Source organism: Panicum hallii, chromosome 5 (genome assembly GCF_002211085.1).
Source record: "Panicum hallii strain FIL2 chromosome 5, PHallii_v3.1, whole genome shotgun sequence".
NCBI lineage: Eukaryota > Viridiplantae > Streptophyta > Magnoliopsida > Poales > Poaceae > Panicum > Panicum hallii.
In genome coordinates this window covers 59,134,262-59,201,189 of record NC_038046.1, presented here as the reverse complement: position 1 = coordinate 59,201,189, position 66,928 = coordinate 59,134,262, and the positions used below count along the sequence as shown (strand labels likewise).

The 66,928-nt window shown below is 46.8% G+C and overlaps 11 protein-coding genes, 2 non-coding genes and 1 pseudogene across 16 annotated transcripts in view; 6 read left to right on the top strand and 8 right to left on the bottom strand.

The window, feature by feature from the left end:
- Positions 1-12,362: 12,362 nt before the first annotated feature.
- LOC112893658 (transcription factor bHLH13-like) lies at positions 12,363-15,867 on the top strand. The gene is made up of 2 exons (XM_025961110.1): positions 12,363-12,693; positions 13,620-15,867. The coding sequence occupies exon 2, from the start codon at positions 13,625-13,627 to the stop codon at positions 15,485-15,487; it is 1,863 nt and encodes a 620-aa protein (XP_025816895.1). The 5' UTR covers positions 12,363-12,693; positions 13,620-13,624; the 3' UTR covers positions 15,488-15,867.
- A 488-nt stretch (positions 15,868-16,355) lies between these two features.
- On the top strand, positions 16,356-20,469 carry LOC112895128 (WPP domain-interacting tail-anchored protein 1-like). Of its 2 annotated transcripts, XM_025963007.1 has the most exons (6): positions 16,356-16,703; positions 16,816-16,959; positions 17,057-17,596; positions 17,687-18,843; positions 19,677-19,841; positions 20,038-20,469. In XM_025963007.1, the coding sequence occupies exons 3-6, from the start codon at positions 17,101-17,103 to the stop codon at positions 20,272-20,274; spliced, it is 2,055 nt and encodes a 684-aa protein (XP_025818792.1). In that variant the 5' UTR covers positions 16,356-16,703; positions 16,816-16,959; positions 17,057-17,100; the 3' UTR covers positions 20,275-20,469. The 2 variants fall into 2 exon arrangements, with proteins under 2 accessions (XP_025818792.1, XP_025818793.1); XM_025963008.1 differs by lacking the exon at positions 16,816-16,959.
- Positions 20,470-21,090: 621 nt separating this feature from the next.
- LOC112891587 (50S ribosomal protein 5, chloroplastic) lies at positions 21,091-22,347 on the bottom strand. The gene is made up of 2 exons (XM_025958484.1): positions 22,190-22,347; positions 21,091-21,594 (listed from the first exon to the last, which is right to left on the bottom strand). The coding sequence occupies exons 1-2, from the start codon at positions 22,293-22,295 to the stop codon at positions 21,260-21,262; spliced, it is 441 nt and encodes a 146-aa protein (XP_025814269.1). The 5' UTR covers positions 22,296-22,347; the 3' UTR covers positions 21,091-21,259.
- A 344-nt stretch (positions 22,348-22,691) lies between these two features.
- On the bottom strand, positions 22,692-24,935 carry LOC112891589 (heme-binding protein 2-like). Its single transcript, XM_025958486.1, has 2 exons — positions 24,668-24,935; positions 22,692-23,466 (listed from the first exon to the last, which is right to left on the bottom strand). The coding sequence occupies exons 1-2, from the start codon at positions 24,859-24,861 to the stop codon at positions 23,031-23,033; spliced, it is 630 nt and encodes a 209-aa protein (XP_025814271.1). The 5' UTR covers positions 24,862-24,935; the 3' UTR covers positions 22,692-23,030.
- Positions 24,936-25,660: 725 nt separating this feature from the next.
- Positions 25,661-29,145, top strand: LOC112894669 (protein DEFECTIVE IN MERISTEM SILENCING 3-like). Its single transcript, XM_025962444.1, has 8 exons — positions 25,661-25,801; positions 25,977-26,079; positions 26,203-26,317; positions 26,941-27,175; positions 27,296-27,487; positions 27,577-27,897; positions 28,165-28,384; positions 28,641-29,145. Exons 2-8 carry the CDS (start codon positions 26,032-26,034, stop codon positions 28,728-28,730), a joined length of 1,221 nt encoding a protein of 406 aa, XP_025818229.1. The 5' UTR covers positions 25,661-25,801; positions 25,977-26,031; the 3' UTR covers positions 28,731-29,145.
- Positions 29,146-29,326: 181 nt separating this feature from the next.
- Positions 29,327-30,997, bottom strand: LOC112894670. Its single transcript, XM_025962445.1, has 3 exons — positions 30,630-30,997; positions 29,857-30,124; positions 29,327-29,635 (listed from the first exon to the last, which is right to left on the bottom strand). The coding sequence occupies exons 1-2, from the start codon at positions 30,884-30,886 to the stop codon at positions 29,893-29,895; spliced, it is 489 nt and encodes a 162-aa protein (XP_025818230.1). The 5' UTR covers positions 30,887-30,997; the 3' UTR covers positions 29,327-29,635; positions 29,857-29,892.
- TRNAQ-CUG lies at positions 30,430-30,501 on the bottom strand. The gene has a single exon. It is a non-coding gene; the product is annotated as a tRNA-Gln (tRNA).
- A 687-nt stretch (positions 30,998-31,684) lies between the features above and the next one.
- LOC112893201 (E3 ubiquitin-protein ligase SINAT5-like) lies at positions 31,685-34,603 on the top strand. The gene is made up of 3 exons (XM_025960401.1): positions 31,685-32,161; positions 33,364-33,750; positions 33,913-34,603. Exons 1-3 carry the CDS (start codon positions 31,700-31,702, stop codon positions 34,270-34,272), a joined length of 1,209 nt encoding a protein of 402 aa, XP_025816186.1. The 5' UTR covers positions 31,685-31,699; the 3' UTR covers positions 34,273-34,603.
- A 278-nt stretch (positions 34,604-34,881) lies between these two features.
- On the top strand, positions 34,882-38,821 carry LOC112893204 (25.3 kDa vesicle transport protein). The gene is made up of 6 exons (XM_025960403.1): positions 34,882-35,036; positions 36,189-36,427; positions 36,809-36,969; positions 37,058-37,204; positions 38,089-38,165; positions 38,352-38,821. Exons 2-6 carry the CDS (start codon positions 36,240-36,242, stop codon positions 38,433-38,435), a joined length of 657 nt encoding a protein of 218 aa, XP_025816188.1. The 5' UTR covers positions 34,882-35,036; positions 36,189-36,239; the 3' UTR covers positions 38,436-38,821.
- A 150-nt stretch (positions 38,822-38,971) lies between these two features.
- LOC112893202 (histone-lysine N-methyltransferase SETD1B-like) lies at positions 38,972-40,415 on the bottom strand. The gene has a single exon (XM_025960402.1). It carries the CDS (start codon positions 39,989-39,991, stop codon positions 39,113-39,115), a length of 879 nt encoding a protein of 292 aa, XP_025816187.1. The 5' UTR covers positions 39,992-40,415; the 3' UTR covers positions 38,972-39,112.
- A 392-nt stretch (positions 40,416-40,807) lies between these two features.
- TRNAE-CUC lies at positions 40,808-40,880 on the bottom strand. The gene has a single exon. It is a non-coding gene; the product is annotated as a tRNA-Glu (tRNA).
- A 15,416-nt stretch (positions 40,881-56,296) lies between these two features.
- LOC112892898 lies at positions 56,297-58,146 on the bottom strand (annotated as a pseudogene).
- Positions 58,118-62,667, bottom strand: LOC112894702 (B3 domain-containing protein Os01g0234100-like). Of its 2 annotated transcripts, none has more exons than XM_025962488.1 (8): positions 62,124-62,667; positions 61,477-61,623; positions 60,836-60,925; positions 60,445-60,509; positions 60,236-60,347; positions 59,512-59,718; positions 59,285-59,375; positions 58,118-59,203 (listed from the first exon to the last, which is right to left on the bottom strand). In XM_025962488.1, exons 1-8 carry the CDS (start codon positions 62,145-62,147, stop codon positions 58,503-58,505), a joined length of 1,437 nt encoding a protein of 478 aa, XP_025818273.1. In that variant the 5' UTR covers positions 62,148-62,667; the 3' UTR covers positions 58,118-58,502. The 2 variants fall into 2 exon arrangements, with proteins under 2 accessions (XP_025818273.1, XP_025818274.1); XM_025962489.1 differs by having other exon boundaries at positions 60,851-60,925.
- A 1,729-nt stretch (positions 62,668-64,396) lies between these two features.
- LOC112893579 (putative ubiquitin-conjugating enzyme E2 38) overlaps positions 64,397-66,928 on the top strand; it is a 4,197-nt gene continuing 1,665 nt past the window's right edge. The window contains exons 1-5 of one of the 2 annotated variants that reach the window (XM_025960984.1): positions 64,397-64,559; positions 65,293-65,384; positions 65,972-65,998; positions 66,590-66,795; positions 66,881-66,928. The exon at positions 66,881-66,928 is cut by the window's right edge and continues 16 nt beyond it. In XM_025960984.1, coding sequence (XP_025816769.1) covers positions 65,324-65,384; positions 65,972-65,998; positions 66,590-66,795; positions 66,881-66,928 — 342 coding nt within the window. In that variant the 5' untranslated portion in view covers positions 64,397-64,559; positions 65,293-65,323. Of the gene's footprint in view, positions 64,560-64,869; positions 65,170-65,292; positions 65,385-65,971; positions 65,999-66,589; positions 66,796-66,880 lie in introns of those variants that run through there. The other variant, XM_025960983.1, reaches the window with a different exon arrangement.

Here is a 66,928-nt window from a genome sequence, read left to right as displayed (position 1 = left end):
GGCAAGAAGTCAAAACTACGAGTGCAGCGACTCTGGGAGTAGTCGATATAGCTCCTCATGTGAGCCCGTCCAACAAGTTAGATAAAATCCAATCGAGCGGATCCAACCTGTTAGGAAGAAAGCGATCATCATCGCAACGACTGTCATGCTCATGGCAAGAAGTCGAAACTACCCCGAGTGCAGCGACTCTGGGAGTAGTCGCTATAGCTCCTCATGTGAGCCCGTCCAACAAGTTAGATAGAATCCGATCGAGCGGATCTAACCTGTTAGGAAAAAACACGATCATCATCGCAACGACTATCATGCTCATGGCAAGAAGTCGATTTTTATAAAATATGAACATGGCTACAACCTCCATATTTTAACAGAAAGTTTACATTCCGGATTCCAAATTGAATTAGAAGAAAACCGCCTAGGCGCTCGGAGAACAAATATCCCTGCACGTCTTCTTATGGGTAAAACTTGTGCAGGTTCTGAACATTCCAAGAATTTGGGACGTCCTGGCCCTCGGGGTATTGTAGTCGATAAGACCCCGGTCTTGTAATCTGCTTGACGACGAATGGTCCTTCCCACCTCGAATTGAGCTTGTGTAAGCCAGACTCGTCTTGAATGCAGCATAGGACCAAATCGCCTATACTGAACGACCGTTCTCTGACGTTGCGGTCGTGATATCGGCGGATCCCCTGTAGGTATCGTGCTGACTGAACAAAAGTAGTGCAGCGAGCCTCTTCGATAGAGTCAAGCTCTAGCTGCCTTGTTTCGTCCGCCTCGCCTTCATTGTACATTTCAACCCTTGGGGATTTCCACATGATGTCAGTCGGCAAGATTGCTTCGAAGCCGTAGACAAGAAAGAACGGAGTTTGCCCTGTGTCTTTGGACGGCTGAGTCCTGAGCCCCCAGACAACATGTGGCAACTCGTGTATCCACTTTCCTCCTTTCTTGCTGTTTTTATCATAGAGTCTTTTCTTGAGGCCCTCGATTATCATGTCGTTCGCCCTCTTGACTTGACCATTGACCCTTGGGTGTGCAACAGAGACATATTTGACTTCGATGCACGTATTTTCACAGAACTCCCAGAACTGGTTTGCCGTGAAATTTGATCTCAGGTCCGTGATGATGGTGTTCAGAAAGCCGAAAGCGATGCAGGATGTCGGAGATGAAATCAACGACTCTATCTGGCGTGAGCTTGGTTATCGGTTTGTACTCAATCCACTTGGTAAACTTGTCGATTGCTACCAATACGTGGGTGAAACCACCTGGCGCCGTTGTAAATGGCCCAATCATATCAAGGCTCCAACAAGCAAATGGGCAGGATGGCGGTGTGGTGATAAGATTGTGGGCTGGAACATGAGATTGCTTGCCAAAGAATTGACAATTCTAGCATCTTCGCACCAGGTCTTCAGCATCTGACACCACGGTGGGCCACCAAAAATCAGCTCTGTATGCCTTCCCAACTAGGGTTCTTGAAGCTGCGTGGTTGCCGCATACACCCTCATGTATCTCAAGCAGTATGTCGTAGCCGTCTTCTCCCGTGATGCATTTCACGAGTACACCTGATTGTGCGCCACGCCGGTAGAGTTTATTGTCAACCAGGATAAAACCTTTGCTTCTGTGCATGACACGAGCTGCCGCTGCGCTTCTTGCGTTCATCCCCACTGGTAGTCTTTGGTCCCCTATGAAGTTGATATAAGTTTCTCTCCAGTCCCCTTCAAGCATCATAACCTCCCAATCGGGCTGTTGAAGGCTAGTATCAGTGGTTATATGAGGTGAGGACTTGATGGATGGCTGCTTCAGCTCCTGGATGAAGACTCCCGCTGGAACTTATGCACGGGTGGATCCTAGCTTAGATAGTATGTCTGCACCAATATTGTGTTCCCGTATCACGTGATGAACCTCCGGGTCGGAAAACTTATTTTCCAGCTTGCGCACTTCTTGTACGTAGGCGTCCATTATCTCCTTGTTGCACTCCCACTCTTTGTTGACTTGCTGAACGACCAGAAGTGAATCGCCGTATACAAGTAGTCGCTTGATGCCTAGTGATAACGCCAAACGTAGCCCGTGAAGTAAGGCTTCATATTCGGCTTCATTATTGGATACCTCCTAAAGGATCTGGAGGACATACTTCAGTTGTTCGCCTTTTGGAGAAATAAATAGGACTCCAGCACCGTCGCCATCGAGCTTAAGAGACCCATCGATATACATGGTCCAGTGCTCTGGATTGTTGACTGGAGTTGGAATTTGGTTCTTTCTCCACTCGGCCATAAAATCGACTAGAGCTTGAGACTTGATTGCAGTGTGTAGCTTGAAGTCAATTGACAAGGCCCCAGTTCCACCGCCCACTTTGATATACGTCCCGTGGCATCCTGATTGTGTAGAATATCCGCCAACGGAAAATCCGTAATCACAGTAATCTTGTACTCATCGAAGTAATAGCGCAGCTTTCTTGATGTGATCAATATTGCATATAAAAGTTTCTGAGCTGCCGGGTATCGTACCTTAGATTCGGACAGTACCTCGCTGACGAAGTACACGGGCCTCTGCACTCCAAACGCATGGCCCTCCTCGCTGCGCTCGACTACAATGGCACTGCTGATGACATGAGTTGTCGCTGCAATATAGAGTAGTAGATCTTCTTCCGGCAGTGGTGCTGTAAGGATCGGAGGTGACTGTAGGTGTTGTTTCAGATCTTGTAGGGCCCGCTCGGCCTCCTCCGTCCACTGAAACTTGTCTTGGCATTTCAGGAGTTTGAAGAAGGGTAGTCCTCTCTCCCCGAGTCGGGAGATGAACCTGTTCAGGGCTGCCATACATCCTGTTAGTTTCTGCACATCCTTGATTGTGGCCGGAGCCTCCATATCAGTGATGGCCGTGATCTTCACAGGATTGGCTTCAATTCCCCGGTTGCTGACGATGAACCTGAGCAATTTCCCTGATGGTACTCCGAAAACGCACTTAGTTGGGTTGAGCTTCCACCAAAACTTGCGTAGACTGCCGAACGTCTCTTCCAAGTCTGCAATCAGGTCGTCGGGATTCCTGATCTTGATGACCGCTGTGGCAGAACCGTATAAATTATTCTGGCTCAAGTGCGTTAGTTATCTCTGCCCAGTCGTTACTAACTTAACGCACTTCAAACGGAACAATCCATTGGTCTGTCGGGTCTTCGCCCGATACAACCACGGTTCAACAGGATCGAAGCAGATTTACCTCGCGTGAAGGCGAGTTTACAATCACAGCACAGCTCATCAATTTTTAACTTACAAAAACATAAATATTATTATTACAAGCCTTTTTCAAACTCAAGGTAAACTTATACAAATAGTGTTTAAAGTGACAAGCTTAACAGCTTGTCCATGTTCACAGCGGAAGGAAAATTAACACGCGACTAAACACGTCGCGAAGGCTGACACTATGCTCAGCTCAAAGCCTGGTGTCACTCAGGAGGGTCACTGCCAGCCGGGGATGGATCCCACTCCATGGACCAGCCATGTGGAACAGAAATTGGCCACGCAGAACTATCCGTGGGGTTCTCGAAAGTTATACCTGAAAATGATACTAGCAAGACTGAGTATACTAATACTCAGCAAGACTTACCCGGAATTGGGTATACTTTAGCCCGTAACTAAACTCATGAAGGCATTTCAAGGGTTCCGGGTTTATTTTCAGCTGAAAAGCAACAAAGAGTATGATCTGCTCTCAAATTTTAGCTTACAAGATTCTAGTTGATTATCCATTCTAGGTTAGCACCTACACTAAGTAAGCAAGGTAGATATTATCACGCATCATGATTATTCCATCCATCGTTACACTTCTTACTCTATGTGGCAGAAGGAATAAGCAGTCTCAATTTCCACGAGAGACGGACGATTCTGAATCGAGTTTCAACCTTGCAAGGTAAACCTAACTCACACGCGGAACACTAACAGGTCGTTCCGAAGCAACCATTTGCCTTTCATTCCGGGTTGTGGAACAGGGCCACCACAAGCGACTGTAGGACCGTACGCACACCAATTGTGCAGGATATATGTCTGTAGCGCGACTACATGACCGTACTCCTGTCCGCTGCGCGGAACGTACTCCCGCACGTCGGTGCGTGAGAAAAACCAAATTACGAGTGGTGGAAGGTATGTCTACTTGCCGGGCCGATTGGTTACTAGGCTTGCCGCTTTACCATATTTCATGGCATGTGGCAAGTACTTTCAAACGCTTAGCCACCACTACCACACACTACGACCTTAACAACTTTTATCAAAACAGACAGGATAAATCTCCAGGTCATGATAACGTACATGACCCTGACCATTATCCTTATAGTGATTGCAGAATAGTAAACATTCAACTCCTATATCACGCGAGTGACAGGAAATCACTCGACTTTTACCGGTCCTATTAAGCAGAGCGTCTATGCGATAAGATCTCAGGTACAATACATTGGATTCCTAAGATTTTATGCAACTAGGGTTCCATTTCAACTCCTAGACGTAATGCAAGATATATAATATAATAATAAAATTGTAATAAATTGAAATAGCGGGGTATGCATCGAGACTTGCCTTCTTGAGTGGGGTTGGGGGCAGGAGTGTTAGAGACTTCCGAACTTTGGTTCAGGGCTTCAGTTAGATCCTCGGCGCCGTTTGTCGGGTCTTCAGAAAACCCTTGATCTTGTCCCAAGACTAGCTCGTATTCTCCATCGTCGAGTGTCGTGGATTGTACATGACATACGATAATTTACAATGAGATGGTGCTTGTGTTTAAGAATTTTATTTCACAATAAAGTTGCAATCCAAATAATTAACACATAGGAACTCATGAAATAAGGGGGGTTAGTCTTGAATTATCATTTATATTTAAATTATGATTATAGTATTGGATTTACTGAAAATAGAAACTAAACATTTGAATTTGAATTCAAATTTCAAGTTTACAATTCAAATCTTAGGTAAATAGAATTATAAAGTCTTAAAAATTTAATTATAAACTAATTATTAACACATCAGATTATGATAAAAGATCTAATTAAATAAGCCTAAGGAACATGCTTAATTAATTTCAAAACATCTCAAATTTGAATTGCCCAAATTCAAAAGAACTTAAGCTACAAAATAGTTCTAGGTTTGAAACTTTTACACAAGCTCACACATGACTTATAGAAGCTATATACCAGAAATCACAAGAAACAAATCTAGCATGTAGAAGTTATGCACCCTACACCTTTTTACTTTGAGTTTAAAATAGATTAAAAAATATTTAGTTTCAAACTAAACTTCATTAATAAAAGTTGTAGGTCTTGAAATCTAGTTTCCAACAAAATTAGTTTGACAATTTTTGGAATTTCCTACAATTTCCAATTGATTTTACAAGCCAGCAGCCTTGCTCACATAAAATAACACCTGGGTTTACACTGGGGTCCTTGGATTCTTGCACTCAGGCCCTTAGAACCGAAAAAGACATTATAGATATGCCCTTGCTGGCTCTCGACGGCGTCCGGCACCTCTGTCTCTAGCGTTCTCGCCGGCGGCGAGGTCTAGACCGGAGATGATCTGGTCCAGCATGACCTACAAGTCCTACGGTGCACACGAGTGGGTGCTGTGCATCAAGGTTGACGACGGGGCACGGCCGGCGAAGAGCAATGGCGGCGACCTTGTCGGGGCGTCGTTGTTCCTGGAGAGGGGCCGGTGAACATGGGAGAACAAGGCACGCGTGAGCAACGGGGGAGTGCGGGGGTGCTTTCCCCCAACTCAATTTGGACAAAAGCAGGCCGAAGAGTGGTGATCGACGGCGGGGTGGAGCTCGGGTTCTCACCGGCGGCAATGGCGGTCGACGTTCTGCAGGCTAGGGCGACAGAGGGTGATGAAGGAGGGGCGGGATCGCTTCAGGGGGTTGATGTGGTGCTGATGGTGGTGTTGATCGGGGCGGAGAGGGCCTGTATCAGTGGGTCGACGGAAGGCCGAGCGGCGGCGGAGGAAAGGGGCTCGCCGGCGTTATGGTCTGGCGGTTCTGGTGGAGGAAATTAGGATTGGATCACACGGTGAGCTGCGGTGGATCGTGGGGGTGCTGATCGTACTTCGGATCGAGGATGGGGAGCGGTGGTGGAGGCTGCCGATGGTGAGCCGGGGTCGCGGAGGAGGTCCGGTGAGCAATGGCGATCGGGGTAGGGGAAATTGGATGGAAAGGAAGTGTGCAAAAGCTGGAGCGTGTACCAAAGGAGCTAGGGAACGCGCTCGGGGTCCAGAAGAAGATGTGCTCGTGCGCAAGCAGGTGCTAGCGCCTCGGTGGCGCGCGTGGCGATCGCGGCGGCGCTCGGACAGAAGCAGTACGACGTGGAGGTCGCAAGGACGAGCCAGCACGGGGTCGGGAGTGCGGCAGCACGGCAGAGGAGTGACGCGTGGGACGTCAGAAGGCAGGAGGTGGCGCGGGAGATGCTGCGACGGCGAGTGGCGGCGAAGCACAGCTCGGGCAGGCAGTCGGGCGGCGTGTCGCGGCGGGAGTAAGCCAGCGCAAGGGCGGGAAGCGGCGGGGCAGAGGCCGGGGTGGCACGTGGCGAGGTCCTAGGCAGCACAGAGATGGTAGGGGCGGCGCACATGGCTGGGAGAACGGTGGCGGCGCGCGGCAGAGGAGAACAGAGGAGAGGGAGAGAGAGGTAGATGAAGAGGGACCTAGTTGCAAATTCTAGAAAAGACAGGGGCTCCACTGTAATGCATAAATAACTTTCAAACCAGTACTCAATTGGAGATGGGCCCAAAAGCAAAAGTGTATGGTTTTTCAAGATCTTCAACTTTGTATTAAGGCTTATTTGTAGAAGAGCTAAGGATTTGCAATTAATTTGAAACTTAACAAGATTTCCAAACTTTGCATAAACCCTATTTTAAAACTACACTACATATATATCCAATGGGTAGTTTCACCAACTTTTGCGATTTAAACACAAGTTTTTGACTTTTGCAAAATAACCCTCATACATTTGAATTCTACCCTCCATGTTTACCCATTTAGCACTAAAGGACCTTTATTAAAATATAATCATATAAACAACCCTTTTCCCTTAGCATTTAAATTTTTAAACACACTTGTACCACCTATTGCACATAACATCACCTTTAAATTTAGGGTGTGACAACACTAATTACCTGAGTATCACAGCCACATCATCCACGTAGGTCTCAACATTCCGATGCAGCTGCTCAGCAAAGCACATCTGAATTGCGCGTTGATAGGTTGCTATTGAGTTTTTCAACCCGAAAGACATAGCTTTGTAGGCATATGTCCCGAACGGGGTGATAAACGTGGTTTTTATTTGATCTTCCTCCTTGAGCGCGACCTGGTGGTACCCTGAATAGCAGTCAAGGAAGCAGAGGAGTACACAACCCGCCGTCGAGTCGACAACTTGATCAATGCGCGGTAACCCGAAGTGATCCTTCGGGCAATGCTTGTTGAGATCGGTGTAGTCAACGCACATTCTCTATTTATTGTTCTTTTTCTTTACAAGGACGGGATTAGCTACCCACTCTGGATGGATTACTTCTTTAATGAAGCCAGCCGCGAGGATTTTAGATATTTCCCGTTTGATTGCCTCACGTTTGTCTTGAGCAAACCTTCGAAGACGTTGCTTTTTGGGCACAGCCTGTGCGTGTACATTTAGACTATGCTCGATCAGTTCCCTGGGCACCCCTGGCATATCCGCTGGTTTCCATGCGAATATATCTCGGTTAGCCCAAAGGAAACTGATGAGCGCGAGTTTCTATTTCCCATCTAAGACTGCACCGATGACAGTAGTCTTAGATAGGTCGCCCTCCTGGAGCTGGATCGTCTTGAGGGCCACGTCGCCGGTCGACTGGATGCTCGACTTGCTGGCCTTCCTTGTAGGGATTTCCAGCCCGGCCTGGGAGAGCTGTTGCGCGGCTGCGAGTACTTCTCCTGAAGCATCTAGCACACGCGTAGTCGAAGCATACTGGATGGCCTCCTGGTTGCAGTCATATGACTTCTTCAAGTCACCTCCGAGAGTGAGTACCCCACTTCGTCCTAGCATCTTGAGGAGTAAATAAACATAATGCGGCACTGCCATGAATTTGGCATGACAAGAAGATTCGAAGTTGGCAACTTCGAATTTGATGAACTAGGTGCGGTAGTTCTCCCTCGTGCTGAAGGTGACTGGAAGAACCACCATACCAAGTGGATGCGCTGCATTACCTGGAACAATGCCGTAGAAAGGAGATTTGCTTAGGATGAGCATGTCCGTTAAGTCCAAGCCCATCTTTCTCAAAGTGCTGGCGAAGATGAGGTTGAGACCACTTCCGCCGTCAATGAGTACTCTGGTGAGCTTGGCTTCTGCCACCACCGTGTCCAGGACCAGGGGGAATTTGCCGGGCTCCGAGAAGCTTGTCCACTGATCATCATGTGAAAACGAGATGGGGATCTCTGACCACCAGAGTGGTCGTGGTACCGCTGGCTCGACGGACATGATTTCTCAGAGGAGCAGTTTTTGTTCCCTCCTGGAATTGAACTCTTCATCACCTCCGAAGATGACGTTGATAGTTTTCGACGCATCTTAGAACTTCGCATTGTGCGATTTGTCCCCTTGGTCATCCTCTTCGGGTTCTTTATCCGCTGGCTTGTTCTTCTTGCTGCTACCGGGATTGCTGAATGTCCTTCGGAGGTGGTAGCAATCAATTGCCGCATGATTAGCACCTGGATGCCATGGTCATTTCTTCTGCAGGAGCTTTTTGAACTCCTCCTGCGTCGTTGTCTTCCTGCCTCGAAAGAACGATCCACAGCCGCGACGAGGTCGTCTGGCTTGCGCTTTCGGGATGGACTCGAATAGTCCCACTGGCTCTTGTCGGTACGATTGTCATTTGTGCACCTCAGGTTGCTATCATGGCGCCTCGGGAACCACTCCTGCATCTTTTCCTTCTGCTCGAACCAGTCGTGCATCATGTCACGAAGTCCTGCAATAGTTTTTGGTCTGTTCTGCCCAAAGTCTCTGTAGATGCCCGGGTCGGTGATGCCATTGTAGAAGCATTCGATAATGTCCTCCTCTGAGATATTCGCAATGGTGGCACGCACGTCGAAGAAACAGCGTGTGTAGGACCGGAGGAGCTCCTTGCGTTCCTATTTACATTGAGCAAGGTCATGACGAGTATCTGCACGGGCGATCGCCCCCTGGAAGTTGTCGATGAAGACTTTCTTGAGCCGCTCCCAGGAGTCGATCGAGTTGTTATTGAGGCTCTCCAGCCATGTGAGCGGCGCAGGGTCCAAAGCCATCGGGAAGTAGACGACCTTGGTGATGTTGGAGCCTCCTGCGACTTCTATAGCGGTGGAGTAGCATCATAGCCATTGCTGAGGAGCTTGTTTGCCGTCGTATTTGGTGATCTCGATCAGCTTGAAGCCCTCAGGGTACTTGTAGCTGCTGAACCGTGCTGTGAATGCAGGAAAGCGATCACTGCAATCGGTATCTTTCGTATCGGCTACTTTGCGTTCTTTGCGTCTGGAATCAGTTATGGATCGCGCATCGCGTCCTTCGTTGATTCTCTGGCGCAGGTCTTCTGGAGGATTCCGATGATTAGCCTGTCGCGGGTTGCCTCCTGGAGGTGGTTGCTGCCTCCCGCCAGTGGCCTGACTCCCACGAGCGTTGCCGTTGTTATTGGTTCGCTGAGGTCAAGGACGGCCGCCTGCCGTTCGACTGTTAGCCTGGCTGTGGCTTTCGCCCACGCTTTCTTCTTTGATGGTGGACGCCGGGTTTTGTTGATCGAGCTGAATCCATGCCCTCTGCGTGTAGCGAAGTGCCTGGCGCAGGTTTGGATCGTTACTGCGCTCGAGTATGGCGGTTACCCTAGCGATGTTGGCCACAGGAGTTCTGAAGCCCCGCTCGCTCACGGCGGCGAATTTGGCGTCTAGCTCATGATGCATAGATCGCATGCGCTCGTTGACCCTCCTTTGCCGGACTAAGCGGGCTCTGTTCCTAGCCTTTCATGCCTCACGCTCAGTGTTGGTTTCGTCGCCGGCGTTGGCTGTGGCCTCGTCTTCGGATATTATGTCAAGTGCGTCATTGGGTGCGATGCCATCATCCTCGCCCTCCTCCGCCATCAGCACCTAGTGTGATATGAGCTCATCGGAGCTCGCTTCGACTAGCTCGGTCGACTCCTCTGCCACGGTAGCTAATGGCCTGCCCTCCTGAAAAGGCAAGGGCTCCAGTGCCATGAGTCGGTCTTCGTCTTCGAGTAGATCGGAGAGCTTCATGCCCTTCCAATGCACGAAACAGCTTTCTGGAGTGGAAGTGACCATCGGACCATTGTCTCCAAGGCGACCCGCAGCCCCCCGACATGCGGTGGCTTCGGGCTTTCCAATTCGGAGTAAATAGTCCAAGTCCTTTTCCATTGCGGAGAGGGACTCGAAGTTGTTGGCCTCTTGATGTTCAATGGCCGAATTGCATAGACCGAGTCGCGATCGGTTACGCAAGTCCTCAGATTTGAGCGAGGTTGTCGCAGCGTTAGGCGGAGTCACGTTGAAAACGGACTCCTCCACGATCTTCCTGGTGGAACCATGGGTCGACAAGTCATCGAGATTATCGATGAACTCGTCGAGGTCGCTATGAAAACTCACTGCGAGAGTTTTCGGCTTCATGACGTCGATGGTGAACCGACAAAAATCGCCCGCGCCGTCTGCGACGCAGACCCACGAGCCAAAAATGAACGTCGTGCCCTGGGGGGCACGGCAGTGGTGAACTCGAACGATGCCATCGAGTTCGCCGGTGGATCTTCGATGCGCACCCCTACCTGGCGCGCCAGCTGTCGGTATTTTACCTCCTGCCCACCGAGGGGTATACCCAAGGTGGTAAGTTTTAGGTAGGGTGACGCCGAGATCAGGAACTCGAAGATGCAAGCAACACAAGGTTTAGACATGTTCGGGCCGCGATGTGCGTAATACCCTACGTCCTGTTTGGTGGTTTGTATTGCCTTGGGTGTTGATTGATGTTTTGAGGGGGTCTCTGCCCGCCCTTATATATCCGAGAGGACAGGGTTACATAAATCGTAGTCCGACACTAGCCTAGGAACCGTACTCGAGTACAACTCGAGTAGCTTCCGTCTGTATCGGCTAGTCCTACTTCGCATGCGAGTAGAGTACAACATAGATAAGGTATAGGATATGTCCTATTCCCTAATCCTGTATGAACTACATTATATACGCAGTCCTGTAGTCCCGGGTCTGACAACAAGGACTCGCATAAAGATAAAGCCTTAGCTAGCTAATAATGACACTGGGGCTGGGCTTTCATGTATTGCAATGTTAATTTTTCTTAAAAAAAGCTACTTTAGTGAGCAAATCAACAAAAGATCTAACAACTCATCCAGGTCATCATACATATCAATTAGAGCAATCGGCTATGTCAATATTCATAACACTATAAGTAGTCGATGAGTTGAGTTGTAGAAAAGATCCACTTATAAGTTCTCAAAGTGGCCAGCAATCTGATAATCAGAATAACATACCTCCCTCCATCCTAAAAGCATAACTTAAGATTAGATTACATCATGAATCTTATTCAACTTGTTACTATAGCTTTTCTTCATCATGGATCTTATTCTCTGTACCATTGCTTGTAATATATCTTAGCAATTTGTGATTATCTTAACAAACCGGATAGATATAGCTATTCAACTTTCTCCTTGTGTACTTTTTGTTTATTAGCCATCCTTTTTTATTTTTGTAGCGATTGAAAAATCTTTCTCTGGTAGAGTAAAAGTTTGCACAATTTATGGGAGCCCACTTTTACATGAGGCCCCCACGGCAGCAGCGACGGACGCTGGGGTTGGGGGCACGGCACGCCTTTCGGTTTTGCCTTGGTGCGCTAATGCTCCCTCCCACCTCCCACCTGCGGGCCCCGCGGCGTCAGCCAGTGCGGGTATGCCGGGGCACGGTGCGGAAAGGAAAAGGCGCGCATGGATAGAGCGGCCCTAAAAACGTGTCAAGGGCCTCACGTTTTCCTTAAATAGAGTTCACGTTTCCCACCACCACCACCACCCTCGCCCCTCGTCTCGTCTGACCCAAAATTGTGGATGTGGCTGACAGCCGGGACCACCGTGTTGCCGCTCCCATCCGTCAGTGACCTCTGTAAGCAGCCCCGGCAGTGCGCCTCGGGTGGGCGCACGGGTCACGTGGCGTCACGAGCCCCCCCTGAATGGCGCTCTCCCGATCCCGGCAGGTCCTATGACACGTGGCCGGCACGTGCCGGAGCTCCTGGCTCCCGGCTCCCGGCTGCGGCTGGAGCCCGAGCCGAGGAGGAGGGAGTTCACGGGTGCCGGGGTGTGCAGAGGTGCCTCGGCTCGGCTCGGCCCGGTAGTAGTAGAAGCCAATAGAAAAGGGGGGGAGGCTCTCCTCCTCCTCCTCCTCCTCCGCCTCCGCCTCAAGGCACGCACGGACCCATCCATCCATTGCAGTCGAGCCGCAGCAGCAGGTGCTGGGCTGGCTGGCTGAGGTCGGCCGGGTCGCCCCCACCTTCCCGAAATCCCCTCGCGCACCAGAGAAATTCTCCAGCCACCGCCACCCCCGCCGCGCCCAGCACCTCTCCCCCCACCCCCCTGCTTCCTCTCCACGCCGGAGCGACCTCGGCTTCACGCGGGAAGAGATCCGGGCCCCGCGGCTCGGATTCGGCCGCGCTGGATTCCGCGGCCTCGGCCTCGATTCGGCCGCAGGGCCCCCAATCTGGTGAGACGATGGCTCGATGCTCCTCTCCCTCTTCCGTTTCATCCTTTTATTCTAATCATCTAATTGGATTTAATTTAATTGCCGCAACTCTCACTGCCTGCCTGCCTGCCTGTTCTTCGGAATGTGATTCTGATTACTGCTGCACTCTTAGCTACGGTAGACGACCTGCCTGCGGATTTGCGTGCCACGGAGTGTTAGAGAGTTGATTAGGCTAGAACCGCCCTCGTTCTGATGGGTGTGATCGAAATCACTAGCGTAGTAGCATATGTCTATGTCCTTGTGAGCTTGACATTAAGATACACTGTTTACGTCATGTTGCCTTTAGGTCAGATTTGGATTACAATCCCTTGGGTCATGCACCCTTACACCTTCAAGCGCGTCCTCAGATCAAGTGTCAGGGTAGTTAAAAGATACAGTTGGCAGACGTTTTATGCTCTTTGACTGGGTTATTACATACTTCCATTTCATGGCCATCCCCTCGGTAATATGCCCTATATTTTACATGCTCTCCTGATTTTCATGTCATACTCTTCTAGACAGTGTCACCCTTGGCCTGACTAGCTTATCACATGTACTATGTATCTACTGTCCTGGATTAGCAAAATCCCCTTTTTATTTTACTTAGTCCTCTGTGGAACTTGCACTGGACACTGGTTGAATCTCTAAAAGTGCCTGTTTGGAAGTGTGTCGACTACCAATTGTGCTCGCAAAACTTTTGCTTACCACTTTGGATGCGGTTCAGTGTGCCTTTCTAGGTAGACAGTGACGGCAAGCTGTGCTGTTTTATCTTTTCCATGAATACGATGGAATTTGTTTTCTATATTTGCCTGAAACTCTTATCTTTTATGTTCACCTTACATATTGTTTTAGGACTTACTTTCCCCAACTGCACTGCTTTATGTCCTGATCTTGTCCATTTTGAGTAGGTATTATGGTCATGAAGATGGAGATGGAGGACGACGGCGCTGTCGGAGGAACTGGTGGGACATGGACAGAGGAGGACCGAGCTCTCGGCGCTGCTGTCCTGGGAACAGATGCCTTTGCATATTTGACAAAAGGCGGTGGTGCCATATCCGAGGGTCTTGTTGCGGCATCTCTGCCAGATGACTTGCAAAACAAACTCCAGGAGCTTGTTGAATCAGAGGGCCCTGGTACTGGTTGGAATTATGCCATCTTCTGGCAGCTTTCACGCACAAAGTCCGGTGACCTTGTCCTTGGATGGGGGGATGGCTCCTGCCGTGAGCCCCGAGATGGAGAGGTGGGAGCTGCTGCTTCTGCAGGCAGTGATGATACCAAGCAGCTGATGCGCAAGCGTGTGCTGCAGAGGTTGCACATAGCATTCGGGGTTGCGGATGAGGAGGATTATGCCCCTGGTATTGATCAGGTGACAGATACTGAGGTGTTCTTCCTAGCATCTATGTACTTTGCATTCCCTCGTCGCGCTGGTGGCCCTGGCCAAGTATTTGCAGCAGGCATCCCCCTCTGGATTCCCAATAATGAGCGCAAGGTATTCCCAGCCAACTACTGCTACCGCGGGTTCCTTGCAAACGCGGCAGGATTTAGGACTATTGTGTTGGTGCCGTTTGAGAGTGGTGTTCTTGAACTGGGCTCAATGCAGCACATAGCTGAGAGTTCTGATACTATCCAGAACATACGCTCTGTGTTCACAGGGGCAAGGGGTAATAAGGCTGCAGTTCAGAGACATGAGGGAAATGGCCCCACTCCTCCTGAAAGGTCTCCTGGTTTGGCGAAGATTTTTGGGAAGGATTTGAACCTTGGCCGGCCTTCAGCAGTGCCAGCGGTTGGTGTATCTAAGGTAGATGAACGGTCATGGGAACAGAGGGGTGCTGCTGGTGGTGGGACCTCATTGCTTCCCAATGTCCAGAAAGGATTGCAGAATTTCACTTGGAGTCAGGCTCGGGGCCTGAATTCTCATCAACAGAAGTTTGGCAATGGTGTGCTGATTGTGAGCAATGAAGCTGCACACCGCAACAATGGAGCTGCGGACAGCCCTAGTGCAACGCAGTTTCAGCTTCAAAAGGCGCCTCAGCTTCAGAAACTGCAGCTCCAGAAATTGCCGCATATTCAGAAAACACCACAGCTAGTGAACCAGCAGCCGCTGCAGCCACAGGTACCTAGGCAAATTGATTTCAGTGCCGGGAGCAGCTCCAAGTCTGGAGTTCTGGTTACAAGAGCAGCTGTTCTGGATGGGGAGAGTGCAGAGGTGGATGGCCTGTGTAAAGAGGAAGGCCCGCCACCTGTCATAGAGGACCGGCGGCCAAGGAAGAGGGGAAGAAAGCCTGCAAACGGTAGGGAAGAACCACTTAACCATGTTGAGGCTGAGCGCCAGAGGAGGGAGAAGCTCAACCAGCGGTTCTACGCGCTCAGAGCTGTTGTCCCAAACATATCAAAAATGGACAAGGCGTCCCTGCTGGGTGATGCGATAACATACATCACTGACCTCCAGAAGAAGCTGAAAGATATGGAGACGGAGAGAGAAAGGCTTTTGGAGTCAGGTATGGTGGATCCGAGGGAGCGGGCGCCTAGGCCGGAGGTGGACATCCAGGTGGTGCAGGATGAGGTTCTTGTTCGAGTGATGTCTCCCATGGAGAGCCATCCAGTCAAGAAAGTCTTCCAAGCGTTTGAGGAGGCAGAAGTCCGCGTTGGTGAGTCGAAGGTGACTGGCAACAACAACGGGACAGTGGTGCATTCCTTCATCATCAAGTGCCCTGGCACTGAGCAGCAGACGAGGGAGAAAGTGATTGCGGCGATGTCTCGTGCGATGAGCAGTTGAGCAGAGCTTAGGACCAGATTGGCGTGGAAGGGGGTGTCTGTGTACCATGTTGCTTGCAAACAAGCAGCAGCAGCCCTTGACATGTCCCGTTGTCGATAGGAGGAGAGTTGTAGGTGGAGAAAGGAAACTTCAGATTCTGACTTTTAGCGATGCAGGAAGAGGGGAAACAAAGGCTCTGCCGCTGTTTAGTAGATTTCTTGTGGTGGTCTGCGTAGTTTTCTCTTTTTAATGTTTTTTGGGGGGATGGGGACGGAATCATGGAATGGGGATGGATACTGTGTTCCTAGTGTAAGGTTGATGATGCAGCAGAACAATAAACAGCAGTACATGTTTTTTCTCTTGTCATGAATGAGTGGGAAATCTTAATTTCATTTTTCTTATTCATGGGTGAGTTCCAGTTTATGTGTAGTAGTACTAGTTCGATGGGAGGACAGGCTCACTGAACTCCTGGGACAGATGGTTGCTAACTGTCGGGCGGGAGTCTGCTGCTACGGCCGGCTAGAGTAGACGCATGAATAGGAGGAGGTTTGCTTCGCCTCATGCCGCAACAGCTTTCAGGTGCAGGATCAGAGAGAGTTCCGATCGATGCTGGAGGAGGAGACGCTGCTGTAGCCTGACAGTGACGGGAGCTCCCACCGTACCAGATGATCTAGCTCATTCATCAACAACAGACGGATGCCCTTTATATAGATGATGGATGGAGATTATTATCATCATCATCTTTATATTATATATACTACTGATGATTGCTTTCCTCCCTCGGATACCTTAGTTTTGCCATCACGGTTAATAAGGCACAAGGGTGTGAACTTTGGGTTTGGGGTTTGGGCTCCGGCGACCTCCATTGGGCGGAGCGGCGGCGGGGGAGGCAGTGCGGGAGGAAGGAGGAAGATGAACAATGCCCGTCAGATCTTGATCAAAGGTGAAAAAAATTCGGGTGATGTGATATAGACATCCTAGTTCGTTCGGAGGGGCCACATCAGCCCCCCTCGTGCGGTGCGGGCCCATCCCGGCCCCACCCCCACCGCAACGTTCCTCCTCCGCCACCGGCGGCGGTTCATCCGGCCGGGCGGCGCAGAACAAAACGGAACGTCGCGTCGCCTCACCTCTCCACTCGTCTCGCCCTCGCCTCAAATCCTTCCTCCTCCTCGGCCGCCGCTGCCCCGCCCCCGGAGATCGCGCGCGACGCACCGGCGGCTCCGCAACCAGAGGCAAGGTAACCCAACCCAACCATCAGGCTCCCACTTGTATTCTACTACTGTATATCCTCCATCTATTCGGCCTGCGATTGATTGTTGCCTGATTATTCGACTTGCTTCACGGTGGAGGGAATATCATGTAAGATTTGCCGGTGCCATGTGCTGCTTTCGCGGATTGGGGCTTCTTTTTTTCCCCATCCAACTTCATAGCCACTTTAAACCCACCCTGCATGTTCCTCTCCTACAGGCTAGGCTCTTCATGCGCATATTCATGTAAATTGTTCTCGCTCATCTCTCACATAGTCTGACAACTTTTTTTTTAACTTAATGACTACTTATTTATTCCTTCACGTATGTATGCAACCCTCAGGATACACAAAGACAGAGAGAAGAAGAAGAAGAAGCAAAAGGACCATGGACGCCCACAGTTTTCAGGACGATGATTATTTTCAAGAGGACATGCTGTTACACGGAGAACAACAGGTTGCAGGGCCAAGCGCTGGGGACATTCTGGCTAGGGTGGACCTCAGGGTCGCGTTCGGCTCCGAGAAGCTCCTAAACCTGGAGATGCTGGTCATGGAGATCGCTCGCCGAGCCGCTGACATCGAGCCTCTCATGCGGGAGCCTCAATCCATTTCTGCCGAGTCGGTTGACAAGGCTTTCGAATTCGATGCCCTGTATGGCATCGTAGACTCAGAAACCAACGAGTTGGAGAAGCTAGTTGCTTCTATTCAAATGGATATTGCCAGCGCTGAAGGCAAGGTCTCGGAGGAAGAACCATGGAGCAGGCTCACGGACAAGCTGCACACCGCAACAGATTCCTTGAAGCGGATGCAGGAGCTCATCTCTACTATTAGAAGGGAGTCTGCAACCTTCGAGAAAACCATACAACCTTCACACGATAATCAAGGTTTGCTCAAACCGTCAGTTTTTTTATTATACATTTATTCTAGCAGTGAGTGTTGATTGAATGCATTTCCTAACTACTGCAGTTTTTCAGGAACTGGTGAGGTCATGGGATATGAAAATGGTCACATGTCAACTCACACCACTATGCAGGCTGAGGATCAGAGAAATGTTCTGCAGATGTTACAACAGTCGATAGCAAGTGAACTAGATCTTCAACAGAAGATATTCGATTCGCAGTCTTCTGTGGAAGACCTCAAAATGAAGCTGCATTACGCCGAACAAGAATCGTATTTCTTGGAGGAATTCATCGGAGCTCTTTACAAAAGAATGTTCGCAGCAGAAAATGCTTCCCAGCTGTTTCTTGGAGCCTCAAAGGAACTCATTGGTACAATTGATACCATCCAGTTCTCTCTGACTGCTTCAGTTTGCAGGGAAGGTGATCTTAAATCAAAGTTAGAGGAAAGCTTGATGAAATTAAATGTCAACCAGAGCACAAGGGAGACAGTGCCTGGAGACAGTGACAAGAATGCCAGTCAGGAGGCTGTGCAGATGCAGGTGCTATCACCACCTGAATTCTTGACTTTACGGAATAAGGTTCAACAGCTGGAGGAATGGTTGAGGGACTCTGGTTCTCATCCACAGTGGTCACTGCTATCAAGAGGGGAAACTGAAGAAGAGCAGAATACAATGCAGGCTGAGATAAACCCATTTGGGAATATTATCAGTGATCTTAAACTTGCCATTACCAATGCAGAAAGTAGAACACAAAATGCTGAAGCAAGGTGTACACAGCTCACTCAAACTAATGTTCAGCTCAGCGGGCAGTTGGACTCTCTTAAAAGTCAGGGGTCAGATAGGGCTGGCTTATTGGAGACAAAGCTTAAGGAATCGGACACTCAATTAGAGCATGCAAGAGCATCAGTAGATGCTATTGTTGAACAACAGGGTATGTTAAGATCTTCGATGTCTGATATGGAACATATGATTGAAGACCTGAAAGAAAAGTATTTGAAAGCTGAAACCAGGGCTGAGAATGCCGAATCAAAATGTTCATTGTTGACAGACACTAATTTAGAGCTTAGTGAAGAGCTATCATTTCTGAGAGGTCGAGTAGAAAGTCTAGAAAACTCGTTGCATCAAGCCAATCAACTGAAGATGTGCACTGCAAAAGACATTGGCAGCAAAACTAAAACTATCACTGACCTGGTTGCAAAACTTGCCTTGGAAAGAGAACGACTTCATCTGCAGGTACTTACGTTCTTATTGAGGAAAGTTTGTTATATTACTTTTTTATGCTGTGTATCAGTGTTTGCATGTTATTTGGATGTATATACATAGCAGCTGTAATCTATATGATTATTAAACATTCGATTAGTGCTTTGATATCGATGACTTAGTGTCCTGACTCCTGAATGAGTTGCACACTACTTCCTCTGGGATGCTGGTGTGAAAACTGAAAACACAGACATAGAAAGGATAAATATCAAAAATATCGAATGATCGCTTTTATGTCCCCTATGTGTCTAATATGAAATCCTTATATATATATATATATATATGTATGTATATATGTATGTATATATATCATGTTTAGGCAGACTGAACCAAACTCTTCACAGTATACAATAATTATTTTCATTGTGGTTCATCTAATGCAGAAGAAGAATCCCATGATTGAATATGTAATTACTATTGCTTTAATCTGATGACTTTGAATAAGTTGAGGGAACAAGTGCCTTTTATTGTGCTGCGTAATTGCAACGACCCTTATTGGCACCATTTTCTTCTGTGTTTTTTTGGAAATAGAAATAGATTTATCCTCTATTCTTTGAAATGAATTGTCTGCTTTTCCAAAAGAATTAGTCCCCAAGCTTATGAATTGAGTTGTTCTTGATATGTAGCCGCGCAAACATATTTTGTTGTTCACTTGTTCTGCTGTATTGTTCTCCTGCTGCCTTCGCTCTGAAATTCTCTCCTGCTGCTTTTCCTCCGCTTCTGTATCATTCTATAGTTGTTGTTGTATTATGTATGTAAATATCTTGAGCGGTTATCGAACCCTCCCTGATGCCTGTGCTGTACAGATTGTTACACTGACAAAAAAGAACCGGATATTGGCTAAAAAATGCAAGGAAAATGATAGTGGAGCTACATCATTGAGCGAAGAAGTTACTGCAACTGAAGGTGAACTCAGGCCCCTTAAAGTAATGGAGGAAGCATCTCTAAATTGTTCAACAACACAACACAAGGTCAGTTCTATGTTTAAGTATAATGTTTTTGTTATGGAACATATCGAAGCTATGAGTGTCTTGTGTATTCCCACTTCATTGGCAACTGAACATTAGTTGCATCCTAATTTAATTTTTGGCGGATAGATTAACCTATCTCTTGTTGGTCTACCACTTAACCTCTAACTGCCTTTGTTTATTTATGTGGAAATTAAAGGTGGCACCAACTGGTAGCACTCCACAAGAAGAGGTGGAAGCTGAGGAGGTGACTACACTGGAGGATGAATCTGGTGCCAGGAGGACACTTGAGACAGTGCGGCCTATTGAGTCGCTGCAGCTAAATTGGAAGCACATTTCCGTGGCATTGCTGGTCTTGCTTGCTGCCGTTCTTGTGTACCAGCTGTACCAATCTGATGACAGAGTTGAACAATTGCTAAGGAAATTTTTAGGCTAGTCGTACTGCGTAGAATAAAATAGAAGCTACTCCATCTTCTAATATCAATCGTTGCAGATGCAATTTTTGGTAGTGGTTGGCTAGTTGTAACCGTTGCAGTTGCAGCTTTCAAGTGTCAATATGAGACTAGATGCTTTCGATGCACAGCCAATGAAATTCCGCTCCACCCATTGTGTGGTCGAGACTGTTGGAAAATGGTCAGCTACAGCAGCTTTCTTTCCTTTTCTTTTCATTTTTTTTTGGTGGGGTGTAACTACGGCACCTAGTAGGATCTTTCAGAACTTTTCAGCACAGGTAATGCACATTCTTGTATAATCACTCTGTATCTGACTAGATTTTGCAAACACATTGCTGTTGACACCTGCATCTCCAGAAAACCAAAGAGAGGATGTGTCATAAGAAAGGCACCTTTGGATTATTCAAGTTGTGCTTGGAGATGATAAAATAACTTCAGCTGTTTTCAGGGCTTATGCACCTTGGTAATCCTTCTGTGTCGTATTAATTGAAGATTTGGAAACCCAATAAAACAAAGTAGGAAAGAGCACAAACTGTATGACATATTCAGGAAGCAGAGGACACATTCTGATAAATGGTGAGCCCTGAGTCAGAATCTACAGCAAATATGAGGGCAGGCAATGTTCAAGCCTTCAAGGATCATCTGTTTGGCATTCCAATGGCATTTATCATGATGTACGACAGGTAACGGATACCCCTAACTTGTTAAGGAAAGAACATATAGTTATGCAGCGTAGACTATGTAGTGCTGGTCCTGAACCATAGCTAAAAAAGCACATCAATCCTGTAAGCATCCAGGTGGAAATTCAGACACAGTGACTCCAGCAGACTGTGAGAAGATTCAATTACGTAAACAGAATTACATTTTACAGGCATTGCGTTTCAGATTCTGAACAACAAAATTGGTAAACTGGACAAGCTCAGAGTATCAATAAAGCCAAGTAAGAGTGGCGGCTAACATCCACGCTGTTCATACGTTCTTGAGCTTCTTCATCTTGGACGGTGGCCATCTGCCCTTCTTCCTAAGCCTCCTCTTGCGGACAAGCCGCTTGCGCCGCTGCCTCAGTTTCTTGGCGAGCTTCATCCGCGCCCTCTGCTCCATGATCATCTTCTGCTTTGACTCGAGCGGCATTTCCTCAATCTTAGTCACAGGTTTCGGCTCTTCTGGCTGCCCCGCGTCAGCCTCGCCACCCTCTGTGGCGGCGTGGACAAGAACCAGCCTCTTCTCGGCCAAAGAAGCACAAGGAGCAGTCACATTCAGAGGGTTCTGTTGGAACAAGAGGCCCTTACATTGCAGCCTTGGGGCTGCAACAACAGTAATAACAAGAAGCAAAACCACTTAATAGGATCCAGTGCACACTGTTCCACATATTTAAATTCTGAGCTCACATGTGCCTAACGGAGCCATGGGAAATGGGTTCATGACCCGAAGGTCACAGTATATGCAATGCAATACAATACTTAGCGGCAAATTCAGTGTGCTTCCTATATCACTAGATTAACAAGGCGGAGGGGAAAATGTGGACATATAATCAACTATGGCAAGTCTCAAGCCTAGTGTCATTAGCGCTTTGTTGCTTCTTAAATCTTAATTGGGATGGTCTTTCAAAACAAAACACAAAAAAAAAATCTTAACCGCCATTAAATTAAGCAGCAAAGGATACGGTTCTAACGATCCTTTTACGACCCAATTGATACTGCTCTAGCATATTGGGAGCGGAACACACTGCAGCTCCAAAGAAATTGCTCGCATAACAAGTGTTGGAAGAAATTTGTAGCAAAGTTGGATGGCTACAAGGGATTGCAGACCCATCCCACGAACCGACCCCAACCAGCCAGACCAGCATATAGGACTCGAACAAGATGCTGGGGATCGAGGGTGCGCGTCGGTGGAGCTTACCGGGGTAGGATACACTGGCGGCGGCGGCGGAGAGACCTGGGGAGCGTGGAGCGGAGGGGGAAGAGAGGAAGGAGACGGTCGGGGAGAGGAGGAGCGCCATCGCCATGGGTGGTGGTGGTCTGGCCTTCTTCGCCCTGGCACGGGAGGGATAATAAATTAAACGGATAAGCCTAAGCTGCTGAGGGTACGTTTCGGTTGGGCCGGGAACGCCGGCCGGGGTCAGGGCCCAACCACCCATGGACCGGCCCGGTACTTCAAAAGATTCAATGTTTAGTCATCCAAACAGGACGTGGAATTTCATTCATGGAAAATGATTCAACGAATATCCAAACAAACAAATTGAATGGAATCAAATTACGGATAATTTATTTGTTGCTGAATCTCATTTCCAGAATATAATTCCTAGAATGAGTTTCAATGCCAGAGATCCCAATGGGCCCTGGTGGTAATCCACACCCGCTTCACAAATTTGCTGAATCAGAATAAACTTGCTTTGTGTCCAGAAACTGAACCTTCAACAGCTTCATAAAAATTCAGTTGAGCTCAGACTTGTCCCCTTTCATGCACGGCCACTAATTGGCTGACTAGTCAAAGGATAAAAATGTAGAGAATACATGACTGGAACGATCAGTGGCACCATCATGTTAATCACACACTCACAAGTCACACGCAACATCACTCTAAGCTGAGCTTGTGACACATTGTATACAGTGCATGCGCTACATTCGACATCCACCGTTACCATTACAAAGTACACATATGTACAAAGTCGTGCACAGCTTACATGATATTGATGCGCACTACACTTGGTTTTCGTCGACGGCGCCCTGCATAAACATTCTCAGTACGTCTCCACACCAGTAGACTTGCAGTCGACATCAAACCACACCTCATTGACACGGCCGATGAAGTGGAATGGACTACTGTACTGTGCAATCGAGTACGCGTTCTTGCTAGGGTACTTTGTGGAGTTAGCCCAGGGCGACCGGCTCAAGCTCATGGCAAGCTTCTCAGCTTCCTCAACCACGTTGTTGTCCCGTGCATAACCTGAGAAGCTCCTCACTGCAATGCAGTGGCTTGGCCATCTGTCTGGGTGGAGGTTCAGTTCTGGGAGGGGAACAGGAGGGGAAGCTTGGAACTTTACTGGTAGGTAGAGCCGGACAAAGTAGGCTGAAGAATGCAGGGGCCCTGCACCTGGAACCACACTTGTAAGGACAGGTGTGGTCATTCTGATCCTGGAAGAGTTGAGGTTTGCGCCCATCAGGTATTGGAACAATCTGGCAGCCAAAAACAACATAAAAAGGTTTAGAGCTTGTGGGATCTATCTACCTAATAAAGCAGATTAAGCGCAGGTGCAGCTTAAACAAATGTAAAATGGTAAGGACATTAAGAACAGAGCAATGAATGCAATCGGTTGTTACAGATATGCTGCAATAGGAACTACACAGGGGCGGAGCCAGGCCCCAGGCTGGGCGTGCTGCAGCCCGGGTCCTGGCCAAACAAATCAACGGTAAATCACATAAAAGTTGATGGACTAAGCTCTAGTTTTAGCAATTTTATGTTTGCTTATAGCCTCAGCCCGGGTCCATGCTTGCCCTGGATCTACAGAAGATGGCCCAGCAGGACATCAAATATCCTTGTGGGCGGTAATACTATAAACTGAGGCTCAAATGCTAATGATAGATGTTACGCCTAAAGCATTAACCTCAGGTAAATATCACACTAATTCAATTCAGAATTCACGAATTAGCAGACTTGCACTCATGCAGAAACACTGGTTGGAATTTTGCAACACCAAGAATGGGAGTGCCAAATCAGTACTCAAGTAAAGACGATTGATTTGGTTCTAGGAAGCTTAGGATAACTGATTCTTCCAAAAAATCAAAGGTTGCCAATCTTCACCAGTGTGTAATTTGCATGATTTAAGACAAGGGTATCGAAATGATCTTAATTTCAGTCCAGCAGGTTATAATTCGGATTATCCTTTATCAATTTCAGAGATCTGTAATTTTGCAATTGGTTATGAACATCAATCAGTGGCTTCTCGAATATGCACATGTATCTCTTCACTCAAATTGGTTCACAGGATATGGAAGAATCTGGCTAAATTTTTCAGGAAGAGGCCCGCTATCCTACTGTTTTTCAGCCAAAGAATCACCTACCAGTTTATATACTTTTAACTGAATTACTCTACTCAAGATCCTTTTTAGATAATGGACAGAAATCCGGCCTCCACTCTACTCAAGATGCAAATCTCAACTGAAATGCACTACCACACAGTTGCATCCTGATAAAAAGACCAAGAGCACACCAACCTCTAAGTTTGCCCCCTCAGGTTGAACTAAAATGCATAATTTCCTTGCATCTTTATCCATTACTGTGCAATAATCGGCAGGCACACTGACAACCTCAATCGATCGATCCGGCTGGCCAGCATGCTACGGAGAGCAAGATCCTGGGGGAGTGAGAGACGGTTACCGGTGGAAGCCGAGCTTGGTGGCGGCGTGGAAGGAGGGGATGTCGGGGGTAGGGGCGGACATCCAGACGGTATCGCGGTAGAGCCGCACCTCGAAATCCGACTCCGCGTGCACCGTCGTGTACTGCGGCGTCTCCGCTCCGCGGGCGGCCGGCAGGAGCAGCGCGACGAGGAGGAGGGGCAGCGGGAGCGCCATCGGATTCTGCCTCGCCGTCGTCGTCTAGGACGGCTCAGCTTCCTTGGGCAGACCGGCAAGCACGGGGTAGAGTGGTAAAATACCAAAAAGAGAGGGGAAGTATAGGCCAACAAAATAGACGGGCAGAGAATAACTTAACTTGCAAGAGAAATTCGTTTTTTAATATTTAATCTACACTTCTGCACACTGATGGACACAAAATATTACAGATAAACTATAATGCATGTGAAATATGAATCATCTACTTTTCATTCTAAGGGTAATCTTTCGAACTTGAAAATTAGTCCGTGTCTATTCAATCAAAATTGCCCGGTCTTCTCTACCTATGTAATTTGTAATCATACACATAAATCTATTTACAGTTTACGTATGTACATCATCACCTCACTTCCTTCTGCATGCACTATATAGATCTAGACTCACGTGCATTCAAAGTTTCTCATACGACGTGCAAGGAAAACTGCATTCAATTTTGAAGACAAACCAGGTACAATAATAAAAGTTATATCTTAGTCGATAAAATAACTAGAAAAATCTAATTCAATCTAATATTTTCAGAGAAATTTTCTGCAAGACTCTTAAACAAATCACGCTTCCTTCTGTGGCCCTGCAAAATTGCAACTTTCTTATTTGATCCTGATCTTTCTCTTTCTCTACCTTATTTATGCTTATCAGTAAAATAAAATCAGGATCAAATAAGAAAATTGCAATTTTACAGGATCATAAAAGAAAACGTGATTTGTTTAAGCGTTTTACGGAGAATTTCCCCAATATTTTCCACATCATCCTCCTCCAACCAAACGTACCCATCTTCGTTCCCCTTCCAAACCTCTCCCCGTAGCCATCTAGCCCACCAAGCAAATCTCAAATCTACCCCGCTCTCCTTCCCTCCCTCCCCTGCAACGCCAGCACCCTCAGCTCCCGCAGCCATGGCATCAAGGTGAGTCTTTTCCCTCCCAGTCAGAGGCTCCCATCCGCCCTGCGCCGCCGCCTTAGTATTCGCAATCCTCCTCATATTCTTTTGGCTTCGCCGTGTTTCATCATCTTGCCGGATTCCTTTCCCTCGTATTCGGGGCTGCCAAATTGATCGCCGTTTCGTTCCTAACGACTTGCAGATTGGTGGTCACCTAGTTCTCCTTCCTGTAGCGGTTCCACTCGCGGAGGCGCGGCATGGCGTCGCCGCCGCTTCCGTCGCAGATTGTGGAGTTCAACTGCAAGGTGTGCTCATGCTGCTATCCCGCTTTTACGGTTTGATTTGGTTGCTGCTGCTGCTGCAATGCTTGGCGAGGTTGCTGCTACAGTGCTTCCTAAAATGGTGGTTTTTGCGGATGTGTGTTGCAGGTGATGGAGGAGAAGCTCAAGAGTCTGGGCCTCAAAGTCAAACACCATGATGAGAACTTAAGGTTCCTCAAGTCCGAAATCAATGCCATCGAAGAGGTCTGCGTCGACCTGGCAAGTAAGTTGTCGGTGTGTTCGACTCCTCAGTTGTGGTAGCTTTGTGCCCCTTTGGTTATGCAAATCCTTGTCCGAGAAATGCTTCTCAAATTGTAGACTTACAGGACCATGTTGACCAATTTAGCTTACACCATTTATTTTGTGCCGATCTATATAGTGATAACTTTGGCCTGCGATGCATGGAATCTGAATGCAGCATGACACAGAGTTCGGTTCTAAATTGTGATACCCAGATGTACCTACTGAAATCATCTAAAGAAAATTTGGTAATCTTCAGCATGTAATTGGCATCCTTGTTAATGGATGATGTACCAAAAATATCTAGATAAGATGTAAGGCAGCATTTGGTATGTTTTACATATCTCCCCTTGAATATAGAAAATTGTAAGCTTGAATGACATTATTCAAACAGTGTAAAAGTCACATTGGAAGTAGTCTTTCTGACCAATTTTCCTTTTGTTTGCTACTGGTAACACTCTGTTTGGCTGGTTGTATTGGATGGCTGGTAGCACATTAGAATAAACCTGCAAATAATATGTTAATATGTTATATCTGCATGACTCATGAAAGAAATCCACACTTTGCGGTGCCTCTATTAGTGACTAAACCTGCAACTTTTTGTAGTTAAACTCGGGAATTATCATACATCCGTCGCTGCTGTTGCAACTAATGATACTTCTACTGAAGAGGCTGAACAGCGTACTATTCGAAGTATACTTGATCAGGACAAGACAGCAGCTGCCCTTGTATGCCAGCTGAAGGTCCGTTATCATGAGCGCACATCAAATATGCCACTGATGAAAGATATCCTTGGTTTTGTCGCTACGTTGGGAAAAGTAAATGATGATCACCTCAGCAGGTCAAATTTTCTTCTTAGTTTGGTATGAGAGTTTTAGTGCCTTAATTGATGCCAAGTTAATTGGAATGATATGTGTTTTCTTAACGTGCCATTATCGATTTCACTGTACTTTTATTATAGGGTACTCGCAGAGTACTTGGGAATGGATAATATGCTTGCTCTTGTCTGCAAAACTTACGATGGTGTTAAGGGTCTTGAAAAATACGACAAGGATGGCATCATTGATAAGAGCAGTGGCATACATGGACTAGGTCGCTCTGTAGGAAAATTTCTCAATGGAAGGTTCACTGTCTTTTGTCTTGAAAATTTGAGGTACATTTTGTAAATATATCTACAACCTTATTCTCTTTTTTAGGGTCAACTGGATGATAACTTTACATCATGCATTTTAAATGTTGCAGGTCATTTTCTGGTGATGTTAACATTGATGATCCGCAGAGAAAGCTTATTTTGCATAGACCAAGGTTGCCTGGTGGGGAGTCTCCTCCTGGTTTTCTGGATTTTGCAGTAAATATGATTCATCTGGACCGAGCACACTTGAGTTGCCTCACAGCCAGTGGCCATGGTCTTCGGGAAACTTTGTTTTACAGTCTGTTTTCTCATTTACAAGTTTATAAGACCAGAGCCGACATTCAATGTGCTCTTCCTCTGATAAATGATGGTGCTGTTTCTCTAGATGGTGGTATACTGAAGCCCAATGGCTCATTTTGCCTTGGCTACAGGTATGCAATTTATCCTTTTACATCTCTTGATAATGCCAACGGATCATACATTTTTGAGTTTTGCTGACTGTCCATTACTATGTAAGCGTGTGCTTTTGCTGCTGTAGGCATTTCACCATTGAGAGTAATTTAGTTACATCATGAGACTTTTCACAAGCTCATGCTATCAGACACTTGATACATTTAATCACGAAATATGCAATGATTATGATTCTAATCAAGCTAAATTCGATTACTTTAACTAATATCTACAAATGACTTTTGCAGCAAAAATCTTGAAGTAAAGTTTCCTGTAAGCCTTGAGGTTTCAAGTTCACCTGAAAATATCGCTGAAATGGAAGAGCAAGTTAAACTTAAGAATTGGGAGAAGGAAAGGCTTCTTGAAGATATGAAAAGGGAAGAAGATTTGCTGAAGCAAGTTAAGGAATTATACAGCAAGAAGAAGCAAGAGCTCATGGATTATCTCACTCACCCATCCTTGACACAGGTATATTGGCAGTATCAATTTATTCCCTTTAGAATCTAAGTTACTTCATATTCGCAGTGATAAAATGAAATATCTATGCATATACCAATACATTATAGCTTCTTGCTTAATAGGCCATTTCTTAGAAATCTGATTAACATTTGATGATACAAGTAAGTATTTCTGCTATTGCCATAAAAAATATTTCTGCTATTACCCAAATGTTCCTAAAAGGATAGAAAACGTTGAAACTTATCCACTGTCTTTTCTCTCGCAGACGCCGCGTGATTCGCCACCAATTTGTTCACCAGCAACTCCGGGAAGTAATCCATTTGGAGCCAAGTCCTCTCACACGCGCCGTTATTAAAAACATTTAGTGGCATCCTAATTTTGTTGGGACTTTTGCATGCTCTGGTGTCAGCCTGCAGTACCAAGCAAGTACCTTCTGCTACAACCGTGGTGTTAGTCTGTGGAGGATAATAGGAAGTACACTGTTATTTGGGGAGCCTGTTTATCTGCTGTTTGTAGTAGATGATAGAAGAGGTTTCTATCAAACCAAATTGAAGAAAACAGTAGAAGGAACATGCAGATGACATGTAGTTTCTCCATTAGCTGTCCAGAATGTGACTTCTTAAAGGCACTACTGGATGATGGCTGGACCTTCTGTTTCTTCTAGCCATATCTGAAACATGATATACGTTTCAGATCTTTCCGGGGTGGCTACTCTGACCGTGACTCCGTCTACAGCTGAATCGTCATGACTTGCATGATTGAAACACTAACGACTGTGTATATCATACTACATTAGTGTAATATATGCAAATTCACAATGGATGAAATTGAGCGGATCCTGGAGATTCATAGACCAAAAGAAGCATGTTTTGGTAATAGTTTTCTAGATCACAATCATCCATTGTGGCTGTTCAGCAAAAGTGCTCGGGACAATCACAAATCACGATCATGTGTACAGGTAACGAAGCTATTTCATTTGAAAGCAGTAGAACAGCTCCAACAGTATTAGGGCACAGTCAGATGTTCAAACTTTCAGTGCCGTGTTGCTACTTGCTATTACAATTGGAAACAAGGGAACTGCACTGGCAATGTAGACCAAAATTGTTGTTTCTGAATACTTGGAACTTTCCCAATTCCTAGGTAAACTTTCCCAGATTCCAAAGATGACGCAGATAGCCAAAACTTCTTAGTCACCTTGAATAGCATACTTCCTCCCATTGTCAAGACTGCAGTTCCTTGGGCTGGATTACTTATTTGTCACTGCAAGTTGAAAGTTCAAGTCAGATAAACAAACAGCTATTAGTGTATTGCAGTTGCAGGCACAAAGATAATGCCACTTCATGAGACAATGTGTGTAGACTTGTGGAACGGCAACACACACACACACATACACGCACGCAAATAAATAACAAAAGGAAACCTATCCAAATGCAACATTGGTCATCTAGAAGACTAGAAATGCATCCAGACAAAGTGTTCACCTGAGCAGAAATTACAGCATGTACTTGTGCAGTAGGTTACATCTTCTTTTTGCCCGGGGAGACTTTCTTTCCCCTGCCGGATGCGACGTCGTCCATGCTTTGGCCCTGGCGCCGGTAGCGGCCGCCGGAGGCGACGAAGCCGGGGCATGGCCGGTAGGCCTTGATTGGCCACCAGCCGAAGCCCGGGACGGCGGCTATTCCCCCTTGGATCCGCCCCTCGCCATTGCAGCCTCTCTCAAGCTCGTCCCTGCCGCAGCCCCTGCAGCCCCTGTGTATGCATGTGTAGCATTACAAGATCATCTATCGTTGCATGTAATGCAGCACAAATCATGCTGATTCTTGATTGAAATCAAGCATCTTTTGAGACAAAACAGGGCTGTATGAGCATATTTCTCTTGTTGGTTCAGAACTGGCATAAAAAGCTTTAAATTAGCATGGAGAGTTGAAAACAACATCAAACAAAACCTGTCACTACTTTGTTAACGAAAAAGATGCCAAAATCAATCTCAGATGGCAAAACAGCCAGAGACGGTACTGAACAAAATAAATAAGACGTGAACCAAAAAAAAAGGCAGGTTCCACCGAGATTTGAACTCGGGTTACTGGATTCAGAGTCCAATGTCCTAACCGCTAGACCATGGAACCATTTGATGCTAGATTGCAAAACAAAAAATATATAACCGAATTATTTTAATCACGCTGCGTATGCAGAATTGCAGAGCGCAGGAAACGGAAGACGCTGGATGGAGAGCTGAAGAAATGAAAGAAGATACCTGAAGTTGGGGTCATCTTTGTAGCTAAGAAGTGAAGGCTCAGATCCTTCTTCCGAGGGAGCAGTGGCTGCTTCCTCTTGCTCCTTGGCCACCACAGAAGACGTGGCGCCCGATGAAGCGCAGCAGAGAAGAAGATCCCTTGGCTTCCTGTGCAGTGGAGGACATGCAGAGGAGGAAGGATGGCTGCTTGGGAGGGAGAGGGAGTTGTGGAGAGCAGGGGAAGGACGCTGCAGCAGCCACAAGCTGGCTGCGGCCATTGGCAGCCCCCTGTGCTGTAGCAACAAGGAGATGATGGGTGGAAGATGGAGAGGAGGAAAAACTAGGGAGGTGGGAAGAGAATGGATGGGATGTTAGCCACGTGGACTGACCACTCTGTGGCAGGGGATAATATGCATGGTGGATCTTGCTTGCTTCATGGATGGCCTCTTCTTAGGCTCCTTTTCTCTTCGGAAACCATTGAAAATAGGCTGATTTACTTTTGGGGATTTTTCTTTTCTGTCCTCTTCTCGGAGATATATTCTTGAACCAGATCGTCTAGCTATTTTTTTCAGTTAAGTCGGATCCCAGAACAAGGCACAATTAAACATTTTTGCGCATTATAAAAAATCTGCTAGTCATTTCGTGTCTTGTTTAATTCCAGCATCTTCTTGCGTTAGCCTGCCCTGAAAGCGCAAATCTGAACTAATTCGATGTCCCACGCGATCATTATCCTCACAATGCAAACAGGACATCGAAATGACTTGCATGGAGGTTTGCGCAAACATGGAAAAAGGATCACCAATGTTCTTGGGATATGGATAATGAATGGTGGATCCTGATTATCATTGGATGATTAGACATGTAGACGAATGAGCAATGAGTGGATGACTTAACATTGCTCCAAAAGTATATATGCAAATAGACTAATGCTTTTTTGTTTTAAAAAAGAAGAAGAGGAGGAGGAGGAGGAGGAGCAGCAGCAGCTATGCAAGCAAAAAGAAGGTTCCACCGAGACTCAGAGTCCAATGTCCTCACCGCTAGACCATGGAACCATCACTGACGGAGAGTTATATATACGTGTGGTGTCCCTCATGGGCGTCAACGGCGGTCATCTCCCTCACCGCGAGCAGGAGCAGCCATCCCCCATTGCCCATCCACCACCGAATAGAAAATGGTCCGGCTATTCTAGCCCGCCGGCCCCCGCAATCCGCGCGCGGCGCTCCCTTCCTCTCCCGCCACAAAGCGCCGGACCCCCGCGCCGCCCCCGCCTCCCGTCCCTCCGTCCGCCCAGCCCCTGCCGGAGCCCAGGGACCGCTCACGCGCCTGTCCCCGTGGCGGAGGCGGGCCGGCGGGCGGCCATGGACGTGGGCAGCGTCGACTGCGTCTCGCTGCCCGACGCCGCCGCCCCCGCGGCCGTGGACGATGCCGGCCGCGGCCTCGGCACGCTCCTCGCCGCCGCCAGGGCCTACCCCAAGGGCGCCAGCGCCGGCGGCGTGCACGAGCTGCTCGAGTGCCCCGTCTGCACCAACTACATGTTCCCGCCGATCCACCAGGTCTCCGCGATTCCTCCTCTTTTTCTTCTTCTGGATTGGATTGGATTGGATTTCGGCGATGGGGGCGGTCCTTCACTTTCGAAACGGGGATCTAGGCGCGTCCTTGCCCCACACACATATAACATGAATGATTTCTAGGCCACGGCGCAACAGGAATCCTGCATGCTTCTTTTCGTTTATAGCAAGCACAACATGTGGGGATTTTTCATCTGGATACGAGATTCACTTTTTGAGAGTTTCGACAGCAATCATCCTCGAATACAATTGGGTTATCAATCAGCTGTAATCGTATCACTTCCAGCTCATTTTTAGCGCTACGTCTAGGCCTGAAAAGGGTTGACGAAGAAGAAAATTTGATCTTTCAGATAATCATTCAATAACATGGTTCTGTAATCATTTGACCAGCTTGCGGAAAACTGGAGTAAAAAAGAGTCTAACAGGTCATGACTAATCAATTATTCTTGAGTTATTAAGCTTCCACATCGATCCTGAGTTCTGACTGCCAGGACTTTGCTACCCTACAACCTATTTTGATTTTGGATTGTCAGCTCAGAGGAAGTTCTGCACTCAAAGAAAAAAGTTCAGTGGAAATTGCAACATTTCGTTATCGCTTGTTTATTTTCCAGCTCCAGTTTCTTTCGCGGAGCCAATTGCAAACCAATTGACAATTTTAAGTGAAGGGTGCATTGATGATGGGGGTCTAGTCAACTTCGCTTCGTAGGAAGCCATATTAAGCCATAGCAGAACTGCAAAAGTAGTATATTAGCAATTCTGGCATGGGAGTGGCAGTGGCAGTGGCAGTGGCACTAACTCGGATTGCTCTTTGCACAGCATGGAGCGCACTGATGTGAAGAATAGTGACACATATAATGATAGGAAATATAAGTAAAAACTAATTAGTGTCGTTGAATATTTGATTTGAATGTTAGTACAAATATGTTGATCCTGAGTCAATACAAGTCCACATACTGATAAGTTAAGTTACCCATTTTTTGGCTGCATGCTTACAAGTGGATGTTATTGTGAATACGGCACCTCCTTGGAATCAGATACTTGGTTACATATAAAGAGTTGCAATGCAATATCTTTCAATTGAGAGTCTCAGGGATAATGTAAAAAAAAATGGAGAGATTATGCAGTATTAATTCTTCATCTTAGTGTAGTGCTGATTTCAGACGTTCTCATATATTTTGCATTTGCAGTGCCAAAATGGGCATACGTTGTGTTCCACATGCAAGGCTAGAGTGCACAATCGTTGCCCTACGTGCAGACAGGAGCTTGGCGATATCAGGTGTTTGGCACTGGAGAAAGTAGCCGAGTCGCTTGAGCTTCCCTGCAAGTACTACTCCTTGGGATGCCAGGAAATCTTTCCATACTACAGCAAGATAAAACATGAAGCACAATGCAACTTCAGACCGTATAATTGCCCCTATGCTGGGTCTGAGTGTGCCGCGGCTGGCGACATCCCATATCTTGTTTCCCATTTGAGGGATGATCACAAAGTTGATATGCATAGCGGTTGCACATTCAACCACAGATACGTGAAATCAAACCCACGAGAAGTGGAAAACGCCACCTGGATGCTGACAGTAAGTGTCTATGGTATTGGATTGTTTTCTCTTGATATTTATTCTCATAAGATTCTATCTCTCGCTTGATAACTATGAGTCTATGACCATAAGATTCTGTTCTATGAACAAAATAGAATGGTAATAGGAAACTGAGAAATTTGATTTGGTGTCTGGGAGCAGGTGTTTCACTGCTTCGGGCAGTACTTCTGCCTGCACTTTGAGGCCTTCCAGCTTGGGATGGCACCAGTATACATGGCCTTCCTTCGTTTCATGGGAGACGAGAACGAGGCGAAGAACTACAGCTACAGCCTTGAGGTGGGCGCCAATGGCAGGAAGATGATTTGGGAGGGCACCCCGAGGAGCGTCCGCGACAGCCACCGGAAGGTGCGGGACAGCCATGACGGCCTCATCATCCAGAGGAACATGGCGCTGTTCTTCTCAGGTGGTGACAGGAAGGAGCTGAAGGTCAGGATCACCGGTCGGATCTGGAAAGAGCAGCAGACCCCGGATGGTGCCTGTATACCCAATCTGTGTAGCTAAGCGATGCAAATTGAAAAGAGATGCTGCTGATTTGGCCAGATATTGTCTAATCCTATTGCCATACCTTGCTGTTCTTCTGTTCAGGGGGGCAATGTTTCGTGTTGTATCTTTGCTAAAAAGAATATTAGGAGGGTAGGATGCTCCTGTAAATGAAATTGTGCATATGGCATCCGTTCTCTCACAGTTACAGGTGGGCTGATCAAGCTCTCTGCTGCTCGACAAGCTTGTGCTTTCCATCATGAAACTGCGTTTGGGCTTCATGTTTTAACGAAGCAGAGGGGCGTTTTTGTGCCAAGAAATCAAAGATGAGCATATCTGTGACCTTAGTTTATTTTGGATCAATCAGTTTTGCATGATGGGTCAGGATGGATGGAGTATATGAGTGCAATCAAACAGACAGACCCATGGTGGCGTCTATTTTGGATCAATCAGTTTTGCAGGTGGATAAGTAGGACTGATGCGCCTGAGCTCACATCTGGCAGCTCCACTGTTGCTCTAATCTGCAGCTTCTGGTCATGAACATGCTAGTCTGCAGATTGCGGAGAAACCTCAGCCGTCGGTGCTGCTCCAGAATTCCAGACGAGCCGAGCCGAACGAGCCAAGCCTCCTTCGCAGCCTTCACGCAAGCCGAGCCGAGGGCCACAAGCCGGCCAGGCGCTGCGCTTCTTCTTCGTCCTCCTCTTCCGGCGCTGGTGCTCTCCTCCTCCTCACGCGGAACGGCGGAACCCAAAAGCCGCCGCAGCCACGCACGACGACGGTACATGGTGAGCGCCATCTTCCCACCCCTTCTCGGCCTCCAACCCGCGCCGATCCGTCGGCGCGGATCTCGCCTGCTCCTGCTAGATCTCGCTCCTTGTCGCTGCTGGTTCAGATTCCTCGAACGATTCGGGGTCGGGCTTTAGGGTTTCGGTAGAAAAGACCGCGCGCGTGTTCGGATCGCGTGATTTAGTACCGGACCGCTTGAGGCCCGCCTGTTCCTCACCCCTGCATGATGCCTCCGCTCCCCCTCAATTAGAGGCATAAATTATTGCGCCATTTTCCGGCGCTATGTTGCAGTTGCATTGTCGTATCCGCACTTGATTCTGTGCGGATCCGATGACTGAACTAGGTCTTCCTGCTTTCCTCTCCAATCAAGTGGGAACTCAGTTGGGGGCGCGCGCGTGTGTTTATGCAGGTGTATATGCTTTGCCTTATCCTATATGCTCACTTCAATTGTATGCCATCGTTATGATATCACTGCGGCTGGTGGCACGATGCTTGTGTATCATCTGAAGTACCCTTAGCATAGCATCCAGCATCTATCGTAATTTTTCTGATGCACGAGATGTTAGAGCATCATAGTTGCATCTGAAACCTACTATGCTTACATGAAATATATTCTGGCAATGTGTTCAACTGGAAAAAAAATATTTTACAGTACCAACATTTTTAGTGGCCTCAACAGCTTGAGCATTGGAGATGTAATTTCTTTCTGAAATAGTTGGATTGGATGATAACAATTTGTATGCCTCATGTGCTTGCATTAGTCCTGTGCAGCATTATTAGTTTGGAGCTGCTTGATGTTCTAGTCAAGCTTACAAGAACCTTACATGTATTTATCCTTTTTCTTGAATACACCTTTATTGATTGTATTTGGCAATTGCAAAACTTATGACTGCCTTCTCCTGTGCCTGCGGTTGTTTGACAAGTTACATTGGAGTATCTGCAATGCTTGAGGTTTCCATCCTGTCATAGTGCTTGCCAATGGGTTCAGGCAATATGCTTGAAATTCAAATTTACAAAAAAGAAAGAAAGATATATGTATATTACCCATTTTAATAAGTAGGATTCACTGTGCTGGACTAAACAGTAAACTTTGCAACTAATGGTTGATACTTAGACGTGCCTGAAGCATTTTCTCTTTTGTTTTCATGCAGGTGGTGCTTTTAGATTACCTATGCTAGTTTGCCTCTTTCTATATCTCCAAAATGGTGAAGCTGACAATGATAGCACGTGTCACTGATGGCCTTCCACTGTCGGAGGGACTAGATGATGGTCGGGATCTGAAGGATGCTGATTTCTACAAGCAGCAAGCAAAACAATTGTTCAAGAACTTGTCAAAAGGGCAGCATGAAGCATCGAGAATGTCAATCGAGACTGGACCATACCTTTTCCAGTATCCTTAATCATTTTTCTCATTCTCAATATTTTTTGTACCGTAGTTCCTCGTTTGGAAAGAGGTTGCTCTTCAGGATCCTAATTATAGTATTTTGCTCAAGAAAGAAAGGAAAACATGCAAGTCTAGGCTGCCTAACCACATTGCTTCAAACTTACTGAATCCTCATGTATATGTTAGATTCAATATTTGTTTACAAGTTCCTTTGACCTGCAAAAGCTTATGCATGAAATGTGCCTATCATCTGTCTCCATTTAGACATTGATGTGTGGATGACACCAAGGAAACTATATCTATAATGATGCACATTAAGTTGATTTTTTTGGTAATTAAATTCTTGTGGCACTGTTGTTGTACCTTGATTCCAAAAAAAAAAAACAGCTACATCATTGAAGGCCGTGTGTGCTATTTGACACTGTGTGACCGTTCTTATCCCAAGAAACTTGCATTCCAGTATCTCGAAGATCTCAAAAATGAATTTGAGAGGGTCAATGGCAGCCAAATTGAAACTGCTGCAAGGCCATATGCATTTATTAAATTCGGTATGATTCTATGCTCATGTGTTGTCATCTTTTTATACACATTATCTTAATGTTTCTACTTGTTGATAGCTTATATTTCTCTGCTTAGATGCATTCATACAGAAGACCAAGAAACTGTATTTGGATACCAGAACACAAAGGAACCTTGCCAAGCTGAATGATGAGCTCTACGAGGTGCACCAGATTATGACTCGCAATGTTCAAGAAGTTCTTGGTGTTGGTGAAAAACTAGACCGTGAGTTTGCTGCTGTCACCTCGTATAGACTATGTTTCTTATATATTTCATTTTCTGGAATGATGGACCTGTTCGGTGCCATTCAATAAGCAGGCTATCATGTTCAAAAATCAATTTGGTTCTAGCAAATTATGCTGCCTGATGAATTCTGAGCTTTCTGTTATGTGCCTTCCTTTGATGACCTTCACTCTGCTTAGATTTTGTCATACTAACCTGTGCTTTGCAATGGGTCTACACTCTGCAACAGAAACAATTGGCAAATGTTGAATTACTTTCGAGTAGCAGAAGAGAAAGTCCATGCATTCATAGTGCACCCCATGCTGTAAAATAGATTGTTCTTGGTAGTCGTGGGTTTATAGTGGAGGATAACTTTTAGAAACCTCTAGAAGCTGTGGTGAGGCTTATACTTGAAATCAGTAAATCTAGTGGAAACATGTGAGATGATGTGCACTCTTTCTGTGCTTCCTTTTGCACTCATCTTCAATAATAACCTAGATTTATTACTTTATGCGTTTTTGGGAATACATTAGTCCTCCCTCATATTAGGGTTTGATGGTTGTAGTTTAGTTCATATTTATACTCCACAACAAAATACGCCCATCGAAGCAGATTATCAGGCACAGGCTCATAATGTCTGTTTAAGCTGTGTTCCCCTCCAACAATTGCCTGGCAACTACACAGCCTTTAATCCCAAGCAAGTTGGGTTGGCTAAATATGGCCCAACAAGAACCAGATGAACCAAGAAAACAGTTTTAAGAAAGCACAATAGTAGTAGTAATAGCATCAGTAAAAGTAGCTCAATGTAGGTCATGATTGTTTCTGGCCCTCTCCCAGTTATTATTTAAATACATAACAGTTGTTTAACGAAAGGTTTCTCTTTGCAGAGGTGAGCGAAATGTCCAGTAGGTTGACCTCTGATACTAGAATCTATGCGGAGAAGGCGAAAGATCTCAATCGCCAGGTATGGTTCTGTTGGCTACATTTGCCTTTCCGCATATACATCAAAGTTTTTGAGTTGAATTTGGTTAGCTATAACGAGGATTAATTGGTTGGTTTAATGTTTGGACAATTGATGTATAGCATAGGGCTGCATATTTTCAGATATCTGGTTTCATTAGTGTGAACATGTTTCTCTTGATGGTTTCAGGCCTTGATTCGTAAGTATGCCCCTGTTGCCATTGTGATTGGGATAGTACTGATGCTCTTTTGGGTGAAGAACAAGATATGGTGACTTGGTGTATCTCAGACCTCCTGAGTTACAATGCTGGAACGTGGTGCTGAGTTATCTCGGTGCAACCATATGTTGATTCTGGCTCAACAGATGCTTCGATGGCTTATCCCGCATCTGCCGATTCAAGCGAGTATTTTAGCTGCCAAAAGCAAACCCGTTGTAGTATACACCCTAGATATGGACCTGGTCTTAATGTTGAATTCTCGGAACAGGCGCGTTCCTATTAACTGGATCTGCGTAGTAGTCTTATGTTTTTTTTGCAAGCGCACCGTGTACAAGGTTTGAGGCTGCTGAACGGATAGACTTGAGTATTTCACTTACCATACTGTATGCAAAACTAAACATGTTCAGACTTGCTGGTGGAGCCTGGAGGCAGGCCATTTCCATTTACGGATTCCCGGTCTATTCAACGACTGCTCCCAGTATGTGAGTATGTGACCGAGATGGTATTTTGTTGAATGTAGTGTAATGAACAGTTTGTTTTGGTCCTGGACTCGGGTAGTCATCTGGCAGTCTCGGTTAGAGGAGGTTCACAGTTAAGCAAATGGGGAAAAGGATTCCTTCATACTGTATAATAAGCAAACAAGCATGCATGTACACATTCAATTTGTTGTTGATTCCTTCGATCGGAATCCGAAGCCGGCGACGATGACCAGCAGAGTGAGCGAGGCTCCTAGTCAGCATCGGAATCCGAGCACCCTGCCGTCGACGGGCGAGACCCCGACGCGGCACACCTTGGCCGCCTGCACCCGGTGCGTGAGCAAGCGCAGCATCTTCACCCTCCCCTTGATCACCAGCAGCGACTCCACCTCGATGACCATCTGCTGCGGCTGCTGCGGCTGGTCGGCGACGGGGATGGCCGGGACGTCGAAGGTTGCGGACATGTCCTTGGTGCGCCCCCCGTCGATGAGGCCCGCTGGGATGTAGACGGAGCCGAGCTCGCCGCCGGCGTAGGCGACGCGGAGCGAGCTGTCGAAGTGCGCGAGGGGGGACCGGTTGGGGTTGCGCACCGACGCCGTCTGCTGGAAGGTGAAGGCGACGGTGCCGTTGGCGGCCGCGAAGGAGGGCAGGCGCACCGCGGCCACCGCGATATCGGGGGGCCGCGGCCGGAACAGCAGGAACAGCGCCGCGCCCGCACCGCCCGCCGACAGCAGCAGGAACGCCGTCGCGGCCAGGCAGGACGCCAGCGCGGAGGACGAGGAGCGCCGCAGGGGGGGCTCTCCTGCCGGGTACGCGTGCGGCCCCGGCGGCGGTGGAGGCGTCGTCAGCGCGGGGTGGTCGGGCGACCCCGGCGGCCTTGGCAGGGGGCGATCCGCGGAGGACCCCGGCGGTCTGGGCAGAGGGCGCTCCGCCGGCGCAGCATAGCGGTGCCCCGGCGGCCTGGGCGAGGGGCGATCCGGCGGTGGTGCGCGGTGGTGCCCCGCCCCCGGTGGGTCGGAGTCGGACGGGGGCGGCGGCCTGAAGAAGGGTTGACCCGCGGCCGCGTAGTGCCCCGGTGGCACGGCGGCGGCGGGGGCGGGGGCCTCGCGGCGGCGTGTGGGCTGCTTCTGGTGCATGCGTGTCAGTGTGTGGAAGCAGCAACCTGGTCTGGCGGAAGTCTGGATGCGGCCGGCGGCCGCTTCTTTTTATCATGTGTGAGATGGTGATGGTGATGGTGATGGTGGGTGGCATGTGCTGATGCGGATCGCAGGAAAGCAAAGCTACTTATCACTGCGAGAGTGAAGTGCAGTGGCTTGCTTTTCATTTGTTTCCCGGCCGGAAAACTTGCGGCAGACGAGACCGCCGATGCTTGCTTGCTTGCATCTGATCAAACCAAGCGATGGATGAACAACAGGACAGGATAGGAAGCTCAGCTGCTCCAGATTCAGAGATGGATGGATCCTGTTCCTGATGGTTGGTCTGTTTCTTTCGTCCCTTCCTTTTCATTCCTTTCCTTTTCCTTTTCCTTTGGGCAACAAAACATCCGGCCCGTCCATCTCTTCGCTTAAAAAAGGTAAGGAAAAGAGCACTGCTTTGAGGAGACGGAGGATTGATTATGTATGGGGAGGCTGCTTCTTTCTTAGTCTTTACGCAACATCTCGCCGAGATCTCCATGCATGCATCTTTTCCCTATTTTCTTCCGCTTCCCTTTGCTTTTACTTTGCTTTCCTTCGCTGAGCCTCTTCTAACAAGCTGCAGCGGACACTAATGAACAAGTAGCTAAGAGACGACAATAACCACTATCTGTCGCTGTCCATACACACACACACACACATACATAGACACAACGAAGCGCATCCGTGTGCTCGACAAAAAAAAAATACAAGAACAACAAGAAGAAAAACACACAGAGAGAGAGAGATTCCGACAAAAAGAAGCAAAAAAAACATTTATTCCGTTGCCGGGACTCGAACCCGGGTCTCTCGGGTGAGAGCCGAGTATCCTGACCAGCTAGACTACAACGGAACCTTGAGACTTTGTCGGTTCTAACACTACTAGTTGTTGAGCATCCAGTATAGAATCGTGCTCTTGAGAGTTGTGTGAGCGAGGCACGCCTGGCGAGCAGGTGGACAGGTGATCGAGGATGACGATTAGAAAGATCGCATCGCTGTCCTCGCCGTCGTATACGCCACCAAGCAAGCAACCGCGCGCAGGACCATGCCAGGACGAGGCAAATTAAGCAACGGTGGGCACTACTACGAGGAACGAGGAAGAGCCTTGCTATACAATTTTTTTTATCGACGAGTGCGTTTCTATTAATATAGTAGAAAAAAATATAAGATTATATTCTTAGAAGATATAACCAGGCAACAAAAGAAAAAAATACGAAAAACAACACCGGTGGGTTGGATCGGAACATCAACGCACGCCGAAATGGATTCAACTCAAACCACTCAGGCCGATCGGATTGGGACATCGACGCAAGCTGCACACCATGAGACAACTCTGCCTGGTTGGATTAAGACATCGACACGGACCTCAAACAACAACTCCACCCCGTCGGACGCGGCACCCACCAACATTCAGGCACACGTAATCGCCGAGACCTTCAGTGTGACCTTGCGTCGATAGGAAATCAACAGAAGCAGACTGCACCACATCGAGAAGACCACTGCCATGCAGGACCCTCCGCCGTAGTGTCGCTGCATCACCGCACTCCACCCGACAGAATGAGACTACCGAATGCAAACCTCTCGCAGGCTACCTCGCAGTCGCCACCACGATAACACAACGCGCGGGGGTCTCGCCGCATCCGCCGTTGCACTCCACAACACCGCACGCACGAGCCTCGCCACACCCGCCACAGAACTCCATATCACGGATCCATTTCTAAAGTCGCCGTCAAAGTGATGAGTAATGTTGCCCTGCTTCACCAGATCTCCATCAATCAGCCGTGCTTCCCCAGGTCTCCATCAATCAGCCGAGCCGCCGTCACAGGTCGACCTCACCTCCTTGCTTCACCCGTGCACAAAACCTCCATCGTCATGCCAGCGAGCCAAAGAAGTCGCTTGCGCCATCTTTCGATGATATACCGCACTGGATAGTCTAGCCAAGCTGAGCAACTCGCCATGGTCCGCTTCAAGCCAAGTCATCCCACGATGCCGATGCCACAAGTGCCGTCCTCCGACGCAGTCCCACGCCGTACTGACCGTTGCCAAGCAATGCCAGCCGCCGCGCGGTCCGTTGCAAGCAGCCACAACTGGCAGGTATGCAACAACCTCCGGCTGCTACCAAAACCACGAACGCCTCCACGTGGGCTTAGCAACACCCATCCAGCTTGCCGCGCGGAGGACTTGCCATCACCGGCCGTTGCCGCCCATGACCAAAGGACCAGGAATGCCAAAGTCAAGATGGTTCTCCAGAGACGACGCCTCTCAGAAGGGTACGAAGGCAAAGGCGCCGCCGTCGCTCGTCCAAGAAGCGAACATGGTTTTCACCTAAAGAACCCCCGTGCATGAGGATTTTATCTCCAACATGACGCCCCCAACGGAAAAAACAACGCCCTAGAACGCCGCCGTCATATCCACCAGCAAAAACGCCGGCTTACATCCAGAGCACCCAACCCCCACTGCACGCTCACGGCTCGGCACTCCCGGGCCACAGCCACGGCAATCCAACCGGGACAGCGCCGCCACCACGCCTCCACATGCCACGCCGCATACCTCCACCTCCACTGCGCTCGCCGCGCGCCGCCACCAGCCCAACACTGCGCCTGCGAGCCAAGAGGCCGCCGAAGTGGCGTACGGGAGCCGCACTCTGGCCAGCTTACCTCCGCTCCCGCCGCCGCATCGCAGGCCCTCCTCTTGTGCCTCCACCGGCTTGAACCGCCGGGAACGAGCCCTCGCACGGTCTTCAGTCGCCCGCCCGAGCGGGTGGTCATTATTTCTGTGTTGTGTGTGCGTCAATGTATATATACTCCGTCGTCGTCGTCGTCCAAAATGGGCTCACCGCAGACAGTCATGACAGCATGTATATTTATGATAATGGTGCTTTCTTGATTCATTCATTCCTTTTCAATGAAAAAGGTAAGATACACATATATACGAGACACAACCAAGTAACCACGCACCACATGCAGACATGCTTATTTTCCATCATCTTCATTCGTTGCCCATCTTTTCAAGGATGTGCCGCCCAATGTGGTGGCGGAGATCGTCGTGGTCGACGAACAGTATGACCTACCTACGGTATAAAAACAATCTTAATAATGTATATGGAACGATGCCATGTTGCAAGCAATTTTTTTTATTTGGAGAAATAAATAATATAATAGAGTTGCACATTGTTGATAAGCATGCATGCATGCACGCACTTACTCCCACATTTGCTTCCCACGGGACTTGGCTTGTGGCACTCATATGCAAGACGTAGAATTTTCATAATGCTTATTTCTCTCTCCTGGTCAGTGCTGATGACAGATTGCTCCACGGCATGAATGCAAGATTGGCTTGGATTCACATAGGAGGTACCGATTTTGATTGTGTCCATGCACTTGCTTATAACTAGATCTCTCTCATCGTAACAATCTTCTTGACCCCAAGCTTTGTGTGATAGCAAAAACCAAAGCAAACAACACAAGTAGTCGAGGGTATACTTCCATAGGCGTCTCGTACCAGTACCAGTACGACGGGAGGGATTGTTAGTTGTTTCTTGGAACTAAGTAAGTGTTAGCTGCTTTGCTATGCGTATCAACCTATGGCACTGCACCCTTGTATTTATAGCATTCGGGAAGAAATGCCGGGCAACGAATCGATGTCCATGTCCAGGAATAATCCACAAATGGATACCAGTGCGTGCATCCAACTATAATCCAGCTTTTAAGTAGAAAAAAGGTCAAATGCTTGGAAATCTAACAGCAGATTGCACTGAATCCCTCGTTATATAAAATGTTAAGACACCATGTATACCAGAATAAAACTTTCCGAAGCGAAAAGAATTCTTCTAACCTAGGAGTAGAGTATATGCGCATGTTCAAGTTATGTGAATTTATTTACAAGAGATGAAGGAACTAGATTTCCAGCAGCAATCGGATGTCCTCGTTTCTTGTTATTCAATGGAACGGAATGACATGGAAAACGGCCCAAGACAAACAAGGCTGTGAAATCGCCGGCCGATGTGGCCAGGAGTGGAAATAAAAAATAAGAAAAATCGTCAGCGGCCCAAAATAAAGGTGTAGCTTCACTGGGATGCTTGAAACATCATGTCATAGGTGATGCTTGTTTTCGCTTGTAACGCTGCAATGTGCAGCATCACTCTCTTTTTTATACCTGGACCCAACATCGCTATAACTATACAACTAAAAAGGTTTTTTGAGTATGGTATTTTGTGCTGACAGAATTGCATGCGTGACCTCCAGTGATAGACAAACATCATGGCTATATTGCTAGGCTGCGATGCTAGCAGTTGTTTGGTTTCCCCTTGTAGTATAGTATTCCCCTACTGTAGCTCTGATCTCTTTGCAAGATGAATGTCAAGTTCACCATTTGACCTCGTTTGAAGCATTGAAGTTTGACTGGTTGGTTTTACTGCATATTGAAGGAGTTTTGATCAGTCAATGATTCAAGAAATTGCAATAGTAGCAAGTGACAGTACATGTTAGGACTCCGTAGATTTGATTTAATAGCCAAAAAAATTGCTCTTTGCAGGTTGTTGCATAGTTCTAATTTTTAGAGGGAAACATGCTTTTCTGTGTGTATGTTAGTGGGAAATGCATCATCTTGGATGAGATTATCAATTTGTGCATCCCTTTCGGAACCAAATCGGGATAATTAATAAACATTGCCAAAATAAAAGGAAAATATGTTTATACTTTATACTAGATAACGGGATGTGCTAGGAGACTGTAGATTTTAATTTGTTAGTGCAGTTACTTTCTTGAGAATTGCTTCTCTTAGCCCTGTGCCCGTGTGTATGGTTTAAATTTGAGCCTGATTTAATTCAGCAAACTATTACTATCAGATGGACAGCAGTGTTCCCAGTTTTGAAAGGGAGAAATATATTGTGCTTGATGGATCAACGAATGATCGCTATAATTGTTTATTTCCAGGGCCACCAGATTCAACCTACAACATATTGTGTTTCCTTTGCACCGCATATTGTGTTTGGTCCATTCAGTTAAACCAGTTCAGTGCTATATGCATGTTAAAGCATTAAGAAACAGCTACTTTCTTACACCTCTGTTGATAATTAATGTTTGAGCCTCATTCTAATGGTGCTTTTGCTAATCAGCTTGGCTAATCAGTTAAAGAAAAATGCAACAAAGGCTAAGATCCTCATTTATGTGGAGTGCTGTAACTCTCAACTTCAGTTATTTGTTAGTTCTGTTCTTATATCTATTCTAACAGTTGTTTTGCAGCTATATGGAGCCTCATCCAGTGAAAACTGTTGTTGAGGGTTTGAAGAGGTACTAGAAAGAAATTTATGATCTCATCTTTGAGGGTACAAGTGGAAGGCACAGACAAGAAGTAGCACTCTTTGAAGAAATATGGCAAGCTTATGAAGCAACAGTATGTACAATTGAAATTTGCAAATAAGTTTTGACTTTCAGCAATACCCTGAAGAAACCTAGCTAAATTTAGCCACAAATCTTATAAACAATAGTATTAACTAGGCTGCATTTGATCAGGCACAACTGCACAATCCTTTAAACAAAGTATTTCTGTTTGTGTTGATTATTAGAAAAATGGATGGTCACTCTAGCGCAACAGAATTAACAACGTGAGTTCTCCTGTCCATTTAACTTGAGCTGTAGCATACGGGCGACAACGACCCGATGATGGTCTCTGCAGTGCAACCAGCATGCAAGGGTCTCAGGTATCTCTCTTGTGCTTCCAACTCCTCCCTATCCATGGTTCTTTTTTGGAATCTCTTTGTGATCAATATGTTCATGTCCACTTATTGATCTACTATTTTCCTATTCATCTTCTTTCACTCTTTCAGTTGAGTATTCAATGAATCAATGGAAAAAATGATTCAATGCTCTTAGTTCAGTATACTATCTGAAGCAGTGGTCAGTGGATACATGGCAGGAGAAATTTCAAGTTCTCTCTTGTGTAAACATACCGACCCTGGTAAGATTTTGTAGATTTTTTTATATCATATCAATTTGGCATATATAAGATTCTTATGCGAATTTCATTGTTGGTGTCGTAACCCATTGTGTTCACTTCTATTCTCTGAATGGAATCGTTTTTTTTGTTTTGCACTGTAACGACTGTACCTAAATCAACTTATAAGCAATGCATGAAGCTAAGCATCTCTGGCGGCAGTCATATTGGGGTTCAGAGAATCTACTTTTGCACATATGGTAGTATCATGTTTGAGATTTCATGTACTATCTCGATTCCTAAATTCATCTTGCATTTAAATTGATGTTTTCATTATCTCATGAAAGATACTAGTTTATCATATGCAGGCTTTCGAGGAGCAAATGAATTTTCTGGACAAACTAAATCAGATTGGTATGCTCCCTGCACTTGATTTCTGGACAAACTAAATCTTCACTAGTGCTGCAGCTAACATATGCAGTTATCTCTACATACATATTCAGTGATTGCACCAGGGCATGGGTGGGCCTCTAGAAGCTGATGATGGACGTGCTAAGAGCATGAGGGGAAACTCAGCCTATTCTTGATAATCTCATTTAAGAAGTTGAATTCTGGCTTTGGTCCAATGAGCAGTTAGATCTTACAAAACTGATTCCTTTCATGATCAGCACTGCTCTTTGACTGATCCCACCTGTCTCGGTGTGACAATAGGTCCTGTATTGCCTGCTTAATGCTTTGCAAGTAAAAAAAAAAAGGCCATTGTTGATGTGTGCAGATAGATTAGGAAACCAAATGTTCTAAAATTGCAACTGCTACTTGTAGTTCTGAAATTTTTCTGAAAAGTGCAAATGTTATTTGTAGTTTTGAAATTGTTCTAAGGATGCAGATGCTTGTGTAAGGTTTCTTTCGTTGTTTCTTTAAGATTCTTTTTGGCCATAACCATAGATACCATTTTGATGATCCCCTTCTACCTTTGCATTTTCCCTTTCAAGCTTATGTAATGGTGTATCACCTGGGAAAGCTACTGAAGTGCGGGGTAATTGGTTAAGTAGGTGAAAGGTTGGTAGAATGAGGTATAGGTCAAACAGAAAACAGAACAGCCAGGTGAACGGGGAAGCTACTGAATTGGCTGTCTTTGGAGTTAATATCTAAATCTTTGCTCTTGGCTAATTATAGGTGTTTCCAAGTTGAGCTTTTATCCTTGCTTATACGTATATCTAAATCTTTGCTCTTGGCTAATTATAGGTGTTTCCAAGTTGAGCTTTTATCCTTGCTTATACGTAGGGTCAAATACCTAGACAAACCGGAAACTACTTCCTACAAACATAAAATATTTATCTTAGCCGGTCATAGATAAGGATATAAAATATATATTATTATCGTGGCAAACGTGGAGGTCGTTTTTGGATGAGAACATCCAAGTTAAGTTATTGTCTATTGATGAACGCTATATTGATATCTCTGTGCAGGATGATCCAAATGCGGACCCTTGGCGGGTCACGTTTGTGTACGTATGGGGAGCCTCGTGTTGAGGACAGACATCGTATGTGAGAAATTTTGCAGCGGCTTAAAACTCGGTCTAGAGAACCGTGGCTTGTGGTTGGGGATTTTAACGAGGCCATGTGGCAATATGAGCATTTCTCTGAAACAAAGAGAGGGGAAAAACAAATGGCTGATTTCCGAGAGGTGTTGGACTTCTGCGATTTGAAGGATATTGGTTTCTCGGGATTACCATGGACTTATGATAATAAAAAGCCTGGTAATAGGAATGTTAAAGTTTGCTTGGATAGAGGGGTCGCGACCAGCAGTTGCCTGAATCGTTTCTTCGATCACCCACTTGACCTCTCCATGTTCTGACCATTGCCCGCTTTTGTTGACAGTGCAGCAGGAGAAGAGGGAAAAAGGAGGTGGACGCCAAGTCTACTATGAGATCATGTGGGAACTGTTAGAGTAGTGTAGATGTCTATTCTGGCCCATGTAGGCCTTTTGGCCTATAGGCCCAACCTGTGTATATGGAACCCTAATCTGAGCAATCCATGGTGGGCGTCATTCTTCTCTAGCATGGAATCAGAGCCAAGATCCACCTTTTCCGCTGCTCTCCGCCCGTCGCGGCGGTGATTCCCCCGTCGGCGTCATCCCTCCCTCCCCTACCCTGCTCCGCGCCGCCGGTCGGGGCGGAGCTCCTCTGCTTCGCGCCGCAGGTCGGGGCGGAGCCCGTCCTCTTCGCGCCGCCATGGGGTCCTCTGCGGCTGCTGCTCCTTTCAGCGGCCTTTCGTTTGGGTCTCCCGGTCTGGATGTGAAGCTAGATGGCTCCAACTACAGAGAATGGGCCTTCTCCCTCAAGATGCTGCTGAAATGGGGTGGTTCTGCTCATCATCTCACCGATGCTCCTCCTGCAGCTACTGCTACCAATGAGAAGGAGATACAAGCTTGGAATCTTACTGATGACCGTGTGATGGCCATCATCTGCATGAGTACTGATCTCAGTATTCGCTCTTGTCTTATGAGGATCACAAGACTGCCAAAGAAATGTGGGATTACTTGCAGAATCGCTACCAACAAAGCAGCTCAGCCCTTCGCTATTCACTTCGTCAGAATCTTCAGCATCTTCAGCAGCAGAACATGTCAATTGAGGAGTACTATGCTGCCTTCAACAAGATATCAAATCAAATTGCCTCCATGGTACCCAAGCCTTCTTCCTTGTGCACCACTTGTACTCCAGCCTGGACTGCTAGGGAGACATATGATGCGCAGGACACTATGTTTGATTTTGTGATGGGTCTGCGATCTGATTTTGAACCTATCCGTGTTCAACTTCTGGGGCGACCAACCCTTCCCACTCTCTCCGAGACGTTATCTGCTCTCATGGCTGAGGAAACCCGGCTTAAGTCTCTTGCTGCACAGTCCATGGTGTTTGAGCAGCACTCTGTTCTGGCTGTTCCTCCTTTACCTGTTGAAGTTGAAATTGCCGCAGCAACCTCTAAGAAGGTTTCTCAGAAGACTCCCTGCAGTCACTGTGGGAAGACCACTCATCCAGATTCCAGGTGTTTCAAAAAGTATCCTCACCTCCTTGCTGAAATGAGAGACAAACGTGCTGCTTCTCGTAGAGGATCACATGCAGCACCTTCCAGCACACCGGAGCCTTCAGTTCAGTTCTCAGCAACAGCTGCAATGCCTCAGTGTCTACAACAATCAGCGCCCCAATACCAGCTGTTCCCCCAACACTTAGTGCCACAACAATCAGCAATCAGTGCTCCTCAGTTCCATCAGCAACCCAGCAGTACTATGCCTGCTCCACTCAGTGCTTATACGTCCCACGCATCCTTGTCATCGACATCACAGTCAGGTACTAATTTTTGGGTGTTGGATTCGGGTGCCTCTTTTCACATGACTTCAAATTCCTCTGTCTTGGATTCTTGTCGGCCTCTTTCACATTCTCGTCCTGTTCAGACTGCTGATGGTAACCTTTGCCATGTTACCCATCAAGACAATCTGAATAGCTCTCAGTTTTCTATCTCTGATGTTTCTCTTGCGCCAAAACTTTCCATGAATCTAATCTCAGTTGGCCAACTTGCTGATCTGAACTGTGTCGTTGTTTTTGATGACACTTCTTGTTGTGTTCAGGATCGGCGCACCCGAGCTCTTCTTGGTACTGGCCATCGCCATAAGAGCTCATCCGGTCTCTACATCCTTGATCATCTTCAGCTGCCACCTTCTGCATCGCCACCAGCATCTTCTCCACCATCATTCTTCGCTTCTGCTGCAGCCACCTTTCCTCAATGGCATCACCGTTTAGGTCACTTGTGTAGTTCACGTCTGTCTACCTTAGTTAAGCAGGGGGTCCTTGGTCATGTATCTGTGGATTCTTCTTTTGAATGTACTGGCTGTAAACTTGGGAAACAGATTCAACTCCCATATCCATCTAGTGATTCTAAGACTACTCAGCCTTTTGCTCTTGTACATTCTGATGTATGGGGTCCTGCTCCTTTTGTTTCCAAAGGTGGTCACAAGTATTATGTCATTTTCATTGATGATTATTCTCGCTATACTTGGATTTATTTCATGAAGCATCGTTCTGAGCTGTTGTCTATTTATAAATCCTTCGCTCAAATGGTTCATACTCAGTTTACCTCTTCTATTCGTATTTTTCGATCTGATTCAGGGGGGGAGTATCTATCCACTGTTTTTCGTGAATTTCTTTCTTCTGAAGGAACTTTGCCTCAGCTCTCTTGTCCTGGTGCTCATGCTCAAAATGGAGTGGCTGAGCGTAAACATCGCCATATTCTTGAAACTGCACGGACTCTTCTCCTTTCTTCTTTTGTGCCAACTCACTTTTGGGCTGAAGCTGTTTCTACTGCTGTTTATCTCATCAACCTTCAGCCCTCCATTCGTCTTCAAGGGAAAAGTCCTGGAGAAATCTTGCATGGGTCACCTCCTAAATATGCTCATCTTCGTGTTTTTGGTTGCACCTGTTATGTTCTTCTTCCTTCTACTCAGTCCACAAAATTGACAGCTCAGTCTGTTGAGTGTGCTTTTCTTGGTTATAGTCTTGAACATAAGGGCTACCGCTGTTATGACCCCTCCGCTCGCCGTATTCGCTTCTCTCGTGATGTCACCTTTCTTGAAAACAAACCCTACTTTCATTCATCCACTCCTCCGTCATCATGTAATGCACCTCCGTCCTTTCTTTTTCTACCACCTTATGACTTTGTCAATCCACATGAACCAACTCCACCTCCTGTTTCCACACCATCAAGTCCACCTGAATTAACATCACCACCTCCACTTCCCTCTGTTACTCCTTTTCCTTTTTATTATCGTCGTCGTCCCCGTGCACCTTCTTCTACCACCACTCCTCTCTTAGCTGATGATTTTTCTTCTGGCTCACATTATAATCTCAGGGATCGTTCTGCTATTCAAATCCCTGATCGGTATGCTTTTCCCACTGCTGGTGTAGTCTGTGAGCCATCTTCTTATCAGGAAGCTCTTCAACTTCCTGCTTGGCGTGATGCTATGTCTGCTGAATTACAAGCTTTGCACCGCACTGGTACTTGGGAGATTGTTCCATTACCTTCTCATGTCGTTCCCATCACCTGTAAATGGGTGTACAAACTTAAGACCAAAGCTGATGGCTCCATTGAAAGGTACAAAGCCCGTCTGGTTGCTCGAGGTTTTCAGCAATCCCATGGTCGCGACTATGAGGAGACATTTGCTCCTGTTGCCCACATGACCACAGTCCGTACTCTCATTGCTGTGGCTGCCAGTCGTTCATGGAAAATCTCTCAAATGGATGTTAAGAATGCTTTTCTTCACGGTGATTTGCAAGAAGATGTGTATATGCATCCACCACCAGGGGTTCAACTTCCTCCTTGCTATGTTTGTCATCTGCGGCGTGCTCTTTATGGTCTCAAGCAAGCCCCTCGTGCATGGTTTGCATGTTTCAGTTCAGTGGTTATTGCTGCAGGTTTCACTCCCAGTGACCATGATCCTGCTCTCTTTGTTCACACCTCTTCTCGTGGACGTACCTTAATTCTGCTTTATGTTGATGATATGCTGATCACTGGAGATGATCCGGACTACATTGCTTTTGTCAAAGCACGCCTTTGTGACCAGTTCATGATGTCTGACTTGGGCCCTCTCAGCTATTTTCTGGGCCTTGAGGTTGAATCAACTGCTGCTGGTTATTATCTTTCTCAGGCCAAGTACATTCAAGATCTTCTTACTCGTTCTGGCCTCACTGATACTCGGACTGCTGCTACTCCTATGGAACTTCATCTTCATTTGAAGTCATCAGATGGTTCTCCTCTGGATGATCCGACAAGGTACCGTCATCTAGTTGGCAGTCTTGTCTATCTCACCGCTACCAGACCGGATATTGCCTATGCAGTCCACATTCTCACTCAGTTTTTGAGTTGTCCTACCACAGTTCACTATGCTCATTTGCTTAGGGTATTGCGGTACTTGAGAGGTACAGCTTCTCATCGTCTTTTTTATGCCACATCCAGTCCACCAACACTGCATGCTTATTCAGATGCTACTTGGGCAAGTGATCCTGTTGATCGAGATCTGTCACTGGTTATTGTATTTGTCTTGGTGGCTCGCCAGTGGCATGGAAGTCCAAGCGGCAAACTGCAGTTTCTCGGTCTAGTGCTGAGGCTGAACTACGAGCCCTTGCCACAACAACTGCAGAAATTATTTGGCTTCGTTGGCTGTTGGCTGATTTTGGTGTTGATTCTGCTCATCCTACTATTCTCCGCTGTGACAACACTAGTGCTATTCAAATTGCCAACAATCCAGTCAAGCATGAACTCACTAAACATATTGGTGTTGATGCCTCCTTCATAAGATCACATTATCAGTTGTCTACTGTTGACCTTCAGTACACACCTTCTGAACTTCAGCTTGCTGATTTCTTTACCAAGGCTCAGACTAGGGATCAACATCAATTTCATGTATTCAAACTAAATGTATCTGACTCTGTAATTTCACAGCCACCTTTAGTTTGAAGGGGGGTGTTAGAGTAGTGTAGATGTCTATTCTGGCCCATGTAGGCCTTTTGGCCTATAGGCCCAACCTGTGTATATGTAACCCTAATCTGAGCAATCCATGGTGGGCGTCATTCTTCTCTAGCAGGAACGAGGCTTCGCTGGGGGAGCGCATCGAGCAGGCATGGGGGCAGGAAAACACGAAGGGCGATCTGGGAGTAATTCACCATGCTTTAAAAAATACTTTGCAGTCGCTGAAACAATGGAGTATGGCACATTTTAGCTCAGTCAGGAAAGAAATTGAACGGCTGAGAGAACTGCTAGCTGAGCAGCAAGCAGATGGGACAGATGAAGCGGCCATTAAGGATACTATTAGAAACACGAACGAAATTTTGTATAGAGAAGAAATGCTATGGCTACAACGTTCACGTGTTTCATGGTTGCAGGAAGGAGATCGCAATACCAAGTTTTTTCACCAGCGTGCAGCATAGAGAGCTCGAAAAAACAGAATACGTAAGCTGAAGAACAGTAATGGTGAATGGATTACAGATCAGACAGGTATGACAGCTAGTCAATAATGGTGAATGGATTACGGATCAGACAGGTATGACAGCGCTAGTCAATAACTATTTCAGTACCCTTTATGCAAAAGATCCTTAGGTCAGACCGCAGGAAGCGTCGACTCTTTTTGAACCTTGTTTTACTGATGTTTTCCATGATGAGCTCTGTAAAACTTTTTCGGAGGAGGAGATCGGGGATGCCCTCTTCCAAACTGGCCCTCTGAAGGCGCCCGGCCTGGATGGTTTGCCGGCATGGTTTTTTCAGAGGAACTGGGGTTGCCTAAAGGAGGATGTCATCTCTGCAGTGAAGCTCTTTTTTGAAGAAGGAAAAATGCCGGAAGGTGTGAACGACACGGCTATAGTTTTGATCCCAAAGGTACAACATCCAGAGACTTTGAAAAGACTATCGCCCCATTAGTCTTTGCAATGTCATCTATAAGGTAGTTTCTAAATGTTTGGTGAACAGACTTAGACCCTTGCTGGATGGGTTCACTGCTGAAAATCAGAGTGCTTTTATTCCGGGGCGTTTGATTACTGATAATGCTTTGTTAGCTTTTGAATGCATTCATGCTATACAGCAGGATAACTCAGACAGGAGTAACTTTTGTGCGTACAAGTTGGATTTGGCCAAGGCATATGATAGGGTGGATTGGGATTATTTGCAATAAGTTTTGGAGAAGTTGGGCTTTCATCGAAAATGGATTCAGTGGATCATGGAATGTGTGACCACTATATGTTATACAGTACGCTTCAATGGTGTTCTTTTGGACACCTTCCAACCCACCCGTGGATTACACCAAGGTGATCCTTTGTCGCCCTATTTATTCTTGTTTGTTGCTGATGGTTTATCAAAAGTTATGCAGAAAGAATCAGTGCAAGGAACCATACAAGGACTGCGAGTATGCCGTCGAGCTCCAGAAATTACACACCTATTATTTGCAGATGATAGTCTGCTCTTCTTCTGCGCTCAAGAGGAGCAAGCTGTGAGGCTGAAGGTGGCGCTCGAGAGGTACTGCAAAGCTACTGGTCAATTGATTAATTTTGGCAAATGCTCCATTCTTTTCAATGAGAAGCAGGACCCTGCTGTAATCGATCACGTCAAGAACCAGTTAAATGTAAATAAAGTGACTTTCGAAGCGAAGTATCTGAGCTTGCCGACTCCGGGAGGACGTCTCAAGGCGGACAGGTTTCAGTCAATTGTGGACCGGCTAACAAAATGATGCAGTGCGTGGGATGAGAGATGTCTGTCTGCAGGAGGAAAGGATGTTTTGATAAAGTCTGTAGCTCAGGCCATCCCTGTTTATGTGATGAGCGTGTTTCAGCTCCCGGCATCACTTCATGAATCGCTGTCACGTTGCATCAGGCGGTTCTGGTGGGGTGAGCGTGCTGGAAAACGAAAAACTCACTGGATTCCCTGGCAGCAATTTACAAGAGCTAAGGGAGATGGTGGTTTTGGCTTCCGTGATTTAAAGCTCTTTACTCAAGCGCTTCTGGCTCGTCAAGCGTGGAGGCTGGTCGACCGGCCGGAGAGTTTATGTGCAAGAGTGCTGAAAGCAAAGTACTTCCCAAATGGCAGTCTTCTAGACATGGCATTTCCAACAAATCAGTCGCTCACTTGGAAGGCAATAGTCCATGGACTGGAACTGCTGAAAAAGGGGTGATATGGCGAGTTGGTTCAGGGAATTCCATTCGCATTTGGCGCGACCCATGGATTCTTAGGGGCTGGTCGTTGAAGCCTACATGAAAGAGGTGATCATGCCGCCTGAAATGGGTTGCTCAGCTTATAGACCAGTCTAAGATGGGCAAGCAGATAGGGTGCATGAATTCTTCCATGCACATGACGCCCAACAGATTATGAATATCAGGCTAGCCTCAAAGTTGGGGGAGGACTACATGGCCTGGTTTCATGAGAAGACAGGTGTCTTCTCAGTCCGCAGCGCATACAGGCTGGCAGGAAGAATTAAGAAAGAAGAGAATGGTGGCTGGCAGTCTACCTCTTTGAACCAGGATCAGAGGCCAATTTGGAAGAATTTTTGGAACATCCCAATCCCTCATAAAATTCTGGTTTTCGGATGGAAAGTGATCAATAATGGGCTGGCCACCCAAAATAATAAGTGTCGCCGAAACATTGAGGTGTCTGATTAGTGCGTGATATGTGGCAAGGAAACTGAATCAGGCACGCATGCTCTGGTCCAATGTGTGCATGCGAATGCGCTCTGGGAAGCAATAAGGCAGCACTGGATATTGCCGGACGAGGGACAGTTCTCTCACTTACTACTGAAGGCCTGCTAACATTCGTTGACGGACTGGGGGTTGATAAAGGAGCGAAGGTGCTGTTGCTTTTTTGGAGGATCTGGCAAGTGCGATCGTTCACGATTCAGAGAAGCTGTCTGTGGAGGGTTCAGCCAGGTTTCTGCTCAAGTATTGGGGAGAGTTGTGTGCTATCCGACAACAACGTTCTGTGTTCGATAGCAAAGGAAAAAACCCTGTCAGTGACACTTTGGTAATGGTCCGACATAAGAAGGTGAGGATCCTGGAGAAATGGAGGCCACCTGATGAGGGGTGGACAAAGATTAATGTTGATGGCGTCTTTGACAGTGGTACGGGTGAAGGAGGCTTTGGCATCATTATTTGGGACAACACGGGAACTGTCGTATTGACTGCATGGCTCTATATGGGAAGTGGGCGGGATGCAGAGGAAATGGAGGCGCTAGCCTGCAACGAAGTTCTGTGTCTGGCTTCGTAGTGGTGCCATCAACGCGCCATTTTAGTCACGGATAGCAGTACCATTGCAGCGGTACTAGCGAAGAGGGATGTTCGTCGATCACAGCTGAAGTTCATACTGGAGGAGGCAATGGAAGCTGGCGACAGACTTCCGGCATGGGAAGTTACCCATTCGAGAAGAGAGAGCAACGGTGTCGCACATGAGCTCGTGCAATTGGCAAAGCGAACGGAGGACTCTGCAGTGTGGCGTTGCGCAGCCCCGGTGTGTGTTGAGCAGCTTAGTGCTCGAGATTGTAATCAACTTTCTGAGCAATGAATAAAAACTCTCTTCTCCTCGCACAATCGTAACACCTCCGTCGGCGCGGCGGCCGGTTGTCATCCGCAACCATTGGTGACGCTCCACGCGGCGGCGTCGAGGTACGCGCGGCAGGTCGACGTCGGAGTCCGCGCTACGAGGAAAGGAGAAAAGGAGCATGAGGCGAGGCAGCAGCTCGATGGATGTTCGTTTCAGAGCGAGAGGAGTGAGTAGTTAAATTACAGAGAGTGAATTACGGAGCAGATCGGCCGCCTGCCTACAAGTTGGGGTTGGGTGTGCCTCCCATCCACACCACATCAATCCACGTCCACGAACATCAACAGCACGCGGTCAAGCCGGCGACGAACGCCACCCCGGTGGGCGGCAGCCACGAGTCGCCGCCGATGAACCTCCCCACGGTGAACTCCATGGCCTCCACCGCCAGCTTGATCACGCGGTGGCCCGGCCACCGCCGCGCCGGGCCCGAAATTCCGGTACTCGCCGTAGTAGACCGTGCTGTCCGGGGCGCGGCCGGACGAGTCCCAGGCGAGCCACCCGCCGGCGTCCACGTGCTCCGCCATGGACGACATCATGTACACCGCCCGAGCGTACGGCTTCCACGGCCGGCCCAGGTACGTCATCGGGTACGCGGCCCGGCCCCGCTGCACCTCCGCGAGCTCCGGCGCCTGGACCAGCCGGCAGCGGTGCAGCGAGATGCCCGTGCTCTGGTTCGGGTCCGTCCGCCCCTGCGCCGTCACCGTGTTCTTCTGCCGCGGCAGCGGCAGCCGCGCCCGCAGCGTGCAGTTCTGCAGCACCGCCGCCGCGTTGCTCAGCACCACGTCCACCGTGCCGGCCACCTCGCACTCGCGCTAGAACTGCCGCTGCGCGTGCGCGTACAGCGTGTCCGGGTACCCCAGCACGGCGCACCGGTACGCCACCGCCTGCTGCTTCGCCGGCACCGCGCGGTTCTCCACCGTCATGTCGCGCATCATGAACCCGTCCCCCAGCACAGACACCGTCGCGGTGTGGAACGTCTTAAACCTGTCCTGGACGCTCCGCCACCCGGCGACCACCGTCTCGCCGGCGCCGGCGCCGACGAGCATCAGGTTTCGTCTTCTCGCGCCCGATCCTGACGTTCTCGATGTACACACCGGCCTTGACGTAGATCACAACTCGGCGGCGGCTGTACTCCGGCGCCGCCTCGCTCCACGGCGTCGCTGATGCTCAGGTGCGTCCCGCTGCCGTCCTTGGCAACAACCATGTCGGCGGCCGCAGGCACGAGGAGCCGGCGGTCGCTGTGTTTCACCCACCTTGGTGGGAAGCTGACGTCGTCTTTATTGCTGGAAAGAAGCCTTCGGTGGACGCCGGAGATGCAGCCGCCGCCCGGTGTTGTTCCCAGCGCCTTGAAGATGGCGAGGCAGTTGCTGAGGTGCTCGCCGAGGTTGGTGAGGTACTGAAGCATCTGCGCCTTGACGCGCCGGCGGTCCCTATCGTAGTACGTGAGCGCCGCGCTGAGCTAAGTCATGACGTCGTCGTCGGTGTTGGCAGCTGCAGCAGCAGCGTCTGTCGAGTTCGCAGGCGACGCCGTGACGGCGCGGAACGACCGCTCCAGGAGGGGCGGTCACCCCGCACGCGCGCGTGATCGCCTCGGTCGGCCCCCGGCCCGCGGAGGATGGCCTCGGCCTCCGCACGGCGAAGATGGTGAGCGACACGGCGAGGCCGACGGAGACGAGGATGAGCAGGCGGCGGCAGCGGGCGGTCTGGGCGCATCCGTGCTGAGACCGTGGCGGCTCTCAGACAAATTTGTAGCTCTGCATGTCACTGTATATGGTATGATCAGATTGATTGATTTTTATAGAAGAAGGATGACACGGAAGTGTTGTGGTGGAATGGAATGGAATCTGTCACGGCTGATGATTGATTGACTGTGATACGTATCTCTTTGTACGATTTGGTCTCGTCTCAAGCAGCCTTTAAAAGAAGAATCACCTGAAAAATGCAGCAAGTGTTTTACCAAAAATGCATTACGTGGTTCCCTTTGCTCTGCAGGACGATCGCGCACTGTGGTTCTGGTTCATCACCCAAGTTGAAGTTGCACAGGAACGATTCTCCTTGATTCATTTCCGGTCCCAGAAATTTTTCATGGGGATTACAGTCACTTCACCACCAAAAGAGTGTCCCAGTTACTTGCTGCTAACTGGACACCAAAGTGTGTTACTGCTACCCACACCAAGACATGTACTAGCTCCTACTACTCTGCAGCTGCTGAAGGTGCACACAAAGTGTGGCCTCGCCACTGCCAGCCCTAACTCCTAACTAGCATCAGACTCACCACTCACCCTCAGTAGGCATGCATGATGCAGTGCCCATCTTCTGCAGACACCAGTTTCCTCACTACTCCAGCCAGTGCATCTTCCTTTACACTCACTGCTGAAAGATGTACCGAAAATATTTCCTGCCTCTGGTAACCGGCAAGATCACCATGGTGCCGTGGCCAACTGCTGCAGCATCAGACCACTTCTCTTCACGCTCGACTCCATCTCCTCCATCTCCGCGTCCATTTTCTGCAGCACGCCCTTCACATTCAACAGCATAAGCTCAAGCACTTTCACTTTCTCCCCAGCATGGGCCCTCTCCGACTTCAGTTCCTTGTACTTCTGGCACTCCGAGAGGTCTCTTGCCCCAGCTGGGAGGCCGAGGAGATCGTTGATGCGTTTCAGCAGGAACGCGACGTTCATGCCCAGCAGCTCCAGGGACTCCAGGGTCTTCTTCCAGATCACCAAGTCCTCGCGGGAAGGAGCCTGCGCCTTGCAGGCTCGGATACCCTCCGCGATGCTGATCGTCTCCATGATCACTCCCACGACAAGGGCCAGGTTTAGCTGCTTCAGCAGATTCTTGTGAAGGAAGGATTTCTGGGAGCAACAGAGCTCATAGTATGTCCTGCGCAGATGATCATGAAACTTGCAGTCGATGACCAAGCTGTCAACCACAATGTTGAAGTTGCTGAAGCTCGTGACATCACCAAAGTCCATGTCTGAGTCTGCTGAGATCCTCAGGCCATCTATTGCTTCACTGACTACAGCATTATTGTCATCACTCTGAGGGGCAGGGACTTTGTCGTCGACTGGGCTAGCTTTCTCAGCCTCCCTAGACTTGGCATCATCGAAACATCCTTTTTCTAGCAATTCAGGAGATTCAATAGTTGGCTCATATCCATGTACCAAAATCTGTCCTGATTGTAAATCCGACAATAACTTACTTGATAGCTTCCCTTTCTTGTGCACTTCCAAATTCAGCAGACTGATTGCTCCATCAGCTGTTGTAAATTCGTTTGCTCTTATTATATATACCTGAATGACAAGCATAGCAATAGAATTAAAATTTTACTAAATATGAATGACGAGAACATTAACACATGGTTCAAGAAACGGGTGTCCTATGAACAGGTTACACTAAGCATTTTGACAAATCATTGCGGGGACTTGCCTTAAATTTCGTCGATCGCACGAGCTGAAAAATCACAACATCGCCAACCTTAATATCGTGCTTAATTGCAAAACCTCTCCACCCAGCACTGAGTCCCTGCTTAACACCAAGATACAATGTCTGATGGTCCTGTCCATTTTGATCTTCTAGGACAATTCCGGTGTCTTCCTTTGGGAGATGTTTGTTGCAAAAGTAAGTTGGCAGACCCTACAAGACCAACAAAGTCATTTGCAAATAAAGCAAAAAAAGGAATTCGATGGCAAAGTCCCTGCAAGGCAATAGATCCAGGTGGCATGAACAAAAAATGGGATATAGCTTCGCATTATTTGTTTAAGCACAAGTACTCTTTCAATGAAGTCAAAGAGGTCAGATAATCAAGAAACGACAACATTTTGCAAATTATTTGTTTGGCAGACTTGTTCTGTGCTCTCCTGAAAGCTAAATTTTTAAAATCTCAGTGATATCCCTAGTCCTACTATTTCAGTAGCCTAGTGGCTGGGTGTAAATCAGGCCCCTCAACGTGATAAAAGATCTAGTTTCTACTTTCAAAGCCATTTGTGTGGTAATTTGACATTCTAACCGGACAGGTAATTGAATGTTTCTTCAGGTTCCTTGCATTCCCTAGCTGTGCTTCCACTGTTGTTCATAAAGAAGCAATTACCAAATCTTTAGGATTGATCAAACATTCAAATAGCTAGTAGCCATCTAGCCGATGGCAACATACCAGCCAAAAACCACGGACAACATGAGACTGGAGCATACGCTTGACAAAGCTAGGATGTTCTGGTGGCAACTTCGCCTGTACCTCCACAGCTCTATCCATCACAGATCCATAGCTGTAGTGAACATTGGAATTTGGTTAGAGATGTAATTGCATAAGTAGACAAACTTGACAAATTACAGTTACAAAGATGAAAGGACAAGTTGAAGTACCTTGCACTTATATTTTGGCCAGGAAGCCTTCTTTTCTCACTCTCCAATCCCTTCGATGCCAAAACCTTCCATAACAGAGAGATGGAAAAATATGAGATGAAAAGAAGAAAACAGGATCTATTTCAATAGCATGTTCCAAATGTTGTGCTCTGCAGGTCACGTTATGTTGTCGGTATTGATGTTGTGAATGAGTAACTACACATGTGCAAATGTTCCAAATGTGAGCTCATCAATACACCATTAAACAAATACTGTGTGATGGAAATATCATGCTATGTTGCTCACCATAACAAATACCAGATTCAATCAAGTATTTGTTATGGAAATAACATGATTCCCTTGTATAGCACAACAAATGTATACAAGAAAAACAATGCAACAGTGCCCATACTTTTAAAGGAACAACCTCGTCTTCATTGTAGGTATCACCATAATCAATTTCTATAGGCTGGTGAGCAGCGACGATAGTGAGCTCATCATCCTGTAACCATTAAACAAATACTGTGTGATGGAAATATCATGTTAACCTAAGAAAGAAAATATAGTCTGATCAAACCAAAATGCATAGAATAGTTGATTATTGATGGTACCAGATACTAGTGGGCGTTGTCAGAAAAACATTGGAAATTATTTCTAGACCTCATTTAGTGCATCAGATACATTTCCAAACGACAAGCATGATCAAATTTAGGAAACAAAAGAAACTTTAAGGTTCTACGAAACCCATCAAAGACTATCAGAAACGCTGAGATCAGAACTGTGCATCATGGACCAACCCCAACCAACATACACAGATTAATCTGCATCTCTGAAAACTGCAGGCCTACAGCACCTTCTAGCTTCTACAGTTCTACAGTTTTGAAGTATTACTAGGTGTTGAACCTATTAAAGTAAGGATGCTGATTAGGCAAACATATTGGTCTCCTTACATCAACTGGTAATTAAAGATCTTGTTTTTTATTCACTTCAGCATGATTAAAGAAACAGTAGCAGTATGAAGCTAATGTTAGATCATTGCACGCAAGTCCTCACCATGGGCACAAAGTCATCATCCTTGTCAATCTCAGCGCTGCTGCTGCTGGCACTGTCAAGCAAGGCGAGCCTCTGCTTGACCAATGCCATCTTCTGCTCCATCTTGCTCTTGGCGGACTGAGAGCCAGATGGTCTCCCCCTCTTCCTCTGCAGAGCAACCAATCAAAGCAGATGAACGAATTGAGATGAGATGAGATTATCTACAAGTGCGGAATTAAAGTTCAAAGCTTCCCTTGTTTCTAATCGCATCTAGCAGTGAGTAGTAACAAATCGACCAAAGAGGAAAAACAAAATCTTTGCAGGGAACGAAGAATGCTAGAAACAATAGCAGAAAGCAGTTTCATGAAGCGACCAATTGACCAGGGAAAAGGAAAGGGCAGAAAAGATAATGTACCACAGCGTGATTGAAAGACAGGGGAAGATGAAGATTGAAGAAAAACTCGTGCTTACTGGATGTTTAGCACAAGAAAACAACGGTGCGGAATGTTCCATTAGCAGACGAATAAAGGAATAAAGAAGCAGCTCTCGGTTGTTAGCTGGTTAAATTAATGTACCGAACAGCGAAGTCTTTTCTCTCTTTTTTTTTTTGAAAGATTACCGAACAGCGAAGTCAATGGCGGAGGAGGATGGGGAAGAAAGGAACTTGCTTTGAGGGGCGGATCCATCGCCATTGCCTCCGCAACGCACTCCTGAAACGGAACCTTGGAGCTCGGACGCCTCGAGGGGGTTTCGCTCTGCTCGGGGAATCAATCGGAGGGTTTCACTCGCAATGTTGGAGTGGGGACTGAGAAGAGAGAGAAAGGGGGAGTTCCGTTCCCTATAAACAACGGTGTAGGAGGACTGGAATCTGGAGGTGGAGGGAGCCCAGCCGACCGTTCAGCTACAGGGATTGATGCGACGCGCGGCTGTTTCCACGGGGTTCACCGCCGAATGGCAGCATTTTGATTTTGAAAACCTTCCAGGAATGACGAATACAAAGTACGGTACAACGCCATTTCAGCACTCTTATCTTTCGACGGAAACATTTCTTACCCTCTCTTGGGATCCTTAGCTTTTCAAAAGAAACGTGGAAATACGGGAGATAACGTATTTCGTCCTGCTTATATGGTTGAATCCGTTTCTTTTTCTTTAAGCTCGACTTGAGGTTTTTTTCCCCGTACTCCTACCTTTTCAACCTGTGTATTCGATTTTTGTGACATTGAGTTGTTATTTTATTTTGAATAAAAGAGAGACATTGAGCTTCAAGTTTACACTATGAAAATTTCTCAGTCAAAATTTTCTATAATAAGTATAAAAGCTTCCAATCGTGATAAGAGTCACCAGCATCTTTTCCTACCTATGTATCTTAATTCTTATCAACACGGTAAAATAGAGTATTGATTCTATGATTGTGTGGTACTCCGTGGCTCTCACTTGAGATTTCACCGTGCTATTCTCCATCTCAAGCGACAACGCATGGAGAATCCACTAAAATAAAAAAAATAATTAGCTGAAAGACTCGTGTTGGATCGGAAACTCAAACCCGAGGGATTATCACAAGGAACCTATCAATTAAGTGAGATTTAATTTAGTCTCTAGTGAGTGTTCGGTTGTTTACCAAATGTTGACATTCTACAATTTAGTACTACATTTTATAGGGTTCAACGTTAGCTCGCTAAACTTCGTCTAATCTTAGACCCTACAATGGTATATGGAAGAAATGGTTCTAGAATTTTATGTTGCTGTGGAAAGTCGAACTATTGACTTTGCATCATTTTTGTAAAGAAAAAAGTGACTAGTGCTGTATTTTTAAGAAATATTATTTGGTGGAAAAAGTGTACTTTTCTTATAAAAGTGTGACATTCATCCCTCATGTTTCATTTGGTGCAAATCAACCCCTTAACTAACTGAAACGGTGTATTTATTATCCCCACTTTAGTTTAACAATGGTTTAGTGCTATCTAATGACGGTTTATGTCACACAATCATCTAACTATTCCCTGCTCAACAATGTAAAAAAATTATGTAAATCCTTTAAATTGGGTACCCCACAAAAATTTTATCAGAAAAAATTAACAGAATCGATTCACACCGAACTATTATAGCGATTAATTCAACATTAGATACGGCTAAATAATGATTAGTAAGATAATTACATAGCCTAAACTAATATTATATGACACTAAATTATTGTTAAATTAAGGTGGGGATGATAAATGCACCGGTTTAGTTAGTTAAGGTGTTGATCTGTATCAAACCACATATGAGGGATAAATGTCACACTTTTACGGTAATTAAGGGATGAAAATACACTTTTTCCTTATTTAGCCATTCTCACATGCATCTGTACAACCAGGAATAGTTAGGCGGTTTTAATGCTTTTCTGATCCCGCGTTCCTTTGTGTACTTATGGTAATACAGATGCTCTGTTTGTCATTGCTCTGCCTACAAGGAAACACGCAACTACAACTCCTTGCAGGGACCTAGTACTACAGTATTTGCGCCGCGGTTCAGCAGGATGTTCAATGAGCTAGGAAACGCGAGACGCGGGCGAAGCGGCGCTTTCCGAAATCGTGCTTTTGCGTGTCGCGAGGCTGGGATACTACGAGGAAACAACCAGGCACAATGAAACTTCCTAAACAACCTCCAAAGAATTCCCTTGTGGTTGCGATTCTGGTTTAAACGCGGGCAATTTCACGATGATTTTGTGCAAGCTTTTTTTTTTAGAGAAGTGCAATGCAGTACTAGTATAGTATATTTCACAATTTAGGACACTGGCAGAAAGTTTGTATCCATGTACCTGTAAATACATACTATACATGTTGCAAAACAGAAGAGGGAGAGAGTGGTGAAGGAACGGAAGGAAGGATACGGTATGGTTGGAGACGGCGCCCTTGGCATGAGCAGCGATTTCAGGATGGTGGCTTTACGCTTTGCAGTCCTGGCACGCAAGGTGTCCAGTCCAGTCGCACGCACCAGCATCTCCCTCAGGCTCCCCCCAATTTCCAGTCCTTCCCTCGCCTCTCGCTACCTACTACTAAAACCCTCTTCTTCCTCCCCAGCTCCAGGGCCGCCGCCGGTGCGCTCCGCAGGACCTCTCAAAGGTGCGTCGCGGCGATCTCGCCCCCGACAACTCTTGTCGTCGTTCCTAATTTACTCGCTTCAATTCTTCTTGTTCTTGATCGGTGCTCGCTGCTTTCTTGGGCTTCTTTCTTTTCTCCCCCGTGGCTGTGGTTCCTGATGGTGTCATGGAAGATTGATTCTTTGACTATGGACGCCCTTCTTTTTCTCGGTGGGGTTCTTGATCGTGATGCGCTGCTGCTCCTGCTCCTGGACGGTGACGCTTCAAGTTTATCCCTCCCCTCCGGGGGTCTCGCTGCGCTACTCTCCCGGGATTATTTCTTTCCTTCTTTTTTGTCTGTTCTTGCCCTTGGCGTTTGCGGTGTCTCGCCTCCATTGGACCGAGAGAGACCGACCTGGCGTCACGCACGCACTGATTGGGGTCGGGGGTTCGGGCGCTGACAACTGGGCCTCACAGCCAACCAGTTCTTGGAAAACAGCATGCTACTGGAAAGAGAAAAGATGGAGATGCTTGCCGCGTTGGGATTCTCCAACTAAGATGATCAACTCTCTACTTCTCCTTTCTCTTTTCCTCTTGTTCGGTTGTTCACTTGTTCGTTCTTAGCGACGAAATTAGATGATTGCTTTCTAAAGGTGCTTCTGTTTATGCATCTGTTGTTCCTGCGCCTGCGAATCTTGACCTTCGTGGTTTCCGCAGATGAAAAACACCATCTTTCTTGTTTGTAGTTACAAGCAATGGCGTCTCATGTCTTGCAGGTGTTTTTGTGTGAGGTGATTCAAAGGAAGGATGGCTCTCAAGAAGCTGCTGCAGCTGTTTTGTGTCAGTAAGAAGGATTCCAAGAAGAAAGGTACTGTAGCTTTCCTTGGTTATCAGCAGAGCTATCTTACCTTGTTGAATTGCCGATTGTCTTTCTGCCCGGTTTCTTCAATCAGCCCTTGATTGCTCAGATACGGGTCTGGTGCCATGACACGGCAATCTAATTGTTAGATAATTGTGGGTTCAAAATGTTAGATAATTTTGGCGAATTTATTATGTTGCTCTATGTGGTTATAGTTTGAGAACTCAAGGTGCTGTGTTTTAGGAGCTACACCTTTTGTTTTTGTAAATATCTTGCTTCTGTGAGAACTACTGAACCGGACATAGGTAAGCTTTAAAGAAGGCATTTTTATTGACTAAAAGAACTTGAAAAATGATAGTGCCATGCTATGTGTCTTATTGGGTGCTTAGATGCATACAGCAATAATGCTGCAGATAATACATTCACCGGGAGAGTAAATGTAGTACCTTGATATGATCAGTGACTCAAACTGTTGGTTGTGTTGGAGTGTAATGTTCTGTATGTGTGTGCAATGAATTATGTGAGTCACATTGTTTGTGATCCTTTTGTTCATAAGCTGAATGCTTTTCTAATGAACGAATGATCTGTTTATGCAGGCAAATCCATTGATCCACTTTGGCGAGGTAATCTTGAATTTTACACATGTTCTTGTCTGCCCTGATAATATATATTTTCCCTCCAATTACCATGAGATTTGGTACGAACGCATGTATTATATGTTCTGTTAACAGCGCCGCAGTCCAGAGGCTGACAAGGCCTGATAAGAAACATCTTAGTCACTGAGAGAAAAAAAAAGCGTATATAAAAATGGTGGAAACCCTTCAGATTGTCTTGGTGCTGATGCACCGATATTAGTAAATTAATAAGGTGCCCTATGCTCTGTCTAGAAGAGGGCAGATTTTCAGTCATAAATTTCATAAGTACACTCCCTCTTAGATTATGGGATTCAACTTACTCAGGGGACTGTATGATTTTTAAATATTTTTTCCTCTTATACTTACAAATTAGCCCCTTAATCTTTAAAGCAGTACTGCATTTTCAACATTATCAAAGGTTCAAGTAGCTATCTTTCATTGATTGAGGGACAGTTGGAATCTGCAAAACCAGTCGTGATGATAGTCTGGACTGTATTTTGGTCCATATCTCTGTCCTATGCTCAAATTATATTGTAATGTCATTACTCGATAATCATTTACCTACATCCTGGATTTCAGCATCTGCTCCGCACTCCTCTTTGAGTGTCACTGCAAATAAAAGTCGTTTGGATCCCTGTTCAAGTAGACATGAATGCTCAAGTATGATTTCATCATTGGCAAGGACTGAACATGTAACTGGGAGTAACGATTACATGTCATTTAACCAATTCGATGTTGTTCAAGATTTCTCTGATCACCACTATGCAAAAACATCACCAGGAAAGGTAATCATGTGTGCCTGTGTCATTTCGTGAACCTTTAAGCTATTAAATCTGACTGTGATTTTCCCACCTCAAAATACGTGACCAGGCCACCAAAGATTGGGTGAAAGCAATCCAAAGTGAATGGAATCTTCTA

Bases quoted from the DNA above. Each gene is read 5' to 3' on its own strand.
- LOC112893658 (XM_025961110.1), top strand. From the start codon at position 13,625: ATGGTCATGAAGATGGAGATGGAGGACGACGGCGCTGTCGGAGGAACT.
- LOC112895128 (XM_025963008.1), top strand. From the start codon at position 17,101: ATGGACGCCCACAGTTTTCAGGACGATGATTATTTTCAAGAGGACATG. The intron at 17,597-17,686 runs GTTTGCTCAAAC...GCAGTTTTTCAG, and splicing joins ACCTTCACACGATAATCAAG to GAACTGGTGAGGTCATGGGA. The intron at 18,844-19,676 runs GTACTTACGTTC...TGTGCTGTACAG, and splicing joins GAGAACGACTTCATCTGCAG to ATTGTTACACTGACAAAAAA.
- LOC112891587 (XM_025958484.1), bottom strand. From the start codon at position 22,295: ATGGCGATGGCGCTCCTCCTCTCCCCGACCGTCTCCTTCCTCTCTTCC. The intron at 21,595-22,189 runs GTAAGCTCCACC...CTGTTGTTGCAG, and splicing joins CGCCAGTGTATCCTACCCCG to CCCCAAGGCTGCAATGTAAG.
- LOC112891589 (XM_025958486.1), bottom strand. From the start codon at position 24,861: ATGGCGCTCCCGCTGCCCCTCCTCCTCGTCGCGCTGCTCCTGCCGGCC. The intron at 23,467-24,667 runs GTAACCGTCTCT...TTTGGCTGCCAG, and splicing joins ACCAAGCTCGGCTTCCACCG to ATTGTTCCAATACCTGATGG.
- LOC112894669 (XM_025962444.1), top strand. From the start codon at position 26,032: ATGGCGTCGCCGCCGCTTCCGTCGCAGATTGTGGAGTTCAACTGCAAG. The intron at 26,080-26,202 runs GTGTGCTCATGC...TGTGTGTTGCAG, and splicing joins TTGTGGAGTTCAACTGCAAG to GTGATGGAGGAGAAGCTCAA. The intron at 27,488-27,576 runs GTACATTTTGTA...TAAATGTTGCAG, and splicing joins TTTTGTCTTGAAAATTTGAG to GTCATTTTCTGGTGATGTTA.
- LOC112894670 (XM_025962445.1), bottom strand. From the start codon at position 30,886: ATGGCCGCAGCCAGCTTGTGGCTGCTGCAGCGTCCTTCCCCTGCTCTC. The intron at 30,125-30,629 runs GTATCTTCTTTC...ATGCATACACAG, and splicing joins AAAGATGACCCCAACTTCAG to GGGCTGCAGGGGCTGCGGCA.
- LOC112893201 (XM_025960401.1), top strand. From the start codon at position 31,700: ATGGGCGTCAACGGCGGTCATCTCCCTCACCGCGAGCAGGAGCAGCCA. The intron at 32,162-33,363 runs GTCTCCGCGATT...TTGCATTTGCAG, and splicing joins TGTTCCCGCCGATCCACCAG to TGCCAAAATGGGCATACGTT. The intron at 33,751-33,912 runs GTAAGTGTCTAT...GTCTGGGAGCAG, and splicing joins ACGCCACCTGGATGCTGACA to GTGTTTCACTGCTTCGGGCA.
- LOC112893204 (XM_025960403.1), top strand. From the start codon at position 36,240: ATGGTGAAGCTGACAATGATAGCACGTGTCACTGATGGCCTTCCACTG. The intron at 36,428-36,808 runs GTATCCTTAATC...AAAAAAAAACAG, and splicing joins ACTGGACCATACCTTTTCCA to CTACATCATTGAAGGCCGTG. The intron at 36,970-37,057 runs GTATGATTCTAT...TTCTCTGCTTAG, and splicing joins ATATGCATTTATTAAATTCG to ATGCATTCATACAGAAGACC.
- LOC112893202 (XM_025960402.1), bottom strand. From the start codon at position 39,991: ATGCACCAGAAGCAGCCCACACGCCGCCGCGAGGCCCCCGCCCCCGCC.
- LOC112894702 (XM_025962488.1), bottom strand. From the start codon at position 62,147: ATGGCGATGGATCCGCCCCTCAAA. The intron at 61,624-62,123 runs GCAAGTTCCTTT...GTTGCTCTGCAG, and splicing joins CGATGGATCCGCCCCTCAAA to AGGAAGAGGGGGAGACCATC. The intron at 59,719-60,235 runs GTATGTTGCCAT...TTGGTCTTGTAG, and splicing joins TTGTCCGTGGTTTTTGGCTG to GGTCTGCCAACTTACTTTTG.